General features: G+C 34.3%; 1 protein-coding gene across 1 annotated transcript; it reads left to right on the top strand.

The window, feature by feature from the left end:
- The first annotated feature begins 8,315 nt into the window (after window positions 1–8,315).
- Window positions 8,316–35,323, top strand: LOC129223400 (zinc finger protein-like 1 homolog). Its single transcript, XM_054857995.1, has 6 exons — window positions 8,316–8,555; window positions 10,771–10,882; window positions 24,029–24,222; window positions 27,185–27,368; window positions 32,677–32,806; window positions 34,926–35,323. Exons 1-6 carry the CDS (start codon window positions 8,454–8,456, stop codon window positions 35,227–35,229), a joined length of 1,026 nt encoding a protein of 341 aa, XP_054713970.1. The 5' UTR covers window positions 8,316–8,453; the 3' UTR covers window positions 35,230–35,323.
- Window positions 35,324–60,948: the final 25,625 nt, after the last annotated feature.

The following is a 60,948-nucleotide window of genomic DNA, read 5'->3' as shown; positions in this document are numbered from 1 at the left end:
TGTGTTCCTTCTCGGATGTTCAAGTACCTCCCTGCCAAATTTGGTCGAGATCCGACAGAAACTGGATTTGTATAGGGAACATCCATACCCACACAAATGTATACATATATATATATATATATATATATATATATATATATATATATATATACACACACACATATATTCTTTGTTTTATTTAAATGTAGATTATTATTATCTTAAGTTTGTTTAGTTATTTTTTTAATATTTGGCGACAGAGAAAAAATGAAATCTGTGGTTTTTTTTATTATTTTTATTTATTTATTTATTTATTTATTTTTATTATTTATTTATTTAATTAATTTTTTATTTATTTATTTTATTTTATTTATTTTTTATTTTTTTTTACTTATTTCATTTGATAAGAGAGCCATGTTTTGTTTTTAGAAGACTGGAATACTTTTTTTAGAACCTCTTATTTGATTTTTTTTTCTTAATTACATTAAAACATTTTCCCCCATTCCCTTAAATTTGACAGATAATCCTTTTTTAATTCTCCTAGTAACTATCTTTTTGAAAAGTTTCTGATAAATTATTTAAAAGTAAATGTTTGAAAAGACATTTTTAAGCTATTAAGGTGTAAATGACTTTATGGAAGAATAGAGAAATGTTTTTGTATTACAATGCATTTTCTTAATAGTTAACTGTCTCCTAAAAGTTGCACAATATATTTTGATTTTTTTTTTTTTTTTTTTTTTTTTTTTTTCTGTTACTTATGTGTGATAAAAATGTTTTGCACTTTGTATATGTATACTTTCGTCACATTTCAAAGTCAATAAGCATTTTATATTTGGTGAGGTTACTTTGCACTTTGTGCAGATTAGTTTTTAGCTTGCTTTTATATTTTCGTCATCAGTAGTTGATATCTTTTTGTTCCTTAGGGGTTTTTTTGTTTCTTTTTTTTTTCAACTATTTATAATTAAAATTTTGATATTGAAATCTTTTGTTTTGCATATCTTCAATCAACAAGAAACAATAAAATAACAATCTGTGGTTTTAATTTTTTTTTTAATAAATATTTTGAAAAGTATTGGTGCTTTAATGAAGATTCCTATAATAAGACAATCAGATTTGAATGCTTAATACTTTTGTACCACAATCTATGTATGATAACTGTTCAAAACAGTTTGTTTGATAAGAAAAAACTTATGATTATTGTATTGTTGATAAACGTTTTACATGAGATAGAAGCATGTGTGCAAGCAGAAATTTCTTAATTGAATGCATTTGTTTTAGAGTTATAAAAAATCTTGTCAGTGAAACTTTCAACAGTGCATCTTTTCAGTGCAATAAACTGGCGTTATACTGGCAAAAAATAAGTCGTTCCTTTTCCATGCTTAAATTAAGGTTCTTTGTAACTCCAAAAATAATTGTGTGTGTGTGTGTATATTTTATTGAAATTTTTGCCTAGTACATTGTTTTCTTCCAACTTAAAATTGACATAAATGTAATCATATGCAATTTTTCCAAGCTATATATTTGTATAAAAGATGTAACTGATAAAATAAAATCTTGAATTCGATGAAATCTACTTGGTTGAATTATTTGTTTTAAAATTTTCATGTCATTGAGTTTTCATATAAATGCACCTATTAGTGCAAAAAGTTGTTATTTTTTCCTCATCATTCTCATTTGACAGCATAATACAGTGTGTTAAATAAGGCACTCAGAGTAGAAGTAGACCAAGCCAGTCAAATTTTGAAAAAAGCTTTTTTTTAAATGTTTTTTGTTGTAAATAGATAAATAGATTGAATTTCACATTCTCTATGCAAAAATTCCTTTTTATCATTTTCATCTGGCTACAAACTAGCATCAAAAAGACAATTGTGAACGCGTGTTGCTGCACGTGAATTTGTTCATTTTCATAAGGATCTTTTCCACATACGTGATAAGTTGATGTGTATTATATTAATATATATTTAAAGTGTTTTTGCAGTACTTTAAAGATGCATGCCATTTTTTTCCAATAATAAATTAAATATAGTCAAATATTGCATTTTTGAATAATCCTAATCGGGGCCGGATTACGCTTTTCAACCGCTCCATGCAAAAGTGAAAAATTGCGTCCCTTTTTAACTGCACGTAACCCCCCCCCCCCCCCCCATTAATAAATACAAGCTTTTTTTTTACATTGTTTTAGCGAACGCACTAAATGTGTCGAAGTAACTTGATAATCATTGAAAGTATCTTTACTAATAATAAATCTGAAAGTCTGTCTGTCAGGATCTCTATCTGTCTGTCAAGATCTCTGTGACGCCTGATGCCCGTAGTGCCTAGACCGTTTGGCCGAGTTTCATGAAATTGGGCACAAAGTTAGTTTGTAGCATGGGGGTGTGCACTAGGGTGGGCCGAAAAAACTTTTTTTGGAAATCTGTTTTTGGATAGTGCGGAAAAGTTGCTATATGGGCCCATTATTACCCATAAAAAATTTCGCTAAATTTGTTTAATATTTAGCCGGCGCTATTTGACCTTGAAAAACTAAAAAAAAGGACAAAAATGCACTTTTTTCAAAAAAAAAAAAGGGGGGGGGGGGTCAAAAATAAAAGTTTGAAGCTAGTTTCAACAAACATTAGAAGTATCTGTCAGTGAATTAGTTAAAATCCTCGAAGATTTTTATACATTTCGTAGAATATTTAGCTACGCTCCTTTAAGACTGAAACATTGGAAAAATGAAAAAAAAATAAAAATAAAAGTAGTTTCGAAATAAGTAAGTACTGAAATGTTACGCAATACAATACTTAGAAAAAACAGTGAAAATTCAATCAATTTTGTGCGACATTTGTACGCCAATTTTAAAAAATGCACACACTCAAATAAAAAATAGTTACATAAGATGCTAATTTTTCAATCTTTGGTTTCAATAGTTTCTTCTGGATAATAAACGGCGCTCAACTACTTCTATTTTTCCTAAGATTATTTTATAACTATTTTATATATAATTGACAAATAGAGCCCTTCAGTATTAAAAAAATGTGAATCCTCTGAAGTCTTAAACTGATTAATGAATTGAACGCAAGTATTATTCTTTTTTTCACGCCATTTCTTCCTCTCGACTTTATGACCCACTTAAGAGAAATACCCCCCCCCCCCCGACAAGAAATGCTGTAATTCTACACCTCCACAGCTGGGAGTTAAGCAATTAAAGGGATCCTCTCATGTATCCAATGTCCACAATTAGTTGCCACTGAGGCATCCTCTACTGGAATTGGACGGTTGCACTAAGTGGCCACATTCATATTCTGGAGCTATCGAATAACTTCTTAGAGATTGTAAAAAAAATCCGGTGGTCAAATTTGATAAAATTGACCGCAATCTTCTGGTTTTGGACATGGAAGATGTAAAAAATTTAAATACTGAACAACAATATTTGTATAGAATCTGTCTTGCCGTAAAAGATGGTAGTTGTCCTTCAAGCGTGGCTGACAGTAGCCCAGGCAAACTTAGTCAGTCATGCACGATGGCTGACAACTGCAAACCATTTGTTACGCTTGTATATAGGCACTCCAACTCCATCAGAAAATCTTACAACGCTTGTAAAGAATGTAATGTTAGTTTATGCTCCAATGTGGTTTGAAATAAAAATGAAACCGAACTGCCAGTACGGCGCCCAACATTTTTGGAAAATAATTTCTCTTGCAAGGCAGTTTCCAGACGACGTTAAGGAGATAATTTTCAAAGTTCTCTCAAGTAATGCATATTTCTCTCATCCTGAACAGCTACTGTTGACAATGTTGTTTGACTCAAGAAAATACATTCGGGAATTAGCTGTTAGGCGCATTCTGAACTCTAGAAATAAGAAGACGAAGAGCTCGGATGGTGTACGATTTTTTTGAGCGTCCTAAACTCAATTTTGAAGCCGTTGATTATGTTGATTTAGTTGATTGGGCAAACTGTGTTGTAACAGAGTTAACTCTTACAATGCATCTAAAAGACCAACAATGGAAAGAAATGTGCAAAGAACATTCTACAGAGTTTACTTTCGAGAAATTTCCCTGTCACACGCAAGCTGTGAAACGTTGTGTGAAACTAATAACCGAAGCTGCAATAAAAGTTTGTGGTGAAACTGCACGAGATGGATACATTTGTGCCAAACTTCAAGGTAGGAAAGAACTTCCCTCATTTGATAAAAAGGGACAATATTATTCCAAAAAATAATATTCATTATGCATGAGGTATTATAAATCAAATTTGAAGATTTCTTTTTTAAAATTTTATTATCTATATATGTAATTCTAGAAAATGTATGATACTATTGCGTGATAATAATTACTATGATTAATAGTGCTATTTAATTAATTAGTCTATGATTTTTAATTTTGAAAAATAATTTTCACATTGGTTTTTAAAGAAATTCAATATTTTTTTCATTTTTCTCTAATTTTTGATGTCGAAAAGGAGCGGTTAAATGCTCATTAAAATCAATGAAACATTTTATGGGCTCGAACTGGTTCATTATATAATATTTTCGGTGCATTCCAGCAAAATATTTGAAATTAATTTTTTTTTTAATTTCGACAAAAATTCATTTTTCTCTTTTTTTTCGGTTTTTTCAGTGTCAAATAGCGTCGGCTAGATATTTTTTAATATCTAAGAAATTTTTTGTGAGTGCTAACTAGTACACTACGCAACTTTTGCGCGCTATCCAAAAATTGATTTCGAAAAAAAAAAATTTCGGCCCACCCTAGTGTGCACCTCAAAGCGATTTTTCGAAAATTCGATGTGGTTCTTTTTCTATTCCAACTTTAAGAACAAAATTATAAGATGGACGAGTAAATTACGAAATTATCATAACGTGGAACCGTAACATGAGCAAGCCAATTGGCAAGAAATTCAGTATACATTATTTGTAAATATATAGGCGAACCAAAAGATCTTTTAATTTTCTACTACGGGCAAAGCCCTGCGGGTGTCACTAGTTATCTATTATAGGGATAGTTTTCATTCTGTGAAAGATGACTTAGTTTAGTTTATACGATTGATTTTTTCATGGTTATTGTTTAAATAAATAGAAAGCAATGTGATTTTGTTTCATAGAATTATGTTGTTTATTTAAAAGGCGTTAGCTTACTGCTACGTAAAAAAAGGAAAAAAATCATTTTGTGCAATTGCAAATTAGAGATACAAACGTAAGCGAACATCGAACTCATCATTAATTTCTCATTTTTTATTTATAAAAGATTTGATTGCTTTTTATGAACCGAAACATTCACTGACGCTCTGATTCTATCACTTACATTAAAAAAGTAAAAAAATATAATAATATATGAGAGAAAAAAAACGTTTCTCAAGATTCCCCTCAATTTCTTTTGGGTATTCGGGAATTCTACACCAAAAGCTTAAAATGACCGAAATATTCAATTAAGCTTTTGCAAAATTTTTTGACTGTGGGAATTCATTTAGAAAAGAGATGGAAAGGAAAAAATAGATTTTTCCCTCGTGAGCTTTTTTCGTGTGTGTTTATGGAGGTATTTTTCATACTTGTAGCTATCTTTTGCTATAAATATGTATGCTTTTCCCGGGGTAAGTGAAATATGCATAAAAAACGAAAGTTTTTTTCTTTCTTTATGAATGGATATGCAGATCCAAATTTATTTAAACCTGTTTTTCTATGTCCCGTGTTTTTCTTCTCATCAGAGAGAAAAATCAGAAACTTGCTTTTTAGTCGTAAAGTAAATACATGAGAGCAGAACTCAATAGTGTTTTGGATAATATGCCAGAAAATATTGCCTATTTTCGTTACCTTTATAAGTAAAATGTACATTTTATACAATTATTTTAAAATATTTGCTTTGTATAATGCCACAAAGCACGTCATAGCAGTTTATAAAGAATGATTAAAATCTACTTAATTTGAAAGTATGTATTTATTGCTACATTTTACTTATTCATTTATTTATTTTATGGTTATCTTACGTTATGGTTACATATCGTGGAACCATAACATGGGTACAAGCCAATTGGCGAGAAAATTTACCATACATTATTTGTAAATATACAGGCGAACCAAAAACCTTTTAATTTTTCTATTACAGGCAAAGCCGTGCGGGTACCACTAGTTAATCATAATTTTCAAAACGGTTAACAGATTTGATTTTGGTGATTTCAAAAATAGCTAAAGAGTTACCGAACTATTTCTCCATTCATAAGACAGCGGTCTGAGAGAGAGTGGATCTAACAATTGGTTTAAGAGCGAGTCCTCTTACTGGAACATGAGCACATAAATTAGGAGACTTTTGTAATCTACGTAAAATCTGAAATTAGTAAAATTATGCTTATCATACTACAAACCTATGACGAACTTCAGCTAATACAAGAAATAAATAGATAAATAATCATGCATTTCATAGAAGCCGCCGAAGCATGTTTTAAATAGAAAGAAAATTAAAATGCAGTAAGGGGGAGATTTAAATACATTGTAATGAATAGTCACACCAGTAGTTCTAAGCAGGGCTGTGGAAATGGAAGAAAAATGTTCGACTCCAGGATTTTGAAATGTCCGACTCCAACTGCGACTCCGGCTTATGTATTTAAAAAAAAAAAAAATTTTTCAAATCACCCTCCTTCATGGGAAGAGGGAAAACCCCTAAACAGAGATTGAAATTTTAATTCCTTTTTATGAAATATTTGTGTTGTATATTATTGTAAACCTAAGATGCATACAATGTTAGAAATTCAATTTGAAAATCAAATTTTCCAACAGTTGCGATTTCTAAAGTGAGATTGCTTAAAAATTCCATTTAAAAAAATGGAAAAGGGCTAATTTTCTCCTTTTTAATACTTAACAAATAGATGTTGATCAAATCCTGTGCTTTCCCTTTTTGAAAGCACAGGGAAGAGTGAGAGAATGAGTTTTGAGAGAAAAAGCTTTTTTGCTAAGTCAAAAAACTTTTCTTGAGAGGGAACGGTCCCATTCCCCTCCCGGGGGAAACCCATATGGTGGGTGGCACCTCAACTTAATTTCAGAGTCTATAAAAATGAAATACTTTAATTCTAAAACAATTCCTCAATAATAGATCTTAAATTCATCTTAAAAATTTCAACAAAAATTTTGCACTATATTGCGGAGAGAGGTAGGGTACATGTATGTCTGGATTAAATTTTATATAAATTGCGGCGGTTTACAGCTAAACAAACAAGCTACAAGTTTACTAATAAAAATTAGCCTTTGAAGTTAGTGAACAAAACACTAGTAACCTAAGGTAAGAAATGATTAAAAAGCACAAACTTCTGTGAAATACACCGCCAGCTCAGTCATTTCCATCGAGGACTGCAGTTTCGTGCTTATTAGCACTCATCAGCCCGGCATAGGAAAGTGACTGAGCTGGAGATGGAAAACCTCTTAAGGAAGCCAAGAGTGCCAAACAAACTGGTAGCTAATATAAAATTAGCACTGACCAGACGAGTGACCGAAGCAATGGTTCGGTTCAAGGTTCGAATCTTGAAGGCAAGGCAAGTATATTCAGTAAGTTACCGCCCTATAGCCAGGGCAAAGGCAGAGATACGTGTAATACACCGCCAGCTCAGTTATTTCCAGCCGAGGACTGCAGTTTCGTGCTTATTAGCACTCATCAGCCCGGGCATAGGAAAGTGACTGAGCTGGAGATGGAAAACTTCTGTGTTAATTTTTCATATGAGTTGTATTTTTGGCGTATTAAAGTTTCAGTCATTTATGATGGATGTAAATGGATGAGTCTTGAAGATTTTGGTGGGGGTGCCGCGTTCTGCATGTTCTTCAGCAAAAACGTTTTTATTCCTCACAAATGTACTTTCTTTTTGGAATTAAAATATCGTTACTCGCCCTTCAATCCCCATTATATTTAACGTTTTAACTGGGTAGCACCACGGATTCCATGGCATGGACTCGCGGGTTGGAGGGGGGGGGGGCAGAGTAATGTTTAGTTCTTTTTGGTATCTACGGCTATTTTTCAAATTTTTATTGACAGACAAGACAACATGAGAAAGATTTAAGTACTAAGTGGTCAGTACTTAAGTCGTGCTGCACTTTAGTACTGTCAGTACTCAGCGGAGGCAAGCTCGGCCACGGAGACCTCCAAAAAGAACGGTTAACCATAGTAATGCTACAGTGATGGCTCTAGCAAATGAAATTAGAATCCAGTTTTATTTACGGTACTTTTTAAGTATTCGTTTAGAGTGGAACAAAAAGTTATAAAATGCTCCTTGAACTTTTTATGGCTTTACGGTGGCGATTTTTCTTCTCCGTTGTATTCTCACTCCGATTGTTTTCGTAGGAATTATCTTAACCAATGTGGCAACTTATCTAATATCATCAATCTCAAAAATGACGTGTTTGGGTGTTTAATAAATGAATTTTTATTGAAAATTAAAATCAGTGCCGTTGTCGATATGTCCTGACTGCATTTAGTTGAAAATATTTTGATTCTTTCCCGTATTTTGTATGTTTTGCGTTTGCAATGGGCCTTTGTAAATGCTCCAAGAAAAAAGTGACAAATCAATTTTGTTTCGAACACCGTGTCAATGTTTGTGAACATTGTATGGTTTCAAACCATTCCAAAGTAAGTGAATATTTTCTATTGTAGTACTCAAACGTTGTTTTTGAATGCCAGAAACAAAAAACTATTTTTCAAAGGAAAAAAAAGTTTTTTTTTCTTTTCGTTTATTAGTTTTCTAACTGGTTTTGTATCTTTTACCGAATACCTATTCGTCTCTAAGCTCTTTTTAATTGATAAATGTCGCCCCAAAACACATGCTTGCATTTCTAGTTGATAATTGTGCTGTTTTCGCATTATTTTTTAGTTATTTAATTATCGGACATGAACTAAGTTTATGGTTAATTCTTAGGATAAGTACATTTTTTAATTCTGGGAACCTTGTTTTGCTGTCTTCAAGTGCGGTAAATCAAAACCCATCCGTCTAAAATTAAATAAAGGTGGTGTCAAATCTGAAACCACTTATAACCAAATCCATGTAAAATGACGTTCTACTGTACTGTATTGAATCAAGTTTTAGAAATAATTGAATTGCTTTTTGTAATTTTGGCATTCATTTTGTTTTGGGCAGTTCTCAAAAGGTGGGAGCAAACACAGACCTCAACTTTGAAGCTTCAACACCAAATAACTTTCATTTTAATTAACTCAAAACTTTTTGAGTTAAACTATAATACTGTATAGAGACAAGAATTGACATAAATTATGGAAAAATTGCTCTTCAAATGCCTTTAAAAAAATATTTTCTTTGCTAAAAGGCACAATTTTGGACATACCAAAACGTTAACTGAGCAAATGTACCATTAAAAAAAAATTTTTTTAAATTATTTCCATACGTTTCAAAAAAAAAATTAAAGGTATGAATCTTACACTGAATAATTTTTTGTTAATATTTTACACAAATAACAAAAGTAAAAACAGATTATTTACTTTGTAAACGATTTTAGAAAAAAGTAAGTTTGAAATTTGATGTATGTCCAAAAGTTTCGATCTTTACAATGCTATTATTTGAGAACTAAGTATATGATGCTTTCGTTTTAAAGGCATTTATCGATCCTGAGGATCAATTTTTAATTGTTTAAAAGTGTTTTCATAAGCTTTTATGCAGTATCTTAGAAGAAAGTAATTTTTCTTAAACATATATGTGAGATGTCCAAATGGCGTTGCGATCTTGACGCCGATAATTCTGTCCGTTTATTCATAATTTTTGATCATCTACTGTCTTCTAACCTCAATAAAAAAGGTTATTATAATGTTATCTTCTTTAATCCATTGGTATTTTGCATAATTAATACGATACACATTGAACAATACATAAATTACAGTAGAAACACGGCTGGTTATGATCGAACGAAAGCCATTTTGCGCTAAAATTGCCAAGCAAACTCCGTTGGCGACAACACAGTGTACGATAAGCTAAAGGTTACCAGAGGGGAAATCCAGTTTGACAAATGCAGTTTTTTGCCAGCTGCACCAGTTTTGGCAACTTTATCACTTGCGCTAGCAATTTTTTTCCCCCCGCTTTTATTATTTTAGAATTTTATTTTTCTCTTTCTTTTGGAAACATAATTTAACGATCTCCAAATAGAAATACGAATTTTTTTTTTCAGTAATTATTTTTAGACATCGTTTTAATTTTTATGACATTAACAAAAATATTCATTTATAAAACTGATGTCACTTTTTACATTTGTATTATTTTTAATTTGAAGCTTTTTTTTACCTTTCATCAACTTTTTCAAAATCATTCCAAAACTTTATTATATGTAAAGAGCAGTATGTATAGCCATTCAAGTACTTCATTAATATCCTCTTTATCATAAAATTGCAAAATTCAAAAAGTAGTAAATAAAATTTTCATTGGAAAAGTTAAAAATCAGATTAACAATTGTCAAAAATGGTGAAACTTACATTAAGATGATGTCCAAAATCCGTTACCTACAGGACAACAATGTCCAAAATCTGTTACCTACAGACTGCTGATTTAATTTGCTAATTTACAATTTTTACAAATACTTGCTGTCTTTTCATGTGCATATATTGTGTTCTAGGTATGCATACTATAGAATAAAAGCAAAATTGATGTCAAATTTAAAAATTTTTGAAATTGCTCAAAGTTAACTTTTTTGTTCCCACCTTTTGAGAACTGCCCTTTTATAGTATGTTTAAGCAACATTAAGCTTTGTTCAAATGCTTTCAGTTCTGGATCTACAACTTCTCCCCTCAAGGCCCAGAATGTGTTTCTAAGAAATGTTGTAGTAATTACTAAATTTTTTTTCTTCAGTGTGTTGTACAGTCATATCTTCAGTGGTTGCAAGACAGTGACTATGATCCTAATTGCCATTTATGTAAAACAGAACTTGCTGAAGGAGACTGTATCCGACTAACATGCTATCGTAAGTATTTACTTATTCGTCACTTTTTTATCTTCTTAATTTTTTGTTATAATTTCAACCAGGGTTGTTTGGTTTAAACCAAGTGGTTTTTTTTCTTTAAAAAATCATTATTTTTGAAAAACTTGTTTTCTCCCAAACGTTTTCATAAATTTTACATGGTATTGCAAAGAGTAAAATCTAATTGATGCAAAGTAACCAGCAAAAGCTTTATAGATAAACTAGTGGTACCCGCACGGCTTTGCCCGTAATAGAAAAATTAAAAGGTCTTTTGGTTTGCCTGTACATTTACGAATAATGTACGGTGAATTTTCTCGCCAATTGGGTTGTACCCTTGTTGTGGATCCACATTATGATAATTTCGTAATTTACTCGTCCATCTTATGATATTTTTGTTCTTAAAATTGGAATAGAAAAAGAACCACATCAAATTTTCGAAAAATTGCTTCGAGGTGCACACCTTCATGCTACAAACTTGACTTTGTGCCAAATTTCATGAAAATCGGCCGAACGATGTAGACGCTATGCGCGTCACAGAAATCCAGACATCCTACAGACATCCAGACATCCTCCGGACTGAGAGACTTTCAGCTTTATTATTAGTAAAGATTACAGATTTAATAAATTTAGCAACTTATATTTTATAAGTAATGCAAGTTTGCTGAAATGCTTTTTCTTTTCTTTTTTTAAATCAATGCACCTTTCTTTTAAAGTACATAAATATACAAATGAGACCAACTAAGTTTTTCTAAAATTACATGGAAAAATCCAAATAGCTCTTTTTTTATTTATTCAATTATAAATTTTTTTCAGTCGTTTGCTTTTCAAAATAGTCCACAAAGCATAGTTTAACCAAAATTTCATATACTGATTAATTTGCTTGATTGGTTAAGATTTATTGAGATAGATTATGTACTGTTGAAGCGATGCATAGTGTGTATAAATTTTAACGCTAGAATATTTAAATGACGAGAAAAAAAACTAAAGAAGTCCAAGAATATTTAGAGTAGGTATAGTGCCTAGAAAGAATAGTGTGTCGATTGAAGGATAAAAGGCGAGGTGAAATCTGAGGAAAATCCAGATGGTGCTGCCCTCGGGAAGCATGCTATGCTCTTCAATCAGACTCGTTTTAGATCAGTGATTGTATACTAATTTCGCAGTTTAAAAGCCCCATTTTTCGGATAGAACTTGTTTAAGTGCAAAAGACAAATTCTGCAATTAGTTCTATTTGTTATGCGGGTGTTCATTTATTTTTCAAAGCAACACAATATTACCTAATGCTAATTTCTCTTCAATGAAAATAGTAGACTATAAGCTTTTAATAACTGCACCATGGGCGGAATCAGGGAGGGGGCCATGGCCCCCTCTGAGAAAATTTCAAAAAAAATTAAAATCCCCTTTTTTTGAGAAAAAAATGCAAAAAAATTCCCTCATAATACATACAAAGTCTAACAATAAGGAAAACAATGAGAGGGGGGCCATGGTCACCCTGCAGGGTTGGCAAGTTTCTGCCAAGGTGGTAAAAACCACTGGTAGAAACCGGTTGAAACCAGCACGGCAAAAACCACTTTCTGCCACATTTGTGGCAGAAACTGGCAAAAACTCACAAAATGACAAAAAAATGAATTACTGACATGCAATAGAAAATGGGGGAAAAAATTATTAATTGTCAACCAAAGCACCATTTAATTACAATATTATCACAGTTCAAAATCAAATGTTACATTGTTTGGACCCTGCAGTTGCCTCTTAGAAAAGGTGGTTTCTAACATCTAAACAGTTTCTCAATTTAATATGTACAAATGAGAAACTTTAGAATATTCCTGCAACAGAAGAGCTAGCATGAAGGAACAAGCAATGTTTGAAACTTTATTGTATATATTTTTTAACTGGTCCACCATGTAGTAACTGGGGTAGTGGGAGAAATTCAACTGGAAAAAGAAGTTTTGAGAAATAGGGCATAGGTTAATATTGGGAAGTAAAATTTGACTTTCTTCTTGAAGCACATGATAATTTCAATCACAAGCAATTAAGATGAAGCATCTTTCTTCTTGAAGCATGTGATAATTGCGATCAGTGATATAAGTGAGCAAATTAAAATCAGAAATGCCTTTTAATTTTGTATGTCGCTCCTCTTTCCTGAGCACCTATATGATTTTTCGTCCTTTGTTAGATTAATCCAAACATTACAAGCAGCTGCAATTGAAAAATTCCCTTCTCGAACTAAATCAAGGCCATTAGCATAGGATTTTATTTTTTTTTTAATTATGAAATGAAGTTTAATTTTTTAGTTTACTTAAACAAATACCATTCAGCAATCACTTAAGTAATTAAAGATGCTTTTAAGTTTTTGCCAGTTTCTGCCGGTTTTTACCAGTTATAACCAGTTTCTGCCGGCAGAAAGCCGACCCTGTCACCCTGAGAAAGTTTAAAAAAATAGTTAAAAACCTTTTTTAGAGCTAAATATAAAAAAATCTTTTTATTCCTTGAAGTCTAACCAATAATATAAGAACAACGCCGACGAGCCATAAAACCACACTGAGGAAGTTTCTAGTTTTTTAAACCCTCTTTTCATGCTTAAATTTAAAAAAAAAACTTGATTGTAATTTATGTGAAATCTGACAAAAATGGAAACATTGGCAGAGGGAAAAGGCATGGACATTTGGACAACCCACGAAAATTTCAAAAATATCAAGTGTATACCAAATATTTGCGTTCATTTCGCATAATGTCTTGTTAGATGTGTTTACTTCCCTCATGGAAGAAAGAAAAGGGATACGTGTTAGTAAGTGTCCGATAAAAAGTTATACATTTAATAGAGGTGTAGACTGGTATTTTTCTTTGGTAGCCAGTGGCTACCAACACCAAAAACTTTGGTAGCCACTTCAAATTTTTGGTAGCCAAACATACACCCACACATATACATATGGTGCTTTTCTGTATATATATATATATATATATATATATATATATATATATATATATATATATATATATACAGAAAAGCACCGTTTATACATTTCTCTTTGGTACGTTTTTTGAATTGATCCCTGCAGAATCCAATACATTTTAATGCATACCTATTGTACGTTTTTCCCCTTATTACACTTTTTTCATACAGTCCCTTCAAAAACGTATAAACTCTGCTTCACTGTACATATATTTTATATATCTATGTATTAAAAATCTTAGCACAATAAAAATCAGTACCAGTGAAGATTGGTAAGTATTTTCCTTCTCTCATTGAATAAATCTGAGAAAGATTTGGATTGAAATAGGATGGAGGAACACATTAAGTTAAAAATCTAATATTTGTTTGACCTACTGGTTTCACTTTTCATAGAATCCCCCTTGCCAACATATTTGCAAATTTAAATTTGTAGGACCAAATTTTAAAATTCAAAACCACATAATAAAAACAAACTAGAAAAATATTTGTAGTTTGCGAACAAATGGTTATTTTAAAAGTCTGAATTAGAATTGAACTAATAATAAAGTAGCTATCCACTACTCTAGAAATCTGCCTCTCAACATACGACATTTAGTATCGTTTATAGAAATAATACATTTCAAATTCAACAGCAAAAAAAAAAAAAAATATGTTTAAATTTAATATTTTAGGATAAATTAAATTGATTAAAATAAAGCCTGTAAAAATAAATATATGAACAGGATTTATTACTTTTTAGTTATTAAAATATAACTTTCAATTATCAAAACTTCTGAAGTATTCAAAAATGCAAAAAGATTAGCAAAACTGGTGTGCAATGTCGGCACGTTTCCTGAAAATAATTGCATTTATTATTTATTAAAATAAAACTTAAAATAAGCTGACAACTTCCGACTGCCAAAAAAATTAAAATATGTTGGTACAAGATGCAAAAGGAAATCTAAAGCACATGATGCAATTATCCTCAAAGTGCGATTCCAAAGTTAGCATGGCTCCAAAAATAAATTCTTTTATTAAAATGGAACATGAAACAAGCTAATCTAAGGTAGCACACATCAAAATAACTTTTGCTTATCAAAAATATGAAGACAATTGTACAAGATGCAAAAAGATTGAAAATTCAACCACGAGGTGCAGCTCCCCGCGAAGTGCGGTTACAAAGGAAGCATGGCTTCAAAAATAAATTCTTTTATAAAAATATAACATAAAACAACTAATATAAGGTTGCATTTGTCTAAATAACTTTTGTCTGTCAAAAATATTAAGATATGAATAAGATGCAAAAGGATTTAAAACTCAACCACGTGGTTATAGTTATACGCGAAGTACGATTACAAAGAAAGCACCATTCCAAAAATAAATCAAGTCTTTAAAATAAACATAAAAATAAGCTAATTTAAGGCAGCCTGTGCCAAAATAACTTCCGATTATCAAAAATATTAAAATCTGTACAAGATCCAAAGGGATTGAAAACTCAACCACGAAGAGCAATTCCCCGCAAAGTACGATTACAAAGGAAGCGTGGCTTCAAAAATTAATTCTTTTATTAAAATGGAACATAGACCAAGCTAATCTAAGGTAGTATACGTCAAAATAACTTTCATTTGTCAAAAATATTAAGAAATGAACAAGATGCAAAGCTATTGAAAACTCAACCACGAGGTGCAGTTCCCCACGAAGTACGATTACAAAGGAAGCATGGATCCAAAAATAAATCCATTCATTAAAATCAAACACAAAATAAGCTAATTAAATTTAGCCTGCGCAAAATAACTTCCGATTTTAAAAAATATTTTTAATACTTACAAGATGTAAAAGGATTGAAATCTAAATCACGAAGTGCAATTTTTCGCACGCAGTACGATTTTAAATTTAATATGGCTTCCTAAATAAAAAGTCATGAAAATTAAACATTAAATAAGCTAATTTAACGCTGCATCTGTCAAAATATTTTCAGATTGAAAAAAAATTATATTATATTAAAATATTCGCAAAAGATGTAAAAGGAACAAGGGAAGCAGATTTTCGCGAAGCAAGTCTTGAAAAGTTTTATGACACCCGGTGTAAGTCGGCCACTTTAAAGTAATTTGGTACTTCTAAAAATTGATTTTTAAATCGATAAGCGTATTATACAGCAGAAAAATAATGTATTTGGTGCCATGTTTAGTTTGTTACACACGTTACAGTAATCTTTCCAAAAAAAAAATTCTATAATAATGAAAAATGAACTGACTTGATGCTGGTTGTCTTCGTTTTGAAGAACTGAAATAAAGTCTTGGAAGATGTATCCAATTTTATTCTCTTTGAGCTACCTCTACTCGTCATTTTCAACCTTTTAAAAAGTTATCAGAATTAGCTACGCCGCCGTATTTACGTTTCCCCTCCTCAGGCACTGCAGATGACCTTGATTGGGTTCAGGGATCATGTCTGCTGGACCGCGGGGAGGTTTCAGTTTTCACCCCACCCCCACCTTCCCGAACAATGCTCTAAGCCCCGAACGCAGTGTAGGTGTAGCAAACGGGAAGTGGTCAACGAATCAGCGAGGAGAGGGGCAACATTTCAACTTTTCTTGAAGGTCAGTAAGTGACCTCGCATCTAGACGAGTGACTACCACAGCATGAAAAACTGGATCCGAAAGCACAGTGCAATCGATAACTTCAACTTGGGGGGATTTTTTTTCCCCTTTGGTCATCCGGTGGCGATCGGCGCTGAAATCTTTGGTAGCCATTGAAAATTTTTGGTCGCCAATTGGCGAGTGGCGACCGCTAATCTGCACCTCTAACATTTAATGATCACGCATTAAGTTAAAATTAGATTTAAGTTTTAACCAGACTTTATGCAGTGCTATGTACTTATTCTTCAATCCCTTTTTAAAATGGTACCCTCCAAACCACTCCTCTTGTTACTATTAACAAAGATCGTCTATGAACCACCTTTTAAAAAATAACTTGCAAAAGTTTCCAGTGGAGGGTCATACACGTCTCAGTTTCGCCAACATCGTTCAAGATCGGCCTAAATTTTGTTTTAAGCGCTTGAGTTTCAAATTGTTTCTGAGAGGAAAACTCCTCCTTTCCTAACATCATTGAAAGTCTTCAAGAATTACTTTTTTGGTGCTTCGATTTCGAAAAATTGCTGGTCCTCTAAAAGTTACTTATGAATCATAGATTGCCTACATTTGCAATTTAAAGAGTTCAATTTTTAAAAAAATTTGCGACTGGACCTCAGCATGTCTTCAACCCCTAACCTTACCTAAGATAGTCTGGAATGCGTTTTTAAGTCTATAAATCATTAAAATTTCCTGGGATGGGTCTTTTAATCTCTCACAGCCCCTTAACATCACCAAAAATCGTCTCAAACAGACTTTTTAAAGCTACAATTTCGGGGTGTGCGCCAAACCTCTTCATCATTCATTACCAAAGATAAGAAACTTTAAGACTGCAAATTAGAAAAATTTCTTGGTATGAACCCTCGAATTTCTCCTCCACGTATCATCACGAAAAGATCGTATTAAACTGTGTTTTGTCTCTACAATGGCAAAAAAAATCCGCCGGAGAAACCCTGAACCTCCCACTTCTTAGCATTATTGGAGATAATGTTTGCGTTTTTAAGGTTTCGATTTCGAAAAATGGGCACGTGAGGATCGCATTTGAAGACAGTTTAAAATATTTTTCTAAGCTTACAAATTGTAAAAATTTCGTTAGATGGACCCTCAAATCTCTCCTCCCTCTAACATCATCAAAGGTAGTTTAAAACTGTATTCGTAGAGCTACTATTTCGAAAAATAGCAAGGGGAGCGCCACCGAACCTCTGCTCCCCTAATATTACCAAAGGTCGTCTAAAATGCGTTTTTTAAGACTACAAATTCAAAAAATTTCCAGGGAGAAAAACCCCCAAGCACCCTTTACTTAAGAGTTAATATTATACTTACAATTGGTTCATATCGGCTTCCTCTTAAATCAGCAGTCCTATACAATCGCCTCAAAACACAGCACTGACTACTGGAATGTCACTTTGAGGCGACGATATATGCACACGTTTGTTAAGAAAATAATTGGGAAGGTTACAGCCTTTATTTTAAACTTGAGTCGCCTAGTGAAAATTCCTTTAAAAATGCTCTAGTTAAAGATGGGCCATACTGGTATTTGTAAAATTCAAAAATTTTTCAAAGCATCGTATTTTTCCAAATGGCCCCCTCCGAGAATTCTGTCTGGATCCGCCCCTGAACTGCACGTCTCTTATTTCGAAGTAAAACTGTTTCTAAATTCTTGAAGCTAATTAAAATAATCGGGGCTTCGCAGTCTGAGTCGAAGAGTTGGAGTCGCTGCAAAACATACCGACTCCGACCTACTTTTTCTTTAATTTTGAAGGACTTTCCTTACATTAAAAAAAAAGGAAAAAAAAAAGATTACTTGCTTTTAGAGACGTACCGAGTAGCACTTTGGCCGAGTACCGAGTACTCGGCCTTTCACTACTCGGCCGAGTTACCAAGTACCAATTATGTTTTAAGAAGAACCATCGACACACATGTGATGAATTTTGAACTTATTGGAATAGTAGTATAGACCTCCTTGTCCATATAATGGTTTTTAAAACTAAATTCCTGCTGAAATTTAATCATGCATTATATAAACAATTTTGATTGTGTCTAAAATAGTACAAAAAAATTATTTTTAAAATTAAAAATAAATAAAAGGTATGATTAATCAAGTTTTAATTAAAACAAATTACAGTAAAATCCCTCTAATGCGGACACTAACAGGACAATTTTTTTTGTCCGCAATAGAGAGGTGTCCGTAGGACAGGGGTTTAAGAATGTTATTTGCTTTGGAACTGGGGAATTAAAAATTGTCTGCATAAGAGGAGTGTCTGCCTTTGAGGGGTGTACCTTAGGAGGGTTTTCACTGTATACCAATCAATTATAGTTCTAGTCTGCCAAATATAAATAATTTTTAAAAGCAGATAAAACAAATGTGCAGGAACAATGCAGACACGTGTTTCTGCCCCCCCCCCCCCCCCCCCCCATTACAAGGAACGTCTTTTTCAGTGCATAACATGTGAGCTAAAGAATGAAAAGACATTCGACAAAAAAATCCGATTGTTGTCTTTAAATCCACAAGCTCCCATTTTGTGCATTGAAAAAAGGATTCCTTGTAACACCAAAACATGTGTCTGCAGTATTCCTGCACTGTACTTTTAACGTTGTTTTATTTCCTTTTATTTTTTAAGCAAAGATATTTTTATATTTTTATAACTAATTTTTGGTTGTAGCAAAAATCCATTTTTAATATAAAATTCCATATTTTCTATACTTACCTTTTTTGCTTTTTTTTTTTTTATTTTTGCAAACTTCATTATTCTCAAAATTTATATTTGACTTATAAATTTTAATTGTAAATGATTGCAGAATATAATGCTTGCTCTTTTTTTTTTATAAATTTTAGTATCTGTCTTGGACAATATTCAATTTTTTGCAGCTACTCAGTATTGGCCGAGTATCTGATCAGAATTTGGCCGAGTACCGAGTACTCGGCAAATTGGCCGAGTACCGAGTAGTTACCGAGTACTCGGTACGTCTCTACTTGCTTTGATCACATATATAACTGCATACTAATTTGCAAAGAACTGAAATTTACAACCATCTGGCTTGATTATTTGTTGAACTTTTTGTAATAGTTATCAACGTCAAACTGCAGGTTAGCTTATTTTTATAACTTTTGTAAATTTGCTGCATTTCTTTTATTTTTCTGAGCCCTCTGTGACAACAAATATTTACGTTTCTTTTTACAAAAAATAAAACTTAATTTTTCACTCAATACAAAACCTTGACACTTACAGTATCTTAAAGATGAACCATCTATAAATTTTTCAGTTGGTTTCATTACAGACAAAAATTTAAATTCCTCTGATATTCCCATCCCATTGCACACAATAATAGCTTCAACGTCAATAAAAAGCTTTCTGATATCCGATACTGATTTAATAAGAGGATAATCTACTTTAACACCTTTGACTAAAATAGTAGAATTGATTTGTAAATTTTCTCCTACTTCAAAAATGATCTTTCAATCGCAAATATTATTTTCTACATAATTTTCATTATATACAAAAACTACATTATTTGAAGATTTTTTAATTTTTACACAAAATCGATATTTGTTAAGTAAATTAATATGAACAATTTCATTTGTAATAGATTTATAAGTGGTTATTTCAGTTTCATCTGCGGAAAGTTTACTTAAGTTTTTCTTCATCTGCTGGAGCTCTAAAAAGCGAAACTTTTTCTTTGCATGTTCTGTACTCACTTTTGTGACTATCCTGGTACGAAACAAGATGAATCTTTACTTCTCCTAATGTTCAGCTTTGATGCCTCCACTAAAAGCCTTAAAGCTGTTTTATCCAATATTCACGAAATATGGTAAAAAAGATAAACGCGGAACTAAATTGTAACAAATTCCAACGTCTACTAATGTAAACACTGCGAAATTTACTGTGCTCCCTAACCACACTGCTCTCTATCCATTTTCCTAAAATTTGTCTTCAAGAATTGCGGGGGAAAAAGCGCCAGTTGGTACACTACTCTTTCTAGGCACCCCTAAAGCAGAATACTTGACGATGTTCTGCAACGTAAAATCATTTGACCAAAATTATTCTGCAAGTACTGCAAGCGTTGTATATACAAGCAACCAACGTGACCTTTTTCACAAATCAGGAGCCCTAAATCAAAATTATTTTATACAGGATTCTTTTTTTTTTTTTTTTTTTCAGTTTTTAAAACTTTACTGTTGCTAATATGCATTTCTGTGGAACTTAAACGGATTAAGATTCTCCAAAAATACTTTATATGCTTTCTAAAATGCATAAGAAGAGCAAAGATACAAAATTTTATAAAAATCCCAACCTAGGTGTCAAACCACGTTTTTTTGGTTAATTTTACATGGCATGAAAGAGCAATTAAAATAATGTTAATAAAGAAATAAATTACTAAAATAATAAATAAAATGAGTCGAGTTAGGGTATCAAATAATACAACGCTTCAAAACTTTCTAAATCATTAAAATATTTTCAGGAAGCAAAAGGATTGAAATCTGAAAGAAGACACGCAATTTTCGGCAATGGACATGTTTCAATGTTGGCATGCTTCCAAAACATATGCTTATGGAGGGAATTGCAGTGGATAAAGTTCGATTGGGAAAAATACGGAAAAGGGGAACCAAAAAGGCTAGAAAAATCAGAATCTAATCAGATTTTGAATATGAAATTTCTGCAGAAACTACCGATTTTCTACACATATCTTCCAACTCAAGATAGAATTTTGCATAAATTCTGCAGATTCTGAACATTTTGAACAGTTGGGTACCAAACTTTTAATGATCGTCAAAATACTTCCAAAGTTATTATTAAAATAGTAGGAACTCTTTGCATTGGGGACCATTCAGGAGTGCCCACAAGGGGGGGGGGGGGATTATGCCGCACATTGCGCCCAAACCTCTTAAGCCAAGAGTTTTCCACCTCCAGCTCAGTTACTCCTATTCTAGGCTGATGAGTGCTAATAAACCCAAAATTGCAGTCCTCAGCTGGAATTGACTGAGCTGGCGGTATATTTCATGCATTTCTGCCTTAGCCCTGGCATAGGACAGTAACTTACTGAATATACCTGCCTTGCCTGCATTATTCAAGTTGAACCGAACCATTGCTTCGGTCGCTCGTCTGGTCAGTGCTAATTCTACATTAGCTACCAGTTTGTTTTGCACTCTTGGCTTCCTTAAGAGGTTTTCCACCTCCAGCTCAGTTACACATATGCTGGACTGATGAGTACTAATAAGTGCGAAACTGCAGTCCTCGGCTGGAATTGACTGGCCTAGCGTTGTATTTCAAGATAAATCAAGATAAATAATGTCTACAATGGAAAACATGATGATTTTTTTAAAATCTTCTTGTCCTGTTCCTATAATTGTTGTCACTGATATACAGTCGAACCTGTCTATCTCGAATTTCACGGGAAGGAAAAAAATTGTGATAAAAAAGAGGTTTCGAGATACGGGGGAGATTTTGAGAAACGTATTGAAATTTGGAATCTGATGATGAAAATTTAAATTTTATACCAAAGACAATACATGAAAAAGATGAAAATTCTTCCGTATTAGTTTTATTAGGTATTTTTTCTACTATTTTATTCTAAGTACTTTATTGCAAGTTTAAGGAATCATTTTGACAGTAATGAAATTTTAAGCATACCTTTTTCAAGCAAAATAGTCTTTTATTGTTTTTCGGTGCCTGATTTTTTTTAGATTGAACTATCCTCGTGAGGTTGGCAATGGCTGAAATTCCATCTTGGATTATACATACTAAACTTGGCGGAAATTTCATTTTTCTTCATTAATGCATTGCCATCCAAAAATTCTAGAATTTTCACTTTTTTATCATTTGAAAAAATCTTTAGCTTTCTTTTCATGCCTATCATCTCAGTTTTCTAAGCAATCACAACTTCAAGCAAGAGAGTGACCACAGAACAGTACTTAAACCTAAGTAAACCAGATAACAGAGTGAAATGGCTTTTGTTTTAATTTGAATGACCTTTAACCATGAACTTGAAAAAACCACTCCATATGTCAAATTTGTCAACCCCAGCCCTCTCCTCAGTGTCCCATTCTCTGCCCTCTGCTCTGCTTCCAAGAAAGCGCTTGAAATGACCATCCTTTCATTAGTCTTCCTGGGGAAAAAAACCATACCTGGACGCATTTCTCCTTTTTCCCCACTGCCCTCTGCCCTTGTGGACAATGCTACTGTTTCTGTATTTAAGGAAAGTTGTTTGTTGTTTTGAAGATTCCTGGGGTTCGAATTCGAAAATGTCAGCACTGCTGAAATTTAAGATGTAGAGGTATTCAGGAATTTTTTTGTTCGAGATAAATAGGGAAAATACATTGAATTTTGGCTGAAAATGCAGGGAAATTTTAAAAAAATCGAAATAGACAGGTTTTTCAGATAAGCAGGTTTTAGATAGAGAGGTTCGACTGTATTAGGTAAATAAACTTGGTGATTTGTAACTTTTTCAAAAATCTTTAAACAAAATATGCATTGATCTTTTGCTTTTTAAAGTTCTGTAATGTAAATCAGACTTGTGATTTGTTTGTAGGCACTGCTAAATACTTTCCATGGTTAAGAATGCGTAATTTTAACTTCACTTTTATTTTTTATTTTTTTGTAGATAGCTATGATTATGAGCAAATCAATTTACAGGAATTTATTCTTTGTTATTTGTAGTTAATAATGTCTAAACTATCACAACTCTTAATTATTTAATTAATTGCAAAGAAATTAGGTACAAATTTGAATATTAAGCATTCCTGAACAATTAATTGATATAATCTTCATGATTTTCCTAAAATAAAATTGTTTTTCTTACAAATAGTGTTTAAAACAAATAAACCCGGTTTTCCAAAAAAAAAAAAAACTGGTTTAAACCATAAGAACCGTTTTTTTTTACCAACCCTGATTTGAACAGCACTTAAGATAATTTTATAATTTATCATTATATTTCTGGTGGTTACCTGCAGCACTTTCTGTGTGATTCATTAATTTCCATAAGTTCAGAATTTAAGCTATATAAAACCAAAGAAAATTGGTGATATTGAACAAGATTTTCATGGAACCAATAAATATTTAAATTAATATTCCTAATATGAAATCCGATGTGGAAAAGTCATCTTTCTAAAATTGGTTCAAGCAAACTAGGGTTAAAAATTAAACATTTATATGCTGACTCTTAAGTCAAAATTCTGATACTGTATTTGTGTTCTTTTTATAACTTTCAATTATTTTTTGGTGTTGCAACTTCAGATCTCGGAAACCAACAAAAAATCGCATTTCCTTACATTTGAACATGCCATTCTCTTCATTTATCAAACTTTTATAGGTTTAAAAAAGTCTACAAATTTATGCATTTAAGGAAAATTACTTTGAATTTAATAAGCGTATAAGTAGTGTAATAATTTTGTTTTATAAAGTTTGTGCATTCTTTGATATATAGATTGTATTGTGAATGAAAATTTTCTACTAAACTAATATTTTCAATGCCTAAATAGGGCAGGCAATTGTGGTTATTTGTTAACAGTTATACATTCATTGTACTTTTAATTAATTTTCTTATTTTGATGTATGTAAATTTTTGATCATTTAACTATTGAAGAATTTTTTTTTAGATGTGTTTCACTGGGAATGTATAAATAAGTATGCTAATAGCTTACCTTCACAAACACCATCATCTGGCTATGCATGTCCTATTTGCAACGTTTGCATATTTCCCCAGCCAAATGCTGTGTCTCCTGTTACAGATGCTTTGAAAAATGCTCTTCTTAGAGTTAACTGGGCCAAGATTGGATTAGACCATCCTACTGTAAGTAGAATAAGTATGCAATGCTATAATTATAGTTAAGTTTTAGTATTGTACTACATCTTATATAAAAAATTAATTTGTTCAAAAATTAAAAAAATAAAAAATATATTGTCATAGACATATTTCTTGTGCCATTTAACTATTCAATTGATTTTGTTCCTAATGCTTCTTTTCACCTAAGGGTCAATCTATTTGAAATCACCCAAAAAGAATAAAATTTGTTGTTCAACGTTTTTAATTTTGCTAATTTTTTACCAGTTATATCTCACAACTGAGTTTAAAAGTGTTAAAAGAAAATTTTTTAGGCTCATACTTTTTTTTTTTTAACGCACCATTTCAAGGTTGTTTAGTAGCCGTTTTTGAACCAAAAACAAGTTTTATCTAAATGCATCTAACTAATTTTACAGCTATCAAGACCAAGCAAAATCCTACATCATCAGAATGATGCCCTAGATATGATTTGCTTGCAAAATATTATTTGAATGGTGAGAAAAGTGAAGAAAAAAATTAACAACTACAAACTAAAAATTAGCATAAAATACAAGTTTTAGTGCTACAAAATTAGTAAAAGGAGGAGAGTCTCAGCTCTATTTTTTTTTCTTGTGTAGATACAATAGAGGACTATTTGTTGTAGAAATTTTAAGCTTGAGAACTTTTCCTTTTTATTTTGCAAAATGTTTCAAAAATAGCAAAAATCGCATTTTGGCAAAGTTTAAAGTCAAATATCTCAAAAGGGAGTGAGTGAAAAATTAGGAAATTGATATAGGTAACACCTATTTTTATGACATTAAAATATGATTAGCATTTTGATGACTGAGACTCACCTGGTACTAGAGTTATAGGGCATTAAAGTTGGCCAAATATTGCATTTTCGCAAAGTTTAAAGTGAAATATTTCAAGAGAGACTGAGTGAAAAAATACAGGTAGCACTTTTTTATAATATGAACCTGTAATTACAATTTGGTGACTGAGATTCAACTGATATCAGAGTTACAGTGCATCAAAGTTGGCCAAATATTGCATTACACATATACTAAGTTAAAAATTGAATTCATAGAAAAGCTCCACTTTCCAAACATTTAATAGCAACAAGAGTTCCTCTTCTTTAATAAATTAAATTCATGCAATAGAAATATTCACAAAAAATAAGCAAATGAATAAATGAAATAAGATGGACAAGCATTGTAAAGAATATATCTCTACATACGAGGATTGATCCAAACGTTAGGTTCCCATAAATTTTACAAATATACAGCATTGTCTATTCTCATTGAAATTTACATCGTTGGAAAGAAAAAACGTTCCTCTATTTTTGTACATAATTGCCATCTTTCTCTGTACATTATTGTCGGCAACGCCCTAACTTCTGTATCTAGTGTCACATAATTCCACCGCCAACCCGTTGAGGTAGCGTCAGTGCAATCAGGAACGGAGTGGTTTGTTGACTTTCATGTCCCACTATCCTTGCAATTCGGAACTCAAGTCTAGTGATTACCACTTGTTTCCTACTCGTAAGTTTAAGGAACACTTAGATTGGCAACGTTTCTGGAGCGACAACAAAGTAAAAAAAGGGTGAAACGCTTCCTCAGCTGGTTGGCGGTGAAATTCTGTGATTCTAGAGTTCTTTACAATGCTTGTCCATCTTATTTCATTTATTCATTTGTTTATTTTTTGTGCATATTTCTATTGCATGAATTTAATTTATTAAAGAAGAGGAACTCTTGTTGCTGTTAAATGTTTGGAAAGTGAAGCTTTTCTATGAATTAATTTTTAACTTTGTGAATGTGTAATACACATTGTGTGTGTGTTTGACCAACTTTGATGCACTGTAACTCTGATACCAGTTGAATGTCAGTCACCAAATTGTAATCATAGGTTCATATCATAAAAAGGTGCTACTTGTATTAATTTCATTATTTTTCACTAGGTCCCTTTTGAAATATTTCACTTTAAACTTTGCTAAAATGTAATATTTGGCCAACTTTAATGCCCTTTAACTCTAGTACCAGTTGAGTCTCAGTCATCAAATTATCATATTTTCATATCATGAAAAGGTGTTACCTGTATCAATTTCATAATATTTCACTCAGTCTCTTTTGAGATATTTGTCTTTAAACTTTGACAAAATGCGAATTTTGCCATTTTTGAAAAATTTTGCAAAACAAAAGGACAAAGTTCTCCAGCTTAAAATTTCTACAAGTAGTGCTATATTATATCTACACAAGAAAAAAAATATAGATGAAACTCTCCTCCTTTTTCTAATTTTGCAGTACTAAAACTCGTATTTTAAGCTAATTTTCAGTTTGTTGTCAATTTTTTTTATCCACCTTTCTCACCATTCAAATAATATTTTATAAGCAAATCATATCTAGGGTATCATTCTGATGATGTAGGGTTTTGTTTTGTCTTGATAGCTGTAAAATTAACCGAGTTAGATGCATTTACATGATACTTGTTTTTTGGTTCAAAAACGGCTACGAAGCAAACTTAAAATAGTGCGTTAAAAAAAGTACGAGACTAAAAAGATGTTCTTGCAAATTTTTTGAACTCGCTTAGTAGTGAGAAATAACTGGTAAAAAATTAAGAAAATAAAAAATGTCGAGCAACATGGCCTGGGCGATTTCTTCTGGATTGACCCCTAACAGTCCATGATTTTTATGTTACTTGAATGATACAGTTGCCTTTCAATAACAAGAAGATGATGGTTAAACCATATTTTATAGTAATTGTCATTAATTTTGCATGCTATGACAAATAATTTTTCCACATTGTATTAGACTGCAATTCCTTTATTTTCTTTTTAATTACTGTAGATCTTTAGTAAGTGAACAGATCATTACTAATTCTTTTTTATATGTGAAATAGTGTACATAATACATGCATATAAAAGCATTGAGTGAAGTAGAAATATTTATATTTTAGTAAAGAAGTAAAATTTTTATATTTATACTTCTCTTTTCAGACTGAAAATAGTGTAGCCAAAGAAAATCCATCTTCAAATAATGTCCAGCTTACTCCAGTAAGAGCTAAAAGTGCATTAGAGTTTAATAGTGAGAATAAAAACCTTCCTGTCAACAGTACTGCTGTTCCAAGTCGTTCAGAATTAAATAGTCCTAGACCAGAACCATATGGAGCTTCTTATCCAAGTATTATGCCTTTATTTCCATTGTTTTCTACATATTCTCTTAATTAAATCTTTGTTTATTTTTTTATGCTTTTTTCAATGATCCAGTATAAGTATTCTTGTTTGAAAGTGATTTTGAAGCTTTAAAAAAAATGTAATGAAAAACAAAAAAAAAGTTTCATATTTGGGCATAACCTTTTTGCATGACTAGGCTCTTTAAGCTACTTACCACCAAATACAAGTTCAGATTGTCATTCAATTCTGCCTTTTAATTTGATGTAGTGTGCACTTATGCTAGTATTTCAAGGGGCAGTTCCAAAACAATGGCACGGAACTACAACTACCCCAGTACATAACATATACATTGTGCCGTTAAGAAGCATCTCATTGCCATGAATATTTGTCATTAAGGATTCCGTTTGTCAGAGTTGGTTCGAGAAAATTTTTATGCACATTCTACATTAGTGTGAAATCTTGGGCATTGTAAGACACTCCTGTTAGACTTTTGCTGTAGATCTCTTTTCATAGAGATAACTGGCTGAGAGTTAGTACAGTTTACAACTAAGTATCTAGGTGCAGTGCTGAGCTAATATGCTAGGATTTTTATGTTTACGTAAGTGCTGGATACTGTGTAAGTTTAATTTGAAATATGGTGCATAAAAAAAGCATTAAAAAAATTAAATCTTATTTATTTGCTTTTTTGTTATACAAACTGAAAGGTAACCCCTTGACTCTGCCTACGTGTGATGTATTTCGTGGTATACGCCCAAAATGTCGCGGCCGAAATGTCGCGGGACAAAATATCGCGGCCAAAATGTCGCCGGTCCAAAATGTCGCCAGTCCAAAATGTCGCCAGACCAAAATGTCACCGGTCCAAAATGTCGCCGGTCAAAAATATCGCCAGCCCAAAATGCCGCCAGCCAGAAATGTCGCCGGTCAAAAATATCGCCAGCCCAAAATGCCGCCAGCCAGAAATGTCGCCGGGCCAAAATGTCGCCGGTCCAAAATGTCACCGGTCCGAAAGTTCGCCAGCCCAAAATTCCTCGTTCAAGTGATACGAAAAATTTAAATGTACGTCGATTGTTTTCAGCATAAAAGTTGCGAAAGAATGCTAATTGCCTTTCAAAGTAAGTTCCTTGAAAATTTAAAAAATTGTCTTCTGTCTTAATTCGTAAATGTCAGACATATTCTAGAAAATCAATAGTATACAGGAAAACATACGTTTTTCTGCATATTATTGCATACGTAAACATACGTGAGGATGGTGCAACGGAATTCTCTTTCTTATTTAATATGACTGCTATATTTCAAGACAAAATGCAAGGATTCAGACAAAAAAATTGCTATGGAAGTAAAACTAAACGGAAACAGGAACTATTATTTCTGTTTTAAAATGATTTTTTTTATTATTTGCGCGAGTCATAGTTAGCGTACTTAAGTAATCATTAAATTTAAATATTTCCCTTAGATCGTCTCAAGATCGGGCAAAAGAGAAAGAGGGCGATTGATCAAGATATCAAAAAATAAATAAATAAATTAGTCAAATTTGCCTCTTTTTCTGTAAAATTTTTATTACCGGGGATATTAAAAACTGAATTAGCATTCGTTAACAATTTTTGCAGTAATAATTAGCTACTCGAAAGACCGATTCCTTTCAAGAACAATTTATTCATTTAATTATTACTAGAAAGTCGCCCGTCAAGGTATGACGGGTGAAATTTTGCTTCTACATTTGAACGAAGCCACTGCCTGTTTGGTGATATTTTGATAGTTGAAATGGTTAACCTAACTCCAGTAGATTAACCCTAAACTCCAGTAACATGGTAGCGTTCATTGTTGACCATTTTTTCGTTTCTTCATTCCCCTGAAATGACACAGTCTTACCAATAAAACTGTTAAGTTGCCGGACCGAGTTCAACCTTTCCCTGAATGTTAAACATTACGAAAACATAATATCAAATTATCATGCCGTGGCGCGGGTTTCATTGTTGAAACATGCGGGTTACTCTATCATTGGTTATTATTTATATGATTATTATCATCATTAATATATTGTTCTTTTTGAAATACCAAACCATATATAGAGCTGGAATAATAACCTTTTTTAAGCTCATTTTAATATGAAGTCTTAATTCTTTTTCACGTTTATTTCGATTTCATTGTTGGCTGGTGATCGAAAAAATCATTACGAATTCAAATTTGCATCTCTTCCCATTTTCGAGTCGTATTTGTTAATAAATAAAGCATTTGTAATTGATTTCAGCATATATGCAAAGCTTTTAAAGGAATTTTCAATTGTGGGGCAGAAGCATCGAATGTTGGGTACCCTTTGTTTTTGTCATTTACAACAAACGTGATAAAGAAAAAACAATAATAATGTACGTGAAATGAAAATATAGAAACCCGATATTAAGATCATTTAAGTTTGAAACCTTAAACAAAGTTTTAGCAGTAAGTATTATTTTTTCAAAATTCAGACAACAACCCTTTAAAATCCCTGGTAGAACAAGAACAATTTTATAGAAAAAGGCTGCACGCTCAAAGTCAGATTCGAACTAAGTTTGGAGTAAACGCATCGGAGTCGGAGTCGAAAGTCAAAGGTTTGAAATTCCAAGAGTTAGAGTTGGTCATTTTCCTTCAAAGGGCACAGGTGTGCCAGTGCTAGCGCAGCTCACTGTAAAAAAAAATCCGAAACGTTACTGATTATTTCCGTGGAATATTTCAAGATTTCTCAGGTTTTTATCCACTTCCTGAGAAAATCAAGTATATTTGTCAAACGGTTTCCTGAATTGTAACAAGTTGCACAAGTGCAAACCACTCACTGTTGTGAAAAATACTTAAAGCTACCAGTTTAAAGGTTAACTGAGCGTATTTAATAATTTTATCGGCTTTAGTTCAATTACAGCCCGTCCAGATTGACAGAGCTCCCAGTAAGAGCGAATAAGTATCTAGATTCAGTAGCTTTGCAAGAACTGCTTTCGAGTTAGATTCGTGGTACTTGCCTGCAATTCTGTCTTAGCTTTGGTCATGTTTTCAATAATGCTTTAGGCACTCTTTTGGAAAGCAGGAAGGTGTCAAGCTATTATATTAAACTTACTAAAGTTTTCTCTAAAGGTTCCAAAGACACGAATGGCTTTGATCGGGGAAATTACTGAACTCTTCAGAAAGATGCCAGAATATTTTCAGGAAGGTTACTGAGTTTTAGCGAAAAACATGCCTGTTATTTGCAAGATATGTTACTTGCAGATGTTGGACACATTAGTAGCTCATTCTTTTCCAGCAGCGCGTCTGAATTGTTTTTACAGTGTTGGAAAAGGTCAAAGGTGTCAATCTGATTTTGGGGTGAAGGAGCTGGAATCGATTGCTCCAAAATTCCTAGGGAAAGAATCAGCCATTTTCCCTCCGACCCTGTAGCACTGATATATAAAATAGTCCTCTCTCTCTCTTTCAGCCCCCCCCCCTCTCTCTCTTGGGTGATATATTTAAATTTAGTTTATTTTTCATCGTTTATTTAATTACACTTACTCACGCAAACGATAACGAAAATCAACTTAGAACGGAAGCAATGCCTCTTTTTGTTTAGTTTCACTTGCATACCACCTTTTTTATGAATCCTTGCATTACTTCTTGAGATATAGCAGTTGCATAAAGCGAGGAAAATTATTCTGTTCGCCATCCTTTTGGGATGATTGAAGCCAAAAATAAATAAGCAACTCGCCATTTAAGATATACCTGTAGACCAAATTTTGTCTGAATCCTTTTATCATTTCTTGAGATATATCAGTCACAAATAATAAAAAAGAAAGGGAAAAAACATTCGATGGCTCCTCCCTCTGGTGTTATTGGCTACGACATCTGTCCACCTGCTGCATCCTAACATTTTATTTGATTCCGGGCATCATTCTTGAGAAATGTCAGTCACGCATATTGATGAAAACGTTCAGTTGCTCCACTATCTTGAACGAATTGGCGCAAAAAACCACTCAGCCCTAAAGCATGGATACTCGCGGGCATCGTTCGAATTCTTACTACCGGGTTTTAGGTAGAATGGCAGCAAAAAATCGGAAAAAAACACACGTACTATTCTTAAAGAAAAGTTCAAAACAATGCAGCAAACGTCTGAACTGATCGCCGTCAGAACTTTTTACAGTTGGTAGACAGCGAGTCACAAAAAATAAGGTAACGTAAAAAATGAAAAGTGCGTTTGCTTGTATTCTATATTTATTTGCTGAAAAACAGCCAACAGTTACGAAAACAAAACGGCAGAAAGTTTTTAGAATTTATCAAGAAACTTATTTCTCTCAGTTCCATTTTTAAAGGAGACATTCATTTAAGGCAGTTACCATTTATTCGCAAATTTGATGTTTAACAGCATTGTTGTACATTTACATTTTTCTTACACACTGAATGAGCGAACCGGCGATCTCCTAGACTGGCGACATTTTGAACCAGTGACATTTTGGACTGGCGACATTTTGCCTCCACGACATTTTGGACTGCCGGGGGTTTTTTGGCCGGCGACATTTTGACCCGACAACATTTTGGACTGGCGACATTTTGGACTGGCGACATTTTGGCCTGGCGACATTTTGGACCGGCAACATTTTGAGCAAGTGGCATTTTGGACCGGCGACATTTTGGCCTGGAGACATTTTTGGCAAGCGACATTTTGGACCGGCGACATTTTGGACTGGCGACATTTTGGCAGCGACATTTTGTCCCGCGACATTTCGGTGGCGACATTTTGACCCCAAACCGTATTTCGTACTATGTGCATAGCGTAACAACAGCCAGGTATGCTCTGTATGATGTGGTTATTGTAGTGCCATTGTATGGAAAAGAGAATCATATCGTTGCAAGGGCAATAAGACATTGTTATGTCTTGTTGGAGAGATACAATACTTTTGTCCACATTATTTTGAGCTTTGTATTTGTTCGTCTCCGTGAATTTTCTTTGCTTTTCTGCAAAGCCTGGTAGCAAAAAACTGTCCACTTCTTTCACGACGCTTTCAAGGAGTTAAGGTTAACAATTATTCAAACTGTTAATTTTAAAAATATCGAAAAAACTATCTCAAATTTTACTGTGCCAAAAAGCATTTATAATTTGATGTAAAACAAGTTTCAATTTTGAATGCATATGACTCAAATCAAATTTAATATTTAGGGGGGGGGGGGGCACTCTATGAATAAAGTAAAAAAATAAGAGAAAACATACAAATTGATTAGTGTTAGATGAAAATGCCAGATATGCATGGTGTTTTTTGTGATAATGAAGTTTTAAAACTTTCAGCTTAGTTTGATTTCCCCATTTCTTTTAAAAATTCTTGCAGGTTCTTATACAAGCCCTCGTAAGTTGTATGATGCAACAGAACATGGACATTTCAGGCCTACAATGGTTGACCACGATGAAGATAAATATAAAAGACGTTCTGCCCTTGAATTATTAAGCAGATGGTTCAGGTAATGCTCTTTTGGCAAAAATTCTGTACCTCAAAGTCAGACCAATGTAAGCGACCTTATCACTACTTTGCAGGAGAGCTTAAAAATATTTGTCTGATGCATGTGAATGCTGGGAATGGCACTCTTATAAGATTGATAAATAATTATGAAGTTTTTTTTTTTTTTTTTGAATGCTGGTGTGTATTGATGCCGAGTAGAATTTTACATACCATGCTGTAATAACATGAAAATCACCATTTTTGGTTATGTTAGTCTGGCTTGACGTACAGAATTTTCATATTAGTTTGGCTTTATTTTTTCCTCTTCCCATTATATCTTTGTCTTATTGAAATTATTTATATATTTTTCTGAAAAAAAAAAATTAGTTGAAAAAGTTGTATAGATTTTAAATAATTTACTGCAACTAATTCTTAAAAAATTTTTAATAGTTCACTTTTTTGTTGACTTATTTCTGCCTTACCCATATTATTGAACTTATCAAAAAATATTTTGTCCTGATTTTTAGCTTTTTGTCTTGATGTTCTTGATTTATTAAAAGTACAGGCATCCCTCGTATAACACAGTACTTCTACAACACTGTTTCAATAATACACAGTATCAAATTTGCGATTATCATAACACAGTTTTGATAAAACACGAATTTTAAGAGAGAAAATTTCATTTTTGTTTAATACTGTTAGAAAATGTATGATACTAACTCTAATAAATTTTCACTTTGTTTTTATGAAACTTTTGCAAAAAAATTCTGTCTTTGGCTCAAAAGTTTGGTTTTCCCGTATAATACTAATTACTTTATTTTTCTCATCAGTGTTCTAAAAACAAAAAGATGAAAATTATTTTGTTTCCAATGCATTGTAAGAAAATAACATGAGGATTAAACATAAGCTTAATTTGGCAAACAACAGATAAAAATGGAGTCAAAACAAAATATAAAATAAAATCAATAGAAAAATTCATATTTATTTTATTTTATATTTTGTTTCGTTGTTGTTGCTCAGACGAACTTTATATATATATATGTATATATATATATATATATATATATATATATATATATATATATATATATATATATATATATATATATATATATATATATATATATATATATATATATATTTTATTTATTTTTTTTTTCTGAAGGAATGCATTTTGCTTTTAGTAAAGAAAGTTGATGAAGGTTTTTCTTGTTGTGCGTAATGGTTTTAATTTGAGGTATGTAAAATGATTAAGTTGTATCGTTCATAACAACTCTTAATTTTAGATCAGTGGGCTGTTACATGTTCTGGTTGCCAGTTTTCGCTTGTATATTCTATTGAGTTGAAAATTCAGCTATTTTTGAAATTGCACCTGAAGTCTTGGTTTCGATATAACATAGTACACATTCTTTGATTTACATTATTTCATAGTCTCGTATCACACGAAAAACTGTTTTGATATAAAAGGAAACATATTGACATGATTTATGATATCTACATGATTAATTAGTTTCAAAAATAGGTTAAAAAAACTATTTGTAAAAATAGTCTTGTACAACATGGTTTCGATACTACACGGAACGAATTAACTGTGAGCACTGAACGAATTATTCTAGGGAAACCTGTACTTGTTTTATTTTTTCTCAAATAGAGCAAGCATATTAGTGCCAATTCTTCATCAAAAATAAACTTCTTTACTCAGAAGGCAATACATTCTCTCAAAATTGGTTCCATGCAAGCACTAGTTTTTGATTTTTCCAAAATGCATATATGTGGTTCATAGAAGAAAACTAAATTTTCTGCTTTGCAATTGTTGTTCACTTAATAAAATTACTTGCTGCCTTTTACTGGTACTATCCAACCTCCTCCATTTTCTTCCCACGTTGCTAACGTCAAATCATAATGTATGAGTTTAGGTTTAACGTTGTGTGCTGTTTGGTTGATATAATTTTTTTTCTTTTAGGGTTAAAAGAAATAACAATTATTGAAGATATTTGTTTGTTATTTGAAGCAATTTGAATGTAATTTAGTTAGGATTTTCTAATTTAAGAAGAAAAATATTTGTATTTTAATAATTGTATACCCATTCCATTAACTTCCAGTGAATGATTTTTATATGTTCCTTTTGTATCATTTTGTAGATCCAGAACATTTCAACCGAAGCAGCAGCACCACAAAAGAGATGCCTTCAGAGAGAAAAGAGTCATGTTTAAAAAGATGACAATTATTTTAGGTTTGTTCCTAATTGGTCTGATTACATTGTGCATTTTTCTTCTAAAGTATGGACGGGCCAGTGCTGATTCTGATCCGCTTCTTGATCCTCGTTTCAATCCAAACATTCGGGTAGAAGATGTTGAAGAAATTCACTCCGTTGGAAATCTTGAACCAAAACTAATCGATAAAAGCAGCTTAAATGGAAAAGTGAATGACTTATTACCTGCTTAGTAATAAGCAGCTATAGATCTAGAACTAAATGTATATTTGCTTGAACTGTGTTGTACATTCTTGCACTTTTTATTGAAAACTAATTTTTGTGAAATGTTTCTATGAACTTATTTTCAAACAGCGATCAAGTTTTATTTGTTAGACATTGTTTCAAACCATGTGTTTATTTTCACTGCTACATTACACCACAGTAGAACCCATCTCTGGTTAGAAACTCAGGACAGAAAAATGCTAACAGTGGCTCACCAAATTCATTTTAAAATTTTGTACAAAAAACTGAGCATATTGACTTTGTCAATTGCTGTTGACAAAATCTTGATTCAAATTTGAAAAAAAAAGAAAATGTTTATCCAAAACTGGCTGTTTGACTTTCCCACATTTTATTTCTTTCAATTTTCATCATAAAGCACTGAATGTATAAAATGCTTTATAATTTGTATTTTCCATTATTTCAAAAACTCAAAAGATTTTATTTCATTAATAAATTAACAACTTCCGCAAAATTCTTTAAAAAGTACTTTTATTACTGGGAATATGGCCTACTTTGGTTCACATTTTGAAACATTTTTCATCTTTTCTCTATAACTTTAATACTGTTCCAATTTTTGCTCAATGGAAACTTTTTACACATATAACACTAAACTGAATTATTGAATAGTTACCTTTTTTTTCATAGTGTTATTTCCCTTTTCAATTGTTTTTTTATTTGGGCTAATGTTATCCTTGGATTGTGGGTTACTTTGACCCAAGGTGCTTTTCCCTGTTTTAGAACATTGTATTATTAACTAGAACCAAAGAAAGACTTGTGTTCATACGAGAATCCATTTCTTTGAAAGGAAAATATATTTTATATCAAGTTTGAGTCATACATTTGTTTTAAGGAAAGTTTTTAAAAAAAATTAAATGAGTGTATGCCCAGTTGTTGTCTCATAAATTGCCGACAGAAAACATTCATCTTTTCAATTGTTTTGGAGGTTAAATAATTTTATTAACTTAACACCATTTGTAAAACAAAAAAAACCCTTAATTGCAACTGCTTCCAAAGCTTGATGGTTCTTCCATGCATACAACAACAGCTCCTTCTCTCACATAAACAGCTATCTCTGGAATCTTGAGGCCATTCCGTTCTAAAGCAGCAAAATTCCCTAAACTTTCCAGAAAATTTCCCTAGATTTGTAAAAAGTAGACGCAACTGTGTCTACTTCTTCTAGACTTACTACAATTTTCAGTTTCTTTCATCCTTCACCAGGAGCGGGTCCGACCATTCTCATCTCTAACCTTAAGTTAGCATATTCAGTTTTTCAAACTTAACAATAATGTTTATTGAAATAATCAATTATCCAACGTATTGAAGCACAAAACATGCAAAATATTTGCATGTTTTGTGCTTCAATACGTTGGATAATTGATTATTTAAATTTTCAGCACAAAGGTATTTATTCGTTAATGATGTTTATGTTGCATTGATAATTGGAAAGAAATTTAATTTCATTACTAGATTGAAAAAAAAATCCATTTCAATATTTAAAACTATAAATAATTTCTATCTGACGCATTGCAATGTGATTTGTGCATTGATGATTTTAAACCCTTTGTAATTCTTGGTGGGGTATATCATACATCTAGCATGCAAAATCTGGTTTTTCTTACTACTGGGAGGTTAATAAAAGGTAAAATAAAGTTACACAATTAAACATTTCACTCTGTTTTGAATATTGCTGATTATCATTGCAATTAACTTTATTTTCTGCCACAGTTGACACTAACAAAGTTTTGAGTGAGTTCTATAATTTCTGTGGCCTTTGGTAACTGCTGCAAGTTAATTCAGAGGCATCATGCTAAAATGTAGGGAATTGTAGAGAAAACTTAGTACTATATTTTGAATAATGTGGCATGTGAAAAAATGAATCTGAATGTTTTGTATAAATGAAATATGGGTTTTTTAAAAATTGTAAATACTTTGACATTGAAAATTATAAAACATATTTAAAACTTAGTTTTACTATATTTAGTGATAGATTTTTAAAAAAAATCAATACAGAAGATGTTCTTTTTTAAAATTTGATTATTTTTTATTTTTAATAAGTCACTAGTTCTTAAATAAAATTTACTAGTACAAATCTATATGACAAAGATTGACATATGCTCCTTGTGCGTTACAATGTTACAAATAAAATGAAACTTCTTATTAAATAACCTATTCAAATAGATCTTGTCAAAAAAAAAAAAAAAATGAAAGAAAAAGAAAACCCTCTGTTTCGCAGATTAGCGAGTGACAAACTTGTATTGGACCTTGGGTCTCTTGGGAGGATTTAGAAAAGTCATTATTTATAGAATTCCAGACACTCATCTGATTTTAAAGAAATTGCAATTTTTTCATTCTTGTTACTTTCAACTTATGTAAAAGTTGATGAATTTATTTAATGTCAAAACAAATGAAGACATATATTTGATGTAACAACGTTGATTTTCCTGCCCTGGTAATTTAATATTTTTTCATGATTTAAGATGGGGTAAACGGGACAACTGTCTTAGGCATGGGTGGCTTATATGGAGAGGTAAGGGAGGCAACCACCCCCTCATTTTTGAAAGTTTGACGGCTTTGCCCCTCCATTTTTCTAAGTAAAAAAGTAACGGTCCATCAAAAAATGATAAAATTGATTGATTTACGCGTTTAAAAAATGATAAAGCTGACTTAAAGTAGGTGTTGTAATTTTTCAAGTTATTGGTTCATAATAAGTAAAATGGAGCTTTAAGTTGAAAAAAAAGAAAAAGGAGTCTACCATGTCCTGATTTTAAGGTTGCATTCCTAATTTTTTAGAAGTCATTTAATCAGTAATCCCATTAAACTTCAACTCGTAAAAAAAGTCAGCTGTAGGGGCACCGCCCGCCTAACTTACCCTCCCACCCCCACCTCTCTTTTGACCCCCCCCCCCCCCACCCACTTTTTTTGGTGCACCAGCCGCCTATGGCCCGAGGTCTGTGCTTGATGAAACCTTACACAAGAAAAAGTCTCCACTCAAAAAAGATTTACATGACCTTTATTCTGCAAAATATTTAAAAAAAAAACTGTTGATAGCTTCAAGAAGAACTGAACATTTTAATATATTTGATTTTTTTCTATAATTTTTCTTCCTGATCCACCAAAACATAGATGTGTCCTTGCTTGTTTGGTTGTAATTTAGTTTTAACTCGATTCTTTATTGTTTTTTTTGTTATTATTATTATTCTTTTCTCGAAATTTTTTTATAAACTACAACATGTACAGTATAACTGAATTTCAAATGATTCATGATCTTATTTGTTCGATTAAATTCAAAACTAGTCGAAACTAATGTATTTTATAGTCATGTAATATGAAAATATATTGGTTATTATCTTGGTAATTTTTCTAACTTGCAACAATTTTGAAATTCTGTACCATGTATGAAATTAAAGTATATACTTTGTTATAAGAGTTTCTCTTTAAACAAAATTTATAAAAGTCCTTTTATATTTTACTGAATATATGATGAGTGAGCATGCCAAAGCCATTGTTTCCCTGTGAAAGAAAGTTGGTTATATGCTGAATTACTCAAAATAAGCATCAATGAGTTAACCATTTATAATTTTTAAGCAAAAAATTATTAATGTTTATATTTTCAAATTTGTATTGTTAATATACCTCTTTTTTTATTTATTTATTTATTTATTTTGAACTTTGAAAAAAAAGTTATCCGTTTTAAGGCAACTTCCCAGTTTGAAACAATACACCGTATTACCCCGCATTAGCCATCATGCCGCAAAAATCGGGAGCCACCAGTCATGGTCTTTTCCGGCATGCCGGAAAAATCGAGGTTATGAAAAAAACCTGTTAAAAATATATGTTCGGCTTAAAAAATTATATAAGTTCTATATATATCTTATTAGTATTGATAAACATGTAAAAATATTAACTAACAATGTAATTTGTTATTTTAAGAAGAAAAAATTTACCATAGCTGTTCAATAAAAAAAATTAAACTTACCTCTCTAAAAGGAACCAAAAATAATTTATTGAAGAAAAATTATAAACAAATCGTTGTAACAATGGTTTGCTTTCTGATTGGAACTGAATGGTGAAATTTACTTTTGTTTTGTTGCAAAATAAACCTCAAATTATCCAGCATGCCGGAAAATCCGAATTTCCCGGCGTGCTGGTCAACCTTGTTTTTGTCCGGCATGCCAGTTAATGCGGGGTGGTTATGCAAAAAAAAAATTGAAATGCCACTATTCAAGACATTTGCTTCATGGAACAGAGTGCAACATCTAAAGAAATTTCAACATATGGAATAACATTTTTACTTTATGATCAAGTAAAACTCGAGATTAGAGGCCTCCAGTTGTCAACCGGCAACCATTTCATTGAAACTGGCTAACAAAAAAGTCTTAGAGCCATCACAAAAGTCTTAGTTGCCATAAGTGATGACCAATTGTTCTTCATTTGTTAAAAATCATATCTTATATAGTGCTATGACAACACACTTCTGGTTCTGAGATGTTCAGCTCATTAGTCCACTCCGTCTTGGCAACGTGATTCGGATGGAATGGGACTATTCGACGCGGCCGTTTCGGCGCCGCTGTTTTGGCGCCAAACCCATTTCGGCGCGACCGTTTCAGCACGGCCCATTTCAATACAACCTGTTCAAAAATCGAAATTGTCAGCATGTAAATCTGCCAAACATTGCTTCAAAATTCAAGATATCTTTTTAAAGTTTTGTAAAAAGTTTTATGAAGTAATATTTTTAAAGGTTTATTTTGTTTTCTTTTTTATTATTAGTTGATAACATGTAAGTTTAAAAACATCTTCATAATTTTTCGAAGTAGATAAGTTAGGAAACAGCATTGACATTTTTCTATGAAATGTAAATATAAAACTCATTCAATTTAAATTGATTTTTTTTTCGTTGCTGATCATTAATTTGTGTACTTACTTAAATATCTTTTCTGTAAAAAATTAAAAAATGTCAACTAATAATAAGATGAATTTTTTATATTTTTTATTAGAAAAAGTTAACGTGTTGAGAAACTCACACATAACCCTGCTCTCTACCAAGTTAAGTTGTGTAGTGGGCTTTGAACACAGGATAGACAAGAAAAAAACTTAATTATGCAAAGATTATTATTATTTATTGCTTTTAAGTTTCATAAAGACTAATATAATGAACAAAAAATATTTTAAACTTTTTTTTTAAATAAAAATAAAATATTTTGTGTCTTTTTTAGTTCTTGTAACTGTTCTATAGCACAAACTTGTCGACTGACTATTTCATAACAAAAAAAAAATAATAATAATAATAAAACTTTTTTTTAAAAAAAGTAATTTACAAAAAATTTATAAATTGATTACAGAAAAATTATAGTGTTTAGAACTAACTTTAAAAAATAAATGATTTTTTAGTCAATAAAAAAAATCAAACATTGCCCTAAATTTACCTTGATGTCCGTACATGGGTTTGTAATAGTTAAGTCGAGCTTTTTGGTTAGTTTGAAACGTGTTTTCACGTGAAGAAGACTTATGAAATTATTTCCAATAGCTGCTACAACAAAGAAGTAATCACCACAGAAACACAAAACGGCTCAGCATTAATTAAAAAAAAAAAAAAAAAATCGACAAAGAGGTAGAACTGGTACTGGCATTATTTGCTAATTTTTCAAGATAATTTCTTTTATGTTATCGCAGTAAAACATATGTGGATCATATATGCCCCCTCTTTTCCCCCACTGTAAATTTTAAAATAAATTTTAACTAGCTTCTAGAGCGCTAAATTCATTCTTCTTCCAGAAATCTTTTTCCTTCTTTGAACTAAAATTTCTGAAATTCATAAAGTTCAGAATGCAAAAATCTGGCGCCGAAACGGCCGGCGCCTAAACGGTCAGCCATGGGTGCAAGACCTTCCGTCTCAGGACGGATTTCCGTCTTGGACAAAATTTCCGAGACGGAGGTCGGGACGGAAATAAATTCGCTGAGTTTCTTTAAGTTTTTACTCAAAAAAGAAAATTTGAGTGTTTGAAAAATAATATGCTTTAATATATTACTGGACCGTTCATAACCACGAATTTACATCGACATTCTCTCGGTTTTCCGCCATGAGCTTGTTTTGTTTGTAACGTGCTTTTGGAGGAGTGACTTTTCGACTCGCGCCGTTTGTCTCTTTTTAGGTATAGCTGTGTTATTTCAAACTCACTGCATTGCAGACCGAGGAGTTGCTCGCTATTCTTCCTGAATTTTCGAAATAATCGGCTCTAATTGAAAACTTAGCCTTTTCTTATGCTATTTTCGATCATCTTTTCGGTTTTTTTTTTTTTCCATTTGCGCGTGTTTTTTTTTTTTTTTTTTTTTTGCAAACTTTACACGCATTTATGAAAGCTATGTACGCTCTTAAAATGTCTTAAGAGTTGAATCTGAACAACCGAATGAGAGTGATTGCTGACTAGATGAAATGTTTTCGCCACAGCAAAGGGCATCCGCATACCAGGTAAAACGGAAACTCGGGGATTTTTTATACTTTAATGAAATTGGGAATTTTGGAAATAATCGAGGAAAAATTTCAAGCTGGTTGGAAACACCGATGGGCAACCGTTCCTGCATTTTTGACAAAGACTTGAGGAATCACTAAATTCCAATGTTATTGAATCTAATACTCGCTAGAATAGAAATATGGGGAGGGGGAGAGAAAGGAATGGAGAAAAATAAAGGCAGCACGAGTTTGTGAAAAAAACGCTGCTCTTGCAAAGAGGGTAAGTCCGCAAATTGACCCACGATACTGAAGTCTTAAAACGTTTATATTTTGGACAATCTGAGAGGAGGGGGGGGGGGGCTACTCAAGGACTCCAGCATAAAATATCGAAAATGAATTGAAAACCTTTTTTGAAGCTCGGAGTGGTTCGATATTTCTCCTCTGCAAAACTTTTAAAAGTCAAAAAGTTTTAGGCTCTCTTTAATGATGTAAAAGTGGGGAGGGGGAAGGGGAAGTTTAAAAAAAATCAAACTGGAGTCTTAAAAACACTAATTTAGGCAATTTTTGGGGAATTTATGATATAAGGTTTTGGTGTTCTAACATGGAAATGTTTTGTAGCTGATGTATTAAAACTATTTGAGGCTATACTTAAATGACTTAAGTGAAAGAGCATTTGGGACCTTCTCCCGGAAAGTGTTTGTAATTGAAGTCTTAGAACTTTTAGGCTGTCTTTGGCAATGTCAAGAGGGAGGGAGGGGGCTCTCTTTGGGCGAAATTCCGAAACTGGAGTCTTAAAAGCGCAACTTTAAACCGTCTTTGAGTTCGGGGTTCCTCTTCCCCAAAAAATATTCAAAGCTGAAGTATTCGAAACTCAGCTTTAGGTAATCTTAGGAAGACTGAAGAAGAGGGAATTGGAAGCCTTTATCTCAATAAATTTATAATTTAAATTCTTAAATCTTCAGTGATGAAAAGTGGAAACTGCAAATTGAAGTCAAATTTAGTGAACCTAGGGGAAGGAATTCGGGGGGGGGGGGGTCTCTCTCCCCGAAAATTTCTCCGTGCTGAAGTATTGAAATGTTATTTTGGCTATTTTTGAGTGAGTTAAGAGTTAGGGAATTCAGGGGCCTTTCTCGAAACATTTTCGAAATTGAGATCTTAAAACTTTGAGTTGTCTATGGCGATGTGTGGAGGGGAGTTGCTTTCTCAATAGAAAAATAAATCTTAAACAAACACTTACACTGCGTTTAGTAAACACAATGGAAGGGGGGGGGGTATTCCGCACCCCAGCCCGAAATATTTCCATTTCTGAAATTTTTAGAGCTTTGTTTTGGGCTATGTTTGGATGACTTAAGGGGAAGGGTGTTGGAAGATTCTTTCAAAAAGTTTCCGAAATCAAAGTATTAAAACTTTTTAGGCGGTCATAAGTCATGTTTATAGGTAAAGGGGGTACTATTCCTACAAAAAAAAAAAAAAAATAGGAACTGAAGCCTTAAAAATTGAAATTTAGGACATTTGTACTGAACTCAGAGCGAAAATATTTTGATGCTGAAATATTTAAAGCGCCACTTTAGGCTATATTTGAGTGCCTTAAGAGGGATGCGATTCGGGGCCCCTGCCTGGGGTTAGGATTCAGTTCCCCTATTACTTTTTTTTAATTAATGAATATTGGAAGGGGTACCTTGTTCAAAAAATATATATCTACTTCACTGAAGCTTTTTTTTTATTGCTAATTTCACCACCTGCTATCTTATAAAAGAATTCTTTTTCAAATGAAGACTGTGGGGGGAATGGTGCCAGTTCATTATCATTAGTTGCCCATACTCTTCCCACACCTTTCCTTCTTTTGTGCTTTGTTGGCGCTACCTTGGGTAGACTTACCGATCAGAACTGATTTATGTTGCAAAAGTGAAAATCTTATGTCCAGCGATTTTATTGCTACAATAAAAATGTTTACGATCGATAAAAAACTAATGGTGGGGAGCTGCGAACACTTTTACCCCTAACATTATCCAACATCGTCTAAAATAGCGTTTTTTTGAACTTCAATTTCGAAATATTGCCGAAGGAGGGTTCCTGAACTCCATCCCTTCAATAGTGCATTCAAAAGGGAGTACAAACGTTATGAAAGATGGAGTACAATTTCGTTTTTAAAGCTACAATTTCGGGGAGAGCCCAGAGCGCCTCCCCCCCCCCCTCTTTCCCTAATATTTTTTGAAGGTTGCCCAACATTGTGATTTTCGGACTATCAGTTTGAAATAATTGATATAAGAGTCCCTGAACCCCTCCTTTCCCGGAACTTTATCAAAATGGCCTACCATAGCGTTTTTTGGACTCAAATTTGGAAAAGTGTCTGCGGGAGAGCCCCCAGACCCCTTCCCCTTATTGCCGGATATTAGGTTTTTTGGAATTATGATGCCAAAACGCTTAAATATTGCAATTTAAAGATTAAATTTTAAATCAAACACAGATTCCAAAACTGGCATTATTAAAATCTACAACATTTATACACAAATTTTTCCTTAAGCCCGCATGCGGGCGGGGGAGGGGGGGGGCTGAAAATATTTTCCGTCTTGAACACATCACCATACTTGCACCCATGCGGGTCAGCGCCGAATCGTAACAAACCCTGATTCAGAGCAAACTCCCAAAAGGTTATTTATTTTTTGCGCTGAAATTATGTATTTTTTAATTATGTCTGTCGAAAGTGGCTACCATTTTTTTTGACTCCGGTTTAGAGCTTTATTATCAACTAGTGGCACCCGCACGGCTTTGCTCGTAGTAGAAAATTAACAGGTCTTTTGGTTCGCCTGTATATTTACAAATGATGAATTTCTTGCCAATTGACTTGCCCATGTTACGGTTCCACGTTATGATAACTTGGTAATTTACTCGTCCATCTTATGATAATTTTGCTCGAAAAAATGTTCTTAAATTTGGAATAGCGAAAGAACAAAATCGAATTTTCGAAAAATCGCTTCGAGGTGCACACCTCTATGCTACAAACTAATTCTGTGCCAAATTTCATGAAAATCAGCCGAACGGTCTAGGCACTATGCACGTCACAGAGATCCTGACATACAGAGATCCGGACAGAGAGATATCCAGGCAGAGATACATTCAGCTTTATTATTAGTAAAGATGGCAGGGGAAGAAGGAGAGTGCTTTGTGGCAAAACAACATATCTCATAAAAATAATTTTAAAATGCAGTCAAGAATTTTTTTTTTTTTAATTAAAGGGGGTTGGGGTGTATTAAAAAAAATAATGGGCCCTCTCATTCTCTTCCTCAGACCGTTTTAACCCCTTATCTGAATGCCACTTGGGAGTATCATGTACATAGTCATAGACAGGTTGCTGACCCAGTTGACAGATATAGTTGACCAATGCGATGATGGAAATGGGAATGTCTGGTTTAGAAGCTGAAATTGACGCATTTATTGTTTTGCAAAGATGACAGCTTTTGCAGATTTGAAATTAAGCAGAGTTACATTGACATGAGCAAAACATGAACAAGGAAATTTTTTCTGTTCCCCTTATTCTAATAGACTTTCTAAACTGGCTGTTTGTCAGTTTAGACTTAGCAACCATGAGCAGACAGTAATTGTTGGAAAGATCACTTGAGGGTCTGATTGAGTACCATCTTGATGGAATAGTTGGCAGGGTGGTCCAAACTTGAATTTTTGGATGAGGTAAAATTCTTAATTTACTGGATGAAATATAAAATTTTACCGAATGATCAGGGCCCGACTAACTAAAAGTGAGGCCTTGGGCCCACAATAATTTGGAGGCCCCCTGAAGACTCGATAGCGCAACAGGTTTTACAGGTTTGGGGAACCATCGAAATGGATTTTTGGAGGCCCCTTTGCTGATCACAGAAATATGTAAATCATTAATCATGATTATTTATGAATCTCCTTTGGGGCCTCTTTTAATTATGACATGGTAAATTTGCTACTGGCAGAGTAAAAAAAAAATCTAACTGACGAAAGTTTTTTTCCAATTAATGAGTCATTTTTTTTTGAATATGTATGCATTTCTCGTATAGTTTTAATGCAATGCATAATTCAAGTAATTTGGGGCACCTTAGGAAGAGTGGGTCCCAGGCCCAGGCCTAATAGGTCTCTGCAGTAATCAGGCGCTGCAAATGATAAAATACAAGCATGCACTTATATCTACATTTAAAGAAAAGGGCCATTAGAAAGCATTAAAAAAGTGCAATACTAGGTCCAAATTTACCAAATCCTCTGATTAAATTTTCTGAATTTTTGAGACATCACAATGACCTCCTATCAGGGTGGCCCTGATGGTAAGGCAAACCACTGTTGTTTACTTGTATGATGATTAAGATGCCTTCTTGGTCCGGAAATCTACTCTCGTTCTCCACAATTCCAATTTGTACTTATTCATGCTCTTTCTAATATCCGCTATTCCTCCTCAAAGAATAGCTTGATTCTCTCGTTTTACAGGGGTGTTGCGTTCAACAAAAATGCCACACAAATTAAGACTTAATAGTAGTGTTAAAATAAGGGTTAGATTCCGTTACTTCATTCTAATGTTAGATAATTTTTAATTAATGTAATGTGTACTTATTTTGCTACAAATGCACTATGTATATAAAAAATATGAATTAACTTTAGTATTTATAAAAATGAGTTTGTTGGTTATGACATTCTTGGCAGTTATTAACTATTTTTTCTCTGTAGTTCTTTGTAGGGTATTAATGCATCCACAGGGGCGTACGCAGAGTTTCAGTATTGGGGGTACCAATATATCAGGGAGCCTGCGGGTTTAGATAACCGCCGGAAAAGGTGGACAGGGTAGCGAGGAGCCAAAATTGTGTGTAGGAAATTGGTGGCATCTGATTTTTTTTTTCAAAAGCAACTTAAATATAGAGAGGGAATTTTCAAAATAGTCAGTGAGTTAAAACTGAGACTTAGAAACATGAACCTAATCATAAGCATAATATTCACTCTGAAATAGTGGGTTTCTCCCTAGAGGATCTTTTCGAAATTTTAGTCTTTAAAAATGCATTTTAGATTTTCTTTGTTGGGGAAAAGGTTCAGGGACGCTTCCCTCGATCATTTTTCGAAATTGACACTTTTAAAAACACATTTGTTAATCTCCAATTATGTTGAGAAATGGGGGGTTAAGGGAACGACCCCCCAGAAATTACTCTAAATTGTTGCTCCGACATTGCAATTTTAGACGATATTTGATGATGTGGACAGGAGAGATTCGAGGGCTCTCCCTCGGAATGTTTTTGAAATTAATTGAAGAACTTGAAAAGAAGTCCAAGACATTCTTCAACGATGTTGGTGGCTCTCCGGGAAAATGCTAGAAGTTAGCTTTTAAAGTGCAAGTTTGGGAGAATCTTTGGTAATTTTAGTGGGCGGAAAAAAACGTGGATCGCCTCGGTATTTTCCAAAATTGAAATTCCAGAAATGCAATTGTAGATCTTCAATGATTTTATCAGAGAGTTCATGCTCTCCCCCGGAAATTTTTTTGAAATTGAAGCTCTAAAATTTAAATTTTAGACTACCTTTGATGATATTAAGTTGAGGGGTGGTTCGGGGAGCCCTGGAAAAAATTACAAATTTAGGTCTTAAAAACGAAATTTTAAACAATCATTTATGAGTCTACCTTCGATAACGTAAAGTGAAGGGATAAGTTTCGGGAACTACCCTTCCTTCACCTTTGCTATATCATTATCTTCTTTTTTGTTTTAATTAACTGATAAAAATAGTGTGGAAACCCCTTCCCGAGTTTTTCTTTTTCAAAACCATTTGAGTATTTTTGGTTATAAATAATAATGACATTTTCAATTTCCAGCTTGACATTTTAATTTGTTTTAAATATGAGCGTTTGCAATTTCAGTAAAAATACTTTTAGTGATACAGGATTGGTTCTCGCCAAGAGTGCAACGGGAAAAGGAACGTAATTTCCCAAGATTATATCGGAAAAATACGAGTTTAAAGTTAATTATTGTTACAAATTCTGTAAATAGTAATTATTGTAGTAACGTAACCTGTAAATAGTTTCCCGTAATGAATATACAACCCCTTTTCATTCCGCTAAAATATACGACTCCCTATTTCCTTTTCTTTTCATTGATAAAATTTGATAACGGTCTACGCATTTCTGGAAGCAGAAAGAATGTTGTGGAAAATTCTTCGATGTTTATAAAAGCGTCCTGCTGGATAAAGAGGGGGGTGAGTTTCGATTGAGATTTCGAACTGAGAGCATTTTTGCTCTGTTTATTGCGAGGCATTTCGCTGTGTTGTTTTCGTATTTGGAAGTAAATACGTGTGTAAACGTTGAGTTTACGGTGTTGTGTGATAATTGCTTAATTGCTGATGAATAATTTAGCAGTTGTTGACGATCTTTCCTGTACATAGTGTAAATAAATTTCCTGTGCTTTTATCAAGAACTGTGTCTTCATTTCAAGAAAGTGGAAGTCGCACCGAATCCGTTACAATTGGCGCCCAACGTGGATCTTCTTCTGGACTTTCTTGGAGTAAGTGTGACTTTGGACATTTTTTCATAAAGACTTTGAATTTATAGACTTTGTTTTTATGGTGATTACTCGCGCAATGGATGACCAGTTAAAACAACTTCTGAAAGCAATTAATGCTGCGAAAAGCGACTTGGCTGAAAGTTTGGCGGCTAATCAAGAACAATTAAAAAATGATATGGCGGCTAATCAAGAACAATTAAAAAGTGTTCTGACTGCAAGTATGTTGGCAAATCAAGACCAGTTAAAAAGCGATTTAACGGTGCTGAAAAAGGACTTAGCGTCTAACTAAGAGGAAATTAAAAACGACCTTATTTCGGTAAAGACTGTGATGGAAAATAAATTTAATGACATAGAGCATCGAGTTGATGCTATTGAAGAAAAATTTGATACCGTTGAAAGCCGATTCAATGCTGTAGAAAATAAATTTGAAGAAAAAGATAGAAGATTTCATCTACTTAATGAAGAGATCTTTAAGGACGTGGAAAGGAGATTGGCGACCGCGGAAAGCAACTCTGTACAGTTTGGCGCTCCCACATCGGTTGCTCGACCGTCCATTAAACTTGCCACATTTGATGGGAAAACTTCGTGGCAGGTTTACAAAACTCAATTCATGATAGTGGCGGAAGCGAACGGATGGGACTCTGCTACCAAGGCCAGTCATCTTGCAGCATCCCTGAGAGGTGACGCAGCGGACATTCTCCAGACCCTTCCGGACAGCCAGCGCTTGGATTTCGCCGCCCTCACATCTGCGTTGGAGCTTCGCTTCGGTGAGAAGTGCCAGAAAGATTTCAGTCGACTCCAGTTGAAGTCCTGTTTCCAGAAAACCGGGGAAACCCTGCAAGAGCTAGCGGCGGACATCGAGAGACTGTCTCATCTTGCTTTTTGCGACTGTCCTGCGGATGTTCGAGACAACCTGGCACTCAACTATTACATCGACGGGGTTCGAGATCCGGAAATCCAGAAAGCTCTACGGATGGCGGATGTCAAAGACCTGAATTCTGCTGTTGTGTATGCGATGAAGTTGGAGGCTGCCCAGCAAGCAACCCGTGTGGATCGCCATCCCATCCGAACTCTGGAAGCTGATGAGTCTGATTCCAGGTCGTCCCACCTCGCTGAACTCGAGAGACAACTCGGTGACTTGGCAAGACATCTGAGCAGCATAACAGCCCAAAAGAAACAAGAGCAGAAGTGCTGGAAATGCGGTAGTGAAGGACACCTGCGAAGGAGTTGTCCGGCTTGCCAAGCTTGAAGAAATATGACTTCACTCTCGACTTCAAGACTAATGAGCTGCACTCGATGAGAGAAGACATAGCCGTTTTCCCTGCAGAAAGTGATGTAAAATCCGCTCATCAAATAATAGCCCAAACAGATTTATCGATTCCCTCAAGGTCAGAATCATTAATACCTGGCTCCATTGAAGAAACCAATAGTTTTCGATTTGGACTCATTGAATACCCTATCCTAAGCAATAGCCTAAAAGGAGTGCTGGTAGCATCTACGCTTGTGGACCTTTCTAAGGATGTAATTCCCGTGAGAGTCGCCAACGTGAGTGAAAGGCCAAGGAATATCCGGAAAGGTGAAGTGTTAGCAACTTGTACTCCAGTAAACTGCATCATTAGAAGAATCAATTCCCCCGAGACTGTGTCTTCCGAGTCCTTGACATCGAAGTTAATTGGGAGTGCACCCTTATCGAAGGATCAAAGAACTGCTGCGGAACAATTGGTGGACGACTTCAAGCATCTGTTTTCATCTACATCGGAGGATGTTGGCCGTACGAATTTAACGCAGCATAGGATCTACACTGGAGAACACCCCCCTATTAAACAGCATCCAAGACGACTACCGTTCGCTAAGAAGGAAGAGGTTGAGACCCTCCTGAAAGAGATGAAGGAGAACGATGTAATCGAACCTTCATCCAGTCCTTGGGCGTCTCCCATCGTCTTGGTCCGAAAGAAAGATGGCTCCACCAGATTTTGTGTCGATTACCGACGGCTGAATGAAATCACCAAGAAAGACAGTTACCCTCTTCCACGGATAGACGACACCTTGGACACTCTTTCCGGACACAAGTGGTTTTCGACCCTGGACTTGAAGAGCGGCTACTGGCAGGTTGAGATACACCCTGATGACCGAGAGAAGACAGCGTTTACAACTGGACAAGGCTTATGGCAGTTTAAAGTGATGCCCTTCGGCCTCTGAAATGCACCAGCTACGTTCGAGCGTCTTATGGAGACAGTGTTAAGAGGACTTTCCTACGAATCCTGTCTGGTCTACTTAGACGATATCATCATCGTGGGACGCAGTTTCGAAGAACATCTGGCAAATCTTAGGAAGGTGCTGCAAAAGCTTAAGGAAGCCAATCTGAAGTTAAGCCCGTCCAAATGTAATTTGTTCCGCCGGGAAGTGAACTACCTTGGTCACATCATCTCTTCTGAAGGTGTACAAACCGATCCAGAAAAGGTATCTGCAGTCAAGAGTTGGAATCGTCCCGAAGACATCCATCAGCTGCGAAGTTTCCTGGGGCTCTGCACGTACTACAGGAAGTTTGTAAAGGGTTTTTCCAACATTGCACGACCTTTGCATAAGCTAACGGAGAGCAAGCAAAAGTTTGAATGGTCCAAAGAATGCGAAGATACATTTCTACGACTGAAGGAGGCTTTAACATCAACGCCTATCCTCGCCTATCCTCAGCCTGAAAAATCCTTCATCCTGGACACTGATGCGAGCAACGAGGGCATCGGAGCTGTTTTATCCCAAGAAATTGACGGAAATGAACATGTCATCGCTTACTGGAGCAAATGCTTATCAAAGTCGGAGCGAAATTACTGCGTCACCAGAAAGGAGTTACTGGCCATAGTGAAAGCTGTAGAACACTTCCATCATTACCTCTACGGCCGAAAATTTCTGCTTCGGACAGATCATGCCTCATTAACTTGGCTTTTGAACTTCAAAAATCCGGAAGGCCAGATAGCCAGATGGATACAGCGGCTCCAGGAATATGACATGGAGATCAAGCATCGAAAAAGGTTATCTCACGGTAATGCTGACGCTTTATCCAGGAGACCCTGTCCTGAAAACTGCCACTATTGTTCCCGAATCGAGAAACAGTATGGAACGACTAGCCCTACCGCCTATCAGGTGACAGTGACTCCAACATCATCAGAACCTGATCCATGGAGTGATGACCAGTTCGAAAAGATCAACTTGAAGACCCCGACATAAAACCAATTTTAGAGTTCATGGAAAGTGACAGTCGACGCCCTAGCTGGCAGGACGTTTCCATCTTCAGTCCTGCAACAAAAAGATACTGGGCTTTATGGAACTCACTCCATTTACGGAACGGCGTGCTACACCGGAAATGGGAATCTGACGACGGCAAGACATCTAGGTGGCAGTTACTACTTCCCCGATCAAGGATTTCAGATATTCTGAAAGAAATACATAGTAGTGCGACTGGAGGACATTTTGGTGTGTTGAAAACCCTCAATAAAGTTCGGGAGCGCTTCTTCTGGAGCAAGGCGAAGGATGACGTGGAGAAGTGGTGCCATTCTTGTGACGCCTATGCTGCTCGTAAAGGACCGAAGAAGAGAAGCAGAGGGAAGCTACATCTGTACAACGTTGGAGCTCCTTTCGAACGAATTGGGATCGACATCCTGGGTCCTCTACCAAGAACTGCTGATGGGAACAAATACATTCTTGTTTCCATCGACTATTTCACCAAATGGCCCGAAGCGTATCCCATTCCAGATCAAGAAGCTACCACCGTAGCAGAGACTCTAGTCCAACATTGGATCTCGAGATATGGAACACCTTTGCAGATTCATTCCGATCAAGGGAGGAATTTCATCTCTGCTGTGTTTAAGGGCCTATGTCAAATTTTCGGAATTGAGAAAACTAGGACAACACCACTACACCCACAATCGGACGGCATGGTGGAGAGATTTAACCACACAATCCTGAATAATCTCTCACTTATGGTATCCAGAAATCAACAGGATTGGGACAAGAAGCTACCTTTGTTCCTGCTGGCCTACCGCAGTGCTGTCCACGAGACTACCGGATATGCCCCATCTCAGATGCTCTTCGGACGAGAGCTTCGGCTACCTTGTGATCTCGTCTTCGGTCGTCCTCCGGATGCGCCTGCATCGCCTGAGGAGTACATCCAGGATCTCCAGGCCCGGTTGAAAGACGTTCATAACTTCGCACGAGAGCGAATCAACTTCGCGGCGGAGAAGATGAAGACCCGATACGACACAAGGTCTACTGGACATGAATTCAACGAAGGCGACAAGGTTTGGTTATGGAATCCCATCCGACGGAAAGGTCTGTCACCCAAATTGCAGTCGCATTGGGATGAACCCTACAAAGTCCTTAACCGACTAAATGACGTCGTAGTGAGGATCCAAAAATCACCTAATGCAAAACCTAGGGTTGTACATTATGATCGGTTAGCCCCATACTATGGCCATAGTTCATGAGTATTACGTAAACAACCATGGTTGATAACATAAAAGTTGTAGATAATTTTTGCTTTTAATGTTTAGTAATATTTCTTGTTATTATTTTGTTTTCTGTATCTGTTAGTTATTAATTAATGTGTGTATTTGTGAACTTGTGATAGACTTGTGTTTGCACCCTTTCTGGGGATTGTACTGCCCGGGACGTGCAGTCCTTAGGAAGGGGGCAATGTTACAAATTCTGTAAATAGTAATTATTGTAATAACGTAACCTGTAAATAGTTTCCCGTAATGAATATACAACCCCTTTTCATTCCGCTAAAGTATACGATCCCCTATTTCCTTTTCTTTTCATTGATAAAATTTGATAACGGTCTACGCATTTCTGGAAGCAGAAAGAATGTTGTGGAAAATTCTTCGATGTTTATAAAAGCGTCCTGCTGGATAAAGAGGGGGGTGAGTTTCGATTGAGATTTCGAACTGAGAGCATTTTTGCTCTGTTTATTACGAGGCATTTCGCTGTGTTGTTTTCGTATTTGGAAGTAAATACGTGTGTAAACGTTGAGTTTACGGTGTTGTGTGATAATTGCTTAATTGCTGATGAATAATTTAGCAGTTGTTGACGATCTTTCCTGTACATAGTGTAAATAAATTTCCTGTGCTTTTATCAAGAACTGTGTCTTCATTTCAAGAAAGTGAAGTCGCACCGAATCCGTTACATTATTTTAATGATTTTTTTCAGAGAAAATTAGTTACAATTGAACTAAAAAGAAAGAATCCCCAATGCCCTCCCCCCCCAATAAAAGAAGAATTCTGCATGCACCGTGCAATTACTGGGCCTGCTTAATACTTCTGGATTGCAGTAGCATATCTGGGAGGGGTGAGGGACGACTTTCCGCCACGGATAATCCCTCTCTTCCGAAAAGGGGGCGGTATTTAAACTCTCAATGTGAAAAGAAATATTTTGAAACATTATTCAAATACGATACAATAGAGATTACAAATTAAAAAGGGGAGCAAACTCTTTCCAAAAATATAGCAAAAGATTGACTAAACCTGCGTTTTTGAAGAGAAAACTTCAAAAATTTTCTGGGGGAGCGTCTCTCCTTCTCTCGTTCATTCAAGATCGTCTTAAATTTTGTCTTCAATTTCGTAAATGTTCTGAGTGAGAGTCCCTGAAAACTCTGCCCTAACATTTTTGAAGGTCGGCTTAAATAACATTTGTGGAACTCCAATTTCGAGAAGTTTCTAGAGAAGGCTTTGAATCTCTCCGCCCTCTAACATCACCTGAAATAGTGAACTATGTAGAACTATGTTTTTTGAACTATAATTTCTAAAACTACAGGGAGAGAACCCCCTCCCCCTCGTCTAAAATAGTCAAACGTAGTCTACATTTGCGTTGTTAGAAATTCAGTTGCAACATTTTCTTGGTGAGGGAACCCAAACCTGTCTACCCCAAAAACCTAACATTATAAAAAAAATCATTTGAAACTGCGTTTTTACAACAACAATTACGAGACTTTTCTAACGGAGAAATCCCCGATTCCCCCTATTTCTGCGTGAATATTTTATTTACTATTAGGTTCTAATATTTCATAACTAGCAGTACTCGCACGGTGATGCCCGTGCTAAGCAGTTAAAGGAAGTCCGTTGAACAAAGAAAATCCACGCCCCCCGTCCCCCTTTTGATGTGTAGTACCATTTTTTTTTTCAACTAAAATGCGTACACACCTTTTCAAAAGACCTATTGAAATCTCTGGAATTTAAAACTGTTCCCCAAAACATATAAAATTATTAACAACTAAAAATAATCCTTCAACTACATAGTTTATTGCTTAACGCGCCAAGCAATCACGCTACCGTAACCCTTCCTTTGCCAAATAAATAATGCTATAATAAAACGTTATGAAGAACATTATTGAAAAATACGACAAATCAAATTATTTGCTTAGATAAGTAACTCTCTTCAACTGTAAGAACAAACACAATCGTTGAAGAAATAAGGAAAACCAAACCCAATAGAAAAATCCTACCGAATCAAATTATGTACTTGAAACATCGAGGAAAAAAAACGAATTCAAAAATCTGTTTGCTGTTTTAGTTTGGTATAGACAAATTGCTGATATTATTTTCAATAATAAATTTCTATGAAACGGTATGAGGAAAGGCTAGTGCTATCCTTTGAGTTCACCAGGGACGCTAAAGAGTCCATAGGTGCGCCACTGAGCACCTTAAATTTTCACACAGCATCTTTATTTTTCTTTCATGAAAAGCATGATATTCCTTGATGTTTATACTAAGTGTTAAAATGTTAGGATCTTCATTCATGTAAAAAGGAGGTAAACATTCATTTGAAGGCTGTCAGAATGAGCTCCCATTCAAATTAAGATCCTAACTTGAGGGAAACATTAGTTCTTCCTCTCTGCAACACTGTTTCATGTAAATATTTTTTTAAAAAACTATCATAGCATAAATGAAATGCATACAAGAAAAAGAAATGATGAAAATTGGGTGTGTTATGTAGGAGCTGGTTAGGAGAAGTTTCCTTACCAGTTAGCCAAAGCAAAATATTATGGTGCTCTGGACTTTTAACCTCGTCTTTTTTTTTCTTTTTTTTTTTTTTTTGATCTAACGGGGGGTAGCGCGGTACCCCTGGTGACCCCCGTGTGTACACCTCTGTGCATCTGTGAGCACTCGTGTTACTTTAACGGCAGGGTCTTCCTTTACTAACAAATCAGAAAGAGCATTTTCAATTGTCAAAAGAAGGCTCAAAACTTTTCAAAGTAAAAGTTTTTGGTAGTGTGTCATCGATGTTGGTATCCTCTTTGGTTCTGTCCTCATTCGTCACTTCTAAAAGCTCTTCTTCCATTGAACTCTGAATTGTTAAAGTTTAATTATTTTACTTCTAGAACACTAGGGATCTCCCTACAAAATGTTTCAAAATTAAAATTTTGAAGGCTCAATTTCAGACAATCTGGAGAGTGTATATAATACCATTCATTGAGCTAGAAGGAGTTACAGCCCCTTTAGTTCTACGATAACAATGAGTTTTGCGTTCCGAATTCTATTCCATTCTCTCTCCAGACAGTAACTGCAGATCCCGGCAGCAAAATTTCTTTCAGCAGTTTGCAATTCAAAATTGAAAATCCCAAAAAGAGTTCGTAAGCAGTGGCGCAACCAGGAAATAAATTTAGAGGAGAGGGGGCACTTAAGAAAAATTTTACCATATGAAATTAGCGTCATTCCTTTCATCTCTTTCTCTCTCTCTCCTTCCCAGCAATTTTTTCAAATTCTCTTTCTAAAAACGTAGTTTTAGACGATCTTTGTTGATGTTAAGAGGAAAAACTATTTCAGAGGCAGCGCGAGATAGGATGAAAGGGGTTAATTGCCCCCTGTCGGAGACCTCTTGCCCCCCCCCCCAACAGCCCCATCGGGAAATTTCAAAAAATTTCAATGCAAAAGTTGATTTGCTGAAAATTTTCTCTTTTAATCACATGTTCGTTCAATGTTGCTAAAATTTGTTACTTGTTACACTTCCAAAATGGAAGCAGCAATTTCCCGGGCAGTTGTATACTAATAAAATCCTCTCGTCGGGAGCCCCAGGGTGTTGAAGCGTCATGAAGAAATGGAGAGACAGAGAGATTGGACTGATCTGTCTATGGAGCAAAAGAGATGCGATAAAAAAAAAATAGAGAGGAGGGTGTAAAAAAGCGATAGGCGGCAGGCTATCGGGAATTTTCAAAAGAGAATAAGGGATGTGTAATCCAACGGTCAAGGGCCACCCCCCCACTCGGCGAATCCCTCGCTCCAACGAGTGCGGGGTGGCCCTTAGGGGTCGCTAAACGAAGAAACCTCGGGCCCTTGATGGGCCAGATGACATTAATTATATGAAAAGAGTTTTGCCTCAGGAGAGTTGTAGGAATGCAGTCTTTGATCATTCGATCAATTCCAGCTTTACTCATCAGAGTACAACAGATAATTTTGGGGGTCACCAGATGATTGTCACTTGAAATCGTCTACAATTCCGTTTCTAGGGTTTGACTTCCGAAACGTTTTCAGTCACTGTAACTTTTTTATGCTTAAATTTCAAAATACTTCCAAGAGCGCCCTTCCCTTAAATATCATTTAAGCTCGTCTAAACGCCAGTTTTGATCCTAAATTTTGAAAAATTACCAGAAGAGTTCTTTAACCACCTTATACCTTTGAAAATTGATTAAAATTACATTCTTGGAGCTTCAATTTCGAAAAATTGCTCGAGGAGTGTCCTTGAAACCCATCCCTATTCTTAAAGTTACCAAAGAGGACCAACAGTTGCATGTTTACGACTTCAACGTTGAAAAATTTCCAGGGAAGTGCCCTCGAATGTTCTCCAACCTCAACAGCACCACAACAACAATTTTGAAAAAAATAATTAATAAATAAAAACAAAAAACCCGACTGCGTAAAAACCAAAAAAAAAAACTGAAAAGAAAAATGTATAAGTCCAGTAGTTTATAATGCTATTAAGTGCTACTGAATAACTGCACCAGTGAAATGGTTTTATATTCGTACACAGACAAGACATATCATAAATTCAAAAACAGAATAGACGGATCAACATTCGGGGCCCATTCTAATTTTACGGGGTTCCTTGATTCAAAAAGGAATGGACCCCGACTGTTGATCCTTCTATTCTGTTTTTGAATTTATGATATGTCTTGTCTGTGTACGAATATAAAACTATTTCAATGGTGCAGTTATTCAGTAGTACTTAATAGCATTTTAAAGTATTGGGCTTATACATTTTTCTTTTCAGTTTTTTTTTTTTTTTTTGGTTTTTACACAGTCGGGTTTTTTGTTTTTATTTAATAATTATTTTTATTTTACACTTTTTAGTTAATTTTCATTTACTTAGTCATTATGATTATAAGACTCGCAATCTTGTCATTTCATTAAGAGAGTTTGTATCGAGAGGTTTATTAAGGAACTAGTGGTGGTTTAAACTACAGATAATTAGTCCCTCTAGGGACCTAACTCAGCTTAAAGCTACATGTACTTGACCTTTATCAAAAATGCAAGAGCTAAGTCAACCACAGCACAGCTATATAAACAGCCTGTAAAACTCTTGATGACGCGAGCTAGAAAACATCATCAGTTAAATCTTTCTTGCAAAACTAAAAAAGTCTGTCGCGAAAGCACACGCAGCGAAACTCAGTCCTCTGGATCACGACAAAAACAAATGAGGGGAAAGTACATCCGAAGCGAGAGTGGCAGTCCAACCCACCGCCTCAAGTGTGAGAAGCAGTCGCTTAGACCACTCAGCCACTGAGGCCCTAATCAGTGGACGCTAGTAAACAAAAAATTCAAGCAGTAAAAGCTACCTGCATTTGCCGCATGCTGTGTCGCACGCAGGTAGTGAACGACTGAGTGCGACACGATCCCGAACTAACAAAATGGCAACTGGTTGTTGATATGGAGAATTTTGATTACTGCCATGTGTTTAGTGACACTCCCAAGGTTAAGACAAATCGATTGACGTAGGAATTACCAAAATTGGCCAAAGCGTTTAGCCTGTAGAACGCCACATAGAAACGGACATACATACATAGACTGATAAACACATTACTCTCCTTTGCGTCGCGCACGCGCAGTCGGGTAAAAAATTAAAAGTTACAGCCTCCAGAATCTTTTTACTAGGTTTGAACAGCTGTTTTTCTTTTCCCGCAAAAAAATAGCGTAGTTCCCCTGATTTGTATGCTTAAGTTATCCCCCCACCCCACCCCTATGCCCCCTGTCTGGCAAGCTTGTCCCCCCCCCCCCCGTCGAGCATTTCCTAGCGCCACTACTGACTATACTCAATCCCAAAAATTGTCTCCAGCGGTCCAAGCACGCCAAAATGCAGTTTGCTACGTGTTACGTGCAACCAGAGTATGAAGAAAACATAATTGCATGTCATTTCTATGATTTTAATGAATTTATAACAAACCAGGGCTTTAAACCGAAACTGAACCAAAAACCAGAACTGAACCCAACGTAAATATTCGTCTTTTTTTTTTTTAATTTAAGATTTGATTCTTCAGGCATTTTATTACTGTAACTGATTAATATTTTCCAATTTAACATCAACCAAGTAGTAATCATCATTACATGCACATTGCTATTTATGATAGAATTATATGTTTAATGCAAATAAAAATATACATAAAATTATTCATTCGGAACTGAACCAAAAACCATTATTTTTGGCAAAATCTGAACTGGTAGATATACTTCCCTTTTTATGTTAGTTGAATCAGAATGAAAAAAAATATTGTTCATTGGTATATATAGACAGGGATTGTACAAGTCATGGAAATCCTGGAAAGTCATGGGGGAAAAATTAACACATTTCAGACCTGGAAAAGTCATGGAAAATTAAATGTTTTCGTTAAGTCGTGGGAAAATGTCGTGGGCAAAGAAAGTAATAGCACCTAAATGAGCAATAAAAATCTTGAGTGATTTAAACAGTTTTGCATATTAAAACTGAAAAATTGAACTGTTAGGCCGAAAACCCCATAGTGTAGTTAGGTACAAAGCGTTGTGTTATGATTTGGTGAACTTTTGAATCGTAGAATATAGTAGAAATAATAGTTGGATTCATTATAACACATTGAATATTTATTAAATAAAATAGTACATATACAATTCTAAACTATGCTTAGATATTTAGTCAGAAGTTAAACATTTATATTCAAAACATTAAAGATTTCAATAATTAAGTACATCATGATTCTGCTCTCCAAAGGAATTAAACTTTAATCTACTGGTTTAAATTAAGTAATGGGAAGTGGGAGCTAGTATAGTACGTACCGAGATTTCAATCCTTTCTCCATTAAAAGTAATCCAAAGGCACACGCGGGAACGCGTTTCTATCATGACTCCCGGACAAAACGTCTCGGAGAAACACCAGAGTTCGGAAAAGCTCTTCTGTCCTGAAAACTCTATCCTCTCTTCTCTCCTCTCCCGAAAAATCCTAGTTCCCCGTTTTATACCGGGGGATGCTGTTCCCTGATCGGGACACATTCTCTGAGGATCATAGTTCAAACATCTGAAGATCCAGCTTCCAGAAAAACCTTATGCTTTATGGGATACGGAGGTCGCAAAGTGTCAGAATGGAATTTTGTAATTCCCAAGTCTTCTATTTTATGGGCTCAGAAATGTCAGAGCTTAAGAAGTGATATTCTGCAGCTGTAACTCGGGGACGGGAAAATGTTTGAAATCTCCCGAAAGAAGCTAACCCCCTTTTGATTCAATGCGGGTGTCGCAGAGAGGGGGAAAATGCCCTTCTGAATTCCAAGTGTCGTTTACTCAAAACGAGCGGAGGGAAACTTTCCCGCCAAAATGTATTTACTTCTAACTCTCTATTTTATGCGATGCAACGGTTAGCAGAATGGAATGGGAGGATGTCCCTTTCTAGGCAAATGCAGGCAGAAGGTCAAACTCGGGCCCCACAGAACTATCCCAAAAACAAATCTGAATTTTTTAATTCCATTGTATCCGCTTCTGTAGCAGCTGCCCGTCTTTTGCAATGTGATTTTACTGTTTGGACGTCACTAAATTTAAATTCACCATTATTTTCAACACTTATCATGTTTTATATTCTGTAGTAGGAGACTCTTACATTCTCGATTTGCCACGCCCACTAATAAAGCGCAATTCAATTACATCCGAGTTTCTTTCAACCACTTGTAAAAACTTGATTATTAAACTCCTCAGAGTTTATCTTAATTTGTTAAAGGTTTTAGAAAATAAAGATAATTAATCAGGTGGTAGAATACAAAAATAGGGGAAATGGTACGCTAAAACAGTAATGCCTAACATACCACCCACAAAACTGACCCATGTCGCCCACCGTTATGTTCAATGTCAGGAATCGAACACGTATGTTTCGGATTTTCCAAAGCTTATTCATTTATAGCATTTGAAAATAAGTAATCAAGTACATTTGAGTCAGAAGATTTATTCACTACTGAATGGATTTTTATTATCTGGTTTAGAAAAATTAATTTACTGAAAACTTTAAAGCTAACTTTAAAGAACTAAAATGTTGTCAATTTACATGGGTGATTAGATGCACTGGCTTTTTTTTTTTTTTGAAGCAAATTGATTGAAACTTGGTAATATGACTCATTCAACCTTTGTCCCATGCACCATTTATTAAATACTAGCAGTACCCCGCACGGCGATGCCCGTGCTAAGAAGTTAAAGGAAGTCCGTTGAACAAAGAAAATCCACGCCCCCCCGTCCTCCTGA

The sequence above is a fragment of the Uloborus diversus genome, chromosome 5, assembly GCF_026930045.1.
Source record: "Uloborus diversus isolate 005 chromosome 5, Udiv.v.3.1, whole genome shotgun sequence".
In the NCBI taxonomy this organism is placed as follows: domain Eukaryota; kingdom Metazoa; phylum Arthropoda; class Arachnida; order Araneae; family Uloboridae; genus Uloborus; species Uloborus diversus.
This window is presented reverse-complemented; position numbering and strand designations above follow the sequence as displayed.

Coding starts and splice junctions, on each gene's coding strand:
- LOC129223400 (XM_054857995.1), top strand. CDS start 8,454: ATGGGCCTTTGTAAATGCTCCAAGAAAAAAGTGACAAATCAATTTTGT. Junction 8,556..10,770: donor TGGTTTCAAACCATTCCAAA/GTAAGTGAATAT, acceptor TTTTTTCTTCAG/TGTGTTGTACAGTCATATCT. Junction 10,883..24,028: donor TATCCGACTAACATGCTATC/GTAAGTATTTAC, acceptor ATTTTTTTTTAG/ATGTGTTTCACTGGGAATGT.